Source organism: Streptopelia decaocto (genome assembly GCF_964273445.1).
Source record: "Streptopelia decaocto genome assembly, chromosome: Z".
Lineage (NCBI taxonomy): Eukaryota > Metazoa > Chordata > Aves > Columbiformes > Columbidae > Streptopelia > Streptopelia decaocto.
Window position 1 is genome coordinate 63,029,843 of NC_138657.1, and position 55,529 is coordinate 63,085,371.

General features: G+C 40.4%; 1 protein-coding gene across 1 annotated transcript; it reads left to right on the top strand.

The window, feature by feature from the left end:
- Nucleotides 1–231: 231 nt before the first annotated feature.
- Nucleotides 232–38,045, top strand: MTMR12 (myotubularin related protein 12). The gene is made up of 16 exons (XM_082074502.1): nt 232–409; nt 8,549–8,603; nt 9,784–9,923; nt 11,766–11,838; nt 13,055–13,185; nt 13,856–13,949; nt 16,394–16,517; nt 17,715–17,790; nt 20,192–20,298; nt 22,499–22,623; nt 29,564–29,642; nt 31,297–31,367; nt 32,221–32,393; nt 33,138–33,305; nt 34,226–34,387; nt 35,229–38,045. Exons 1-16 carry the CDS (start codon nt 350–352, stop codon nt 35,802–35,804), a joined length of 2,214 nt encoding a protein of 737 aa, XP_081930628.1. The 5' UTR covers nt 232–349; the 3' UTR covers nt 35,805–38,045.
- The last annotated feature ends 17,484 nt before the right edge of the window (nt 38,046–55,529 follow it).

The following is a 55,529-nucleotide window of genomic DNA, read 5'->3' on the forward strand; positions in this document are numbered from 1 at the left end:
GCGGCTGGGCTGGGCCGCGCCCCGACTGGCCTCCCTCTCCGCCGCTCACCGCCCCGCCCCGCCTCCTCCAGGCACTTCCTCTCGCGGCCAATAAGAGGAGGGCGCAATTATGACTGACAGCAGTTGTGGCCAGTGAGAACGGGTGCGGCGGGGAGGCGGTGCTCTAGGAATGGCCGGCGGCGGGGTGGGCGGGCACCGGCGTAGGGGCGGGGTCAGTACGTGCTACGGATACGGCGGCTTTCCCTGCTGCCGCCGTTGCCGGCTGGTCCTCGCCGCGGCCCCCTCAGGAGAAGCACGGGGAAGCGGTGCCGCTGCGGGCTCCAGGGGCAGACGGGAGGCGGCCGGAGCCATGCTGGGCAGCGGGGCCAAGGTGGCCAAGCCCTCGTTCGTGTCCTACATCAGCCCGGAGGTGCGGGGCGGCGGGACGAGGAAGGGGCCGCGGGCTGCGGGAGGCGGGCGGAGGAGCTGTGAGGCTGCCGCAGCCCGGGCCCGCGGGGCGGGGGCGAGTCCGGCGAGGGCCCGCTGGGGTCTCGTCAGGGCCGCGGGAGCAGGGCTGCCGCTCCCCTCGGCGCGCTGCCGGGCTGCTCGGCCGGAGTTCGCCGCCGGGAGGTGTGAAGAGCTTGGCGGTGCGGCCGCGGGACGGGCGTGCGGCTGGAGAAGGGCGGGTGCGAGCGCTGCCGGGTGCGCTCGCCCGGGGGTGCCGGGTCCGGTGCCTCGGAGGCGCTTCCCTGGGAACGGAGGGGAAGTATCGTGCTTGTTGCTTCCTGAGAAAGCTTGAAAAAAATGTAGCTGGCCGGTCAGTTTTGAGATGGTTATTTTTCTGGTGCTTCACGTGGGTTGTTTTCGCAAGCTCTAAGCAGATGTCAGGCTGTCACCGTGACTGCTCAGCTTGTAAGGTGGGACTTTCCCACCCTGTTTTTCTCGGTGTCCCTCACCGTCACTGCCGATGTGTGCTCTGTCTCTGCAGGCTCCTCCTGTTCAGCTCTCTTGGTCCAAAGCGCTGGGGCCCTTCTCTAACAGCTTAGGGTTGGACTCTTGGCTGTGCATATCTTTCATATTGTTCTTCCTGTTGTCCTTTCACATATTTATTGAAACTTATGTTGGCAGTCTGACTGAAGTGGTTTTAGACTCAGTTTACTGAGGTCATGTTGTTAGCAGATGTTGTTAGATCAGTATTATTATTCAGTATTCCTTCATTTATTGTTCCTGGTGAACAGCTGTTTTCTAGGAAGACCAGTCTCCATGAAAACTACCCATTTGTGGTGTTGTGTTTTTTTTCCCCTCCATAGTTCTTTGTAATCTGTGTCAAACTGGTTCTTCTTAATTGTTGAATTCTCTTGAGAGCTTCTTAGGGAAGAGATTTTTGTCTATCTTGTTAATTAGTACAGAGTTGGTCACTGATAGGACCTTGGAGAATCTGCTGGTTTTATTTTTCGCTGAATCTGAAATAACAGTTCAAAGTTATTACGGCTTAAGTCAGCTGTGCTGATTACAACTTACATCTTTATTTTGTGATAGAAACTCTAGTTTTATGTTGTTAAGCCCTGGTGACTTGTAATTTCATCAGGTCACTTTAAAAGCTTTTTCCCTTCCTTGTATTTTTTTCAGTGGAAATGGATGTAAATGATAGTTACAAATATTTCTGGAGTCAGCAAATATATGTATGAAGTCAGTCTTTCACCTTAGGAAAGTATGTTGTACAAATATACAAAAAATGTGTACTCAAGGAACTGAATTTTGCAAAGGTAAGATCTTTACTTGTTGCACTTACTGAAAGCCACTTCACCATTTAAACAAGCATTCTGGGTGATTAAAGCTTGCTGGAAAAGGGACCAGTGAGAAAACGGTACAAGTCAAATATATGTAGTGCAGTAAGACACAAAACAATAAAGAATACTTCAACTTGATTATAACTACAGTAATGTAACTCTTCAAATATGATATTGTTGGTTGCAGGAAGGCAAACAAAGGCATTTAATACTGGAAGATGAAGCTTTTAATAAAATATCCTGATGCACTAGAGCTTGCAGTCATTTACTTTATCCATGTTGCTTCTAACTATCTCCTTGATGCACTTAAATTTAGGAATTTAATGGACTCTTGCGGCAGAAACTTTGAAATGTAGACCTGATGGCTGCCCTAGAATTAGTGTGTCTTTCACAGCCTCAAAAGCTCAGTCAAACTGAGGTCAGATTCCAGTTGCAAGTAAGGGAGGTTTAACTATTTGCTCTGAGTTTGGCATCTTGACAGCCTGTGACTACCTTAGTGGGATGGTTACACAGCAAGCTGAAGACTTCAGTGATTTTTTTTATTTTTAATGAGGATTAAAAATAAAATGTTAGATATGTGATGGAACCTGTGAGGCTAATTGTGGATCTGGAAAATCCCCACATTGATTAGATATCCTAAAATAAGCAGAAGTGAGCATGTCTCAAGGAACAGTATTCCTTATGTATGTGAGAAAATAGACTTTCTGAACACAAATTTCCTGTACCTGTTAACTTAAATGTAGCTGAGTTTTAAAATTGGGGTTAGACTGATAGAACAGTGGAAATACTTCAATCCCTCTTATGTGGAAAATAGTTTGGTTAACTGGGAACTTTCCTTTCATCAAGACAGTGCAACTACCATCCTAGGGCAGACTAATACCCTGTCTCTTTCAGTATCAGGTGCTTGGGCAGAAGTGTTGGCAACAGGTATGCTTAGTATCATGCTTCCTCTGGTAGACCCTTGTCAAAAGATGGGAAACAGCAGTTCAGGGACTTAATGAGCCTGAGGTTGCGTCTAGGTAGCATTTGAGTTCATGATGGACTTGTCTGTGGATTTACAGAGCTTTGCCTTGAAGCTGTTTATACTTCTGACTTGCAGCAAGATTTTCTGTCAATCACGATGCAATATAGAGCAATACAGTAGTGTTATGCTCTTGTCCTTCTTGCAACCTCCAGATTCATTGTGCTTGTCCATGTTCCTCTGGTATGTTGTTTGAGACCTAAAACTGCTGCCTCTATGTTATGTGAGCCCTACAGCAAGACAATGTGACAGGTAGAGCTGAGCTTTTTTTCTAGCCCTAGCTCGTTTAGTCCATCCTCAGATACCTGACGGACACATTAGGTAATGTTCAGAAAAATAAAATTAAGTGAGCTTTATACTGGTTTTGGCATTTGTGTGTTTGAATGTGAAAAGAAACAGGAACTCTATTGATGTTAATATATAGCAAGACAGAAGTAAAGAGTGAACAGAAAATGCTGTTTGTTGAAGGAACAGAGTGATTTCCGCTGTGAAACCCCAGAATGTCTATAAAAGCAACGCTTTTGACATCTGACTAAATATAACCTAGTTATGCTGTGCTGTGTGGAACTACAGATCAATCAATGGTCTGTTGAGAGCAAGACCGTAGGATGTTGATATTAGTGACACACTTCCCCTCAGGACAGACTTGGCTACCATGCAGGAAGTGGGGTGAATAGTAGGGTATAAAGTCAATATTTTGACATGTCTGATTATAGACCAGGAAAATTTGTCTATGGAGACATAGAAATAAGAACCAGTGAATTACTTCATGATTTCTAACTGAAATATTACAAAACTGAAAGCATTTGTGAGGCCAACAAGCTGGATCATGTTTTACTTCAATTTGAATAAAAGTTTGTTCGTTAAACTTGATTTAAAGCTTAATGTTACTTTTTGTACATGCATTCTTAAAAGTTAAATCCTCCATGTTAATTCTTATAGGATGTTAGGTCTGCTATTAGCCCATGAACTTTAAAAGAGTTTCTTCTGCTTCATTCTGTTTCTCTGTGAAATCTGGAGTGCAGAGTTGTGAGGGTAACTTTCAGACCTCTTGTGCTTTGTCCCAAATCATGCATTGCTATCAGCTCATAGCCACTATGAACACTTGTTGCTTGTGAGTCTTGGTGCAATATTTACACTCTTAAAATAGTATTTCACTACTTTTAAATTGGAGTGATGAAACTGAAGAGTGGCACAAGGAATGGGAGTTACCACAGCGGCCAGCTGGGCTCTGGGCTGACGTGGGGGAAGCTGGGTGTTGAAGTCAGAGGAGAGAAACAGGACAAAGTAAGGAAAGAGGAAAGTATAAAAGATGAAAAGGACATGGAAAACATCCACTATGACCTAATGGGCTATAAGATAATGGAGCTGTGAAAGGAAGGAAAACAAGCATTTAGAGATTATTTTCAGCACCGTTATTAAAGTGTAGTAAGTATCTTCTTTGGATTGTATGACAACACAATGTGGGATTAGGCTTGTTTGACCAAGAAATAGTCTTCCAGAAAATACCAAGTGTGTATTGTAGTTCATTTCTGAATACTAGTGTGTATTCAGAATGTATGATAAGCATGTGCACAGGTATTTCCTCTTTTGCAGGAAATTTCAGTGAAACTCCTAGACAAAAGTTTGATTTATTTTACTCAGGAATACTGTAGTCATTTGCTAAACCACCACAACTAACTTGCAAATATTTTGGTAAACAGTTTGAGTTTTACAACTGATAAAGAAAAATGTGTAGTTAAGAAAGCTATCACAGCCCTCTGTTAGTCTTCTAGTGTAGTAAATAAGAAAAAACAGGAGTTCACTGCAAGCCTCACCAGAGGGTCGAGCTTCCCTGTGGCAAGATTACTTCTGGAAAACTATATGAGAACATTAAAATGTCCTGTGTTCTTACAGCACTGCTATTTGCTGTCAGTCTTGGAAGGATGTATGTTTCAGCCAGTACTCTTGAAACCCTGGAAGTGATAACTAGTTCCTTTATTATGTGAAACTAGTGGGAAATGTTTTCCCCAGTGTATTTACTGAAAATCTTGTTTTCAGTTTTTGGAATTACTTCAAGCACAAATGTCTGGCTATGGATAAATGGAAACCTTACTGTGTGCTGAGGTAGGTTCAGAGTTTACAGCGTATTCCAGTTTGCAGCAGCACACTGTATGCATGGTCTCTCTGCTGAGACTGATGATCAACATCCAGTATCAATAGGCAACACTGCTTAAAGAAAATTCAAATTCTCTGACAAGATCAGAGTAAGCAGGGTTATAGCTTGCAGGGAATTTTTTTCACATTTTACTCATTTTCTGTCCACAGTCAATTCCTCCCTGTGGAATAGGAGGCAAGGAGTTGTGCTTAGTTGTGGTGAGGCTCTAGGACAAAAAGCAGGATCATTTGGGATCTCTCTCGTGCCCTAACTGCCCATAATTGCTACTGGATTGTACTAACTTAAACTGGATATTGTGTCACACATGGTGGCTCTTTTATGCTTCAGCACTTGGGGAAGACGTGTCACCAGACAGACTTGAGGAATATATTTTAGCCCCTTTGAGTATGTTTTTGGGAGAGAGCTGAATATAGTCCCTGCAAACTGCGCAGTTGTTCTCTATACTTGGATAAAAATCAAGAGGAAGAGAAAAGATAAGTCTTTCTTTAAGAAAAGTGTTTATCTGTGGTGTCGTCCCCCCGCTGTTGAGGCAGAGGATCTGCATGGAGCATGTTGTCTCCTTCTCCTGGCACTTCATGGTTTCCTAGTGCTATCAGCTGAAGGTGGTTTGAAATGACAAGGAGAATGATGCATTATAAATTAGTGTAGTGTGAGATGCTGTCAGCCTCCAGTTTCACTATGATTTGGTAGCCTGTACTGTGATAATTATGGAGTGTTCCTGTCTTGCCTGCTACCGTTTGGTAGCCTGGAAAAAAGAGATGTAGCACAAGGTAAGTGCACAGATGAGAAACATCTCCAAGTAAGAAGTTACTGAAACCTTCAGCAAAGTTGAAGTCTTTGTTTCTATCATCTCTGAGGCAATTCAAAGTTAATTTTCCTCATTGCTATGGTGTCCTGTGTGTATCTGCTTTTAGCCGTTGCTGGTAGGTAGTAGGGTTTCCTGTGTTGCATCTTGAGGAAGAAGTGCCAAGATTCTGCTTGGGGCATTCAGAACAGGGAAGCTACAGATGAAGAAGTATCTACCTGGAGGTGCGGATGGCTTTCAGTGTTCATAAATGGGAAGTGCATGCATACTTGACTTCAACAGAGGGTCAGAGGCTGAAGTTTCCTGAGGCCTGAGTGGATTTAGTAGCTTGTGAGAAGGGAGAGAGACTTGCTTCTTTCTGCTGCTTCCCTTTCTTTTGTTTCTGTGCTCATCAGACCTGTTGATGAGCCAGTTCTGCTAACAATGGGCAATAACAACAAAACCAAATGTAGCACAAGTACAGACTTTCCAGCTGATCTTATGAACCAAATTACCTCACCATGTAGTCAGACAAACCCAGGGATAAAAGGAGTGGGTGGGTATGAAGTGTATGACTGATTGAAGGGGTGTTGGAGAGCATGCATTTTAGTGTCAGCAGGCTCTTAAGTTAGTCCTAAGATCTGTGTTGCCCCACAACTGAAATCTGTTAGAAAAATGAAGTTGAAACAGAGTGGAAGTATTAGCTAAGTTTATGGGTTCCTACACAACTTGCACTGACTCATGGTGAGTGAACAAGTTGTTTTCACAAAGATCTTTGCCTTCTCTCTTAAAAGAACAAATATAAAATGCAACATTAGTAGAATTTAATATATTTTCATATCCTCCCGTGGAAAATCAGCACAGCAACTTGGATTGTTCAGCAATGTTCATGGCTTGCATTCTAGCTCTCCCTAGTGCACATGCGTGAAAATTTTCTTTAAAATATTTATTATTTTATTATGGGAATATAAATGCTGATTTTCAAATAGAACTCTTCTGGATGCTCAGCTCTTGGAAGCTGTTGTGTGTTATAGGAATTCTGCCTATAGCACTTCAATGTCTGTGGGTTTTTGATAACTGTTATAAAAGATTCCATACATTTTAATAAATGGATGTAAGCTCAAAGAACTTATTTGAGTTCTTTTTTTTTTTTTTTTTTTTTTTAATTCAGGTCTTACATGCCCACACCAGCGTAAACTGGTACTCATAGCAATAAGTATGAACATTCAAGCACTGAGTATACATAAACAGTAGTTATTACGTGTGTTATGATATCCCCCAAAGTAAAAGTTACTGGTAGAACACCTAGTTAGTATACTACTTTACTGTTCAGCAGCAGTGATTGTTGGCACACAGTTTGTGAGCAAACAGTGTTGCATTTAGTTGCACACAAATAGTGATAGTAGGAGGCATAGCTATAAAGGCACTACTAAAAACAAAGTTTAGCTTAGAGCTACTGGTGGCGAAGAGACAACATTGGGAAAACGTTATTTCTTCTCTGAATGCAGCAGTGTTCAGCTTGAGCCATGTTTGCATAGCAACTTACTTAGCTGACAAGAATGAAATATGATTAAAATTTACTTGTACAACATCCAGGCTTAGAAGTTAAAGGCAGCAAATTGTGTTTTGTTTTCTCTGTTAGCTACCAGCTGTAGTTACTGATTTCTTTCTTCACAGCACCACGACTGCTTCATTTTATTACTTTTACCTCTTTTCACCCTGTCTTGAGTGTCTCTGCAGTTCTCATGGTGTGGTTTCTTAGTTGTTTTAGTTTTGCTGGACACCTTTCAAGCTGCTTCTTGGGTCTTCTGAGTGTTGAGAGCAAGTGTTTATGTGAATGGCAAAGGGGGATTATTTTTATGCTCTCAAGGGCTTTTGTTTGTTTCTTCGTATTTAACCCGGCAAAAATGTTATTGCTTATGCCTCCTTTTGATTGCTTGTCTTGATTTGCATTATCTGACTTTGGATGCTGGTGACAAGCTAAAATTAGCTTGCTTACGGCTTTGGCCCCAGGGGGTTTTCCAGTTAACTAATAGTTTTCCAGAAAGACTCCAGTGCATGTGAAGTGATTTGGACTTGGAGGAGGAAGTTCTGAACTGGCTGAGCAGGAAGGGTGTAGCATGTCCTCTAGTTTAATAGTTTTTGTTAGAGATTTTAGTCCAACTATCAGTGCCTCAAGGCTAGAATAAGTGATACTGAGAGTTTAATAGGGCTTATTTGTGCAATTTGGGTCCAAATTAAAGGGTATCTTGTGACGGGTTTTACCATTTGGCTCTGAGATTCTGAAATCCCTTTCCCTGTAATGTTAGTAGTACTCTTTAAGTAACTTTTGTACTTTTATTTCAATAATACATGTAAGAAAATCAGAAATAGGTATCAAAGGATGAAGCTTGAAAAGCTGAAAGGAAAACAAATATTAAATCATGCACAGAAAAGCTTAGGAATAAACTCTGGGAGATGGTGTTGTATTATAATAGTAAGTTTATGCTTATGCATTTGTATGTGATAAGAGAACTTGAAGCAATGCTTTATTTCTTCCTGTTTCTTATATAAATAATGCATTTCCTTTTGCATTCACAACTGCATGTAACCCACTGACAGCGTGGGTGTCAAACTACAGACTTATTTAGCTAATAGACTACTGACCTTTAGTGGAGGAAGCACATTGCCCACTTATTCTCCTTAATTTAGGATTTTTTTCCGTAATTTTATTTTATCTATGTGCTAGATTATGAAGGATTTAAGAGAGGGGGTGCTGTTATCATGTGTTGAAGGTACAATCTCTGCAAAGTAATGATTATTCTTTCGCTCCTTAGGAAATACACATAAAGGAACCCATAGAAAAGGAAGTAAATCCTCGCTTATTACCAGGTAACAGTTTTATATTGTATTATTAGAATTAAATAATAAAATATTAGTCATGTAAACCATATTTAAATATTCCTATGTCTGTCCAGCAAACAGTCATGTGACATCAGTGTCCCAAGTAGTAAAAGAGAGGTTTTGGTTTAGCAACCCACACAAGTGGAAGTGTTTTAAATATCTGCGTCTGCATGGGTTGTTTAAAAAATTATAAAATTTTCAATTCTTATAGTGTACAGTATCTTCACGTAAGCTGCTTGTGGAGAAATGTCTATACTTGTTTGCCTGGTTTCTTAAAAGATAATTTGGGTATGTTTTTATTTGTTTGGGAACTGGAGACCAAGAACTAGTGGAAACTTTCTAATTGCTTTGCTTTACTATGAGTTACTTAGGCCTTCTGATGCCTCATTCACTCTTAAGATTTTTATTTTTTTTTTTTTAATTTACAATTACTAATATAAAATACAAGTAAAATCTTAGAATAAACTAGTATTATTCTGTTGGGTTTTCTGTACTTTTTAGGACAGACTGAGAGTTTGGCTGATTATATGCACTACAACCTGTTTTTACTTTTTTGAACTTGAAGTTCAGTTCCTGCTGATTTTAAGATCAGAATTTCATCAACCATTATTTATGCAAACTTGTGTTTGAGGACTTTAAAATAGCCCTGGGATCTGTAAAACAAGCAACATCTCCAGTCAAAGCTATGAAAAAAACAACTGATGGATTTGTAATCACCTCAAATGTTTCACCGTTCTTAGAGTTTAGAAGTAAGGAAAATTGGTACAGTGTTCAACTTGTTTATTGATGATATTAACTACTCTGCAGTGGGCTTTAAGGTGGGGTTTTTTTGAGTACACACTCGCATGGTTGCTCTTTGTAGCTCCAGGTGTTGTTTTCCTGCTGCTTAGAGTGGCCATGATACAGGTGCTTCTGGTTACAGAACTCCTAAGTGTCTGCAGCTGGACAGTGTTCAGTCCATCTTGAGAAATGTTAATAACCTAGAAGGCTCTCTGTGTACTGATTCCAGGATTTGCCTCTTAGTCTTTTCATGTAACAGTGATGAAATATCTCCAGGCATACGGTTAGGTGAAGCCGTCAGGAAGTTAATGCTGAGTTTAAGGTAACAGTTCAAATAATTCAATCAAGTATATCAGTTGTGTTGCAAGACAGTGTTTCTTTCACACAGGTGAACTGCTGCTTTGCGAGGCAAGCACGGTGTACAAGTATATACAAGAAGATGGGTCAAGTCGTGGCACCTATGGGAAACTTGTATGCACAAACTTCAAGATTGCTTTCCTTGACGATGATTCTGCATCAGATGATAATGTAGGAGGACAAGTCTTTTAATTATGACCAAACATGCTCTAAAGACATATAGTGTCTCTGACTAAATAATATCTTTACCTTTTACAAAGATGCAGAATGAATATAGATTTATAACAAGTTTTAATGGCTGCAGACCAATTTTAAATAGTCTGTATCTGCCTGGTCTACGCCATCCTTCCTCAAGTGAAAAAGATGCAAGCATGTATGTGGACACTTACAGTCGACTTAATTTATAACTCTGCGTCTTGTGAGTTGGTAATTTTGTGAAGTTTAAGTTAAAATAATTGTTTTGAAAATTAGATCAACAGTTTAAACATGATTTCTGACTGCTTATCTAGTAGAAATTGCAAAAGTCTGAAACACACTTCTAATGTTGTGTAACATCTGACTTGACTTTGGGCTACATCTGTAGAACCATTTGAGAGCTGCACAAGACTAAGCTGATATTCAGTGGAAATGCTCTAGATAATTGTGTGGCTCAGTAAAGCTCTGAATTATTCCATTCAAACTCAGGTGTTGACTGCAAAGATTTAAAAACCTGGTACTGTTGAGTTGGCAAATGTTAAAAAAGCCTTCAAGTCTTAGAAATTACTTGAATCTTGTTTCTTTAATTTTAGGTGCTCAAATGCAAAGGGGAATGGTAACGCCATACCTTTTTTGATGTGCATAAGCACCTGAAATAGTCTAGTCCCTTTAGGTGATAAAAGTGAAGGATAGCCTAGTATGTAGCTCTTGAGTGCGAGGTGATCTTGGAAGTGCAGAATAATGATAAGAATAGAATTTGACACATTGATTGTAGTCAGAAATTTCTTGGGGTAAAATTTCAGGGAGTTCAAATGTTAAGCTAAGGCTTATCCAGCCAAATATGAATTTTTGGACCTTGTGGAATTACAAAATTACAGAATTAATTGGGACAAAGCTGCAGAGCCCTTTCCACAGATCACATGAGATTTATGCTAAAGTTGGTAGTGGTCATGCTAATTTCTGTTCCATTGCTAACTTTAAATCTTGGGTTTATAGCATGCCAAGTCAACTATTATATAATTTATATATATGTGTGTGTATATGTGTATATATGTATGCATGTAACGATTATATAATTCTCTTAACAAAAGTTAATTATTAGCCACCTGATTCAGAGTGGTGCAGACCTGGAAATAACTTGGATGAGGTTAACTCTGTTCACAGCTGTCTTCATGTAAAATGTGATTTGCTGGTGTAGTGCACATCAGCCTTCTGGTAATTTAACATAACAATGTTTAATTGTGGTGTCACTCAAATGTCACTTTTAACTTTGAACTCATGAATGATAGAAATGAAGAGAGCCCCAAATCACTTCAGGTTTGTCAAAACAGTAGATAAGAGAATTGAATTGTTCGTGTCTTCATTTTACCCAGTGATAACTCTGGCTGTCTTGTTGGAATATTCTTGGGATACTTGTTCTTTTAGGAGACTTTCTATTTCCTGCCAGGTTCCCATAGCAAGGAAACTTGTCATAAAATGGCTTGGATACATCAAGTTACTGTATTTCCTGTTTACTGCAATGATTCTAGTTTGAAAAGTGACTCAATAGAAATGCATGCTTTGAAGCTGTTTGAAAAGTAAAAACTCAGTCTACATTTCAAGCATGGCTCAGACTTAAATAAAAGTGGATCTGCAGTTTATAAGCGATGGCTGTATGACTTGCAGCTGTCTGTATTTTAATAGCTGTTCTTCAGTATTCTGCCTTATACAGCTTATAAGAAGTAATGCTGGTATTAAAGTACTGAATACAGCCTTTACTTGTAAGAAAGTGCTACTGCTTAGTAGTGTGAGATTTCTGATAATTTTTTCATGTTCTAGGAGCCACAATTTAAGAATAAGATTGTAGGAGAAAATGACATAACCCTGCAATGTGTAGATCAGATCTATGGAGGTAGGTCAGCTTTCTCCTGTTTGTTTAACATGCCTCATGCTTCTGATTCTTACAGTGCTGGTGCTCTTTTTGTATGTGCTTGCATTTTAGAAAACTGATAACGTTGTCACTTTGGGAACTAGGATTGGGTAGTCTGGACAAAAGAGCTGCAGTTACATTTGACAATGAAATGACAGCTAAGAGCTCTATTAGAACATTTTGATTAATTGTCTTGCTGGGACAGACAAAACCGTTTCTTCAGAATGCTGTGGTTGAAAGCAGAGAAGAGTGTACAGTGAAATGTTTGTGATTAAAACTTATGCGTAAGGACCTTCCAGTGTATCAACTATTTCTGTAAATACAGAGATGACTTCATTAGAACAATAGCACTGCAGAGCAGTACAGATACTGAGTTCCCAAACAGTACCTTTTGCTTGCCTAAGGGAATTTTGTTTTATGAGGTTTGTGATGTCTTCAAAATATCAAAGGATATGGAAAATGAGGTTTTAATTAACTTGTAAATGAATGGGTGTTTTTCAGCAGAGCTTACGGGCATGCCTGTATGACTTAAAAAGGTAAACAAGAATGGGGCTTGTAATTTCTAAGTAGCAGGGAAGGATTTATAGAGAAGCCTGACTTTGGACTGGTGTTAGAGTATTCAGAGTATTTGTGAACCACAATGTGGACTTGTGAAGCAGTGGACTAGGGAGAGACTGGTGGAAGTTGATTATGAGAACACTATTTAATTTTGCATGCAATGGCCTAGCTGGCAGCACTTGAAGCTGTGAAATGATACATTCTCAACAGAAGTGAATAAAGGCCTCTCCTGGAGATTTTATTAATTTTATGATTTTTTTTTTTTTTTCCCCTCAATGTTAGGAGCTTAGAATGATCTCACTTGTTTGGGGACTTTCCCTCAGGCAAAATTACTAAGTTATGTTCTTTGTGCATCTCAGAACTTTGAACTTATTACACAGTCAGAATGTGAACAGAAATAATCACTTAGCAGCTGGCTTGTTGCAAGTTTGGTTTCTGTCTTGCAGGAAGTAGTTTAAAAAAAGTTGAGTGTATTAGCACAAGAGCTTGCCAGTCTATGTTGTACGATACTTGTTTTGACTTGCTAAAACTTGGGCTTGAATTAGTCTATTGAGAATTTTTAAAAGTTAAGCAGGGATATCTTTATCAGCTGATGGCAATGTTCTTTTTTCATGTTTACTTAAACTTTTTAATTTTGCAGTTTATGATGAAAAAAAGAAACTTCTAACTGGACAACTAAGAAAATACCCAGAGACGCTAATTATCTACTGTAAAGATCTTAGAGTATTTCATTTCTGCCTGAGATACACAAAAGAAGAGGAAGTGAAAAGAGTAAGTACAGCAACTTAATTTGTTTTTCTTTTTTTAAGCTTAGTGTTGGGTAGTTTAGTTGTGGGGGTGAGGGAAGGACGAAATTCACCCTGAGAGATCCCTTCAACTTGAGGTGTTTTCTGATCATTCCCAACTCAGAGAGAAAGTAAAAGACTTCAATTTCTAGCTGACCTTAATCATGAAACATCGTTGTGTATAGCAGTTAAAAAGATCGGATGTACTGGCTCTTTGAAGAAAACTGGAGCTGGAGAGTACTATATGAAATTAGCTTCAGCTTTGGCAAACTTGTAAAGCTGTTCTCTTTGTGATACATAATTTAATTACATTTATCGCATTAGACTTCAGCCTTTTCGATACAAAAGCAGTTATTTTCCTGATAACATGAGTTCTTTTGACAGGTTAATCTGAACTCCAAACTAAGAGTCTACTACTTCTATTTAACTAATAAGAGTCATTCTGGAAGTTGAACATGTGTAATACTTCTTACTAAGCCAAGTAGGTACAGTGTCTTGCAGATGACAGAGAGAGCTTTCTAAAAGTCAGTTTTCAGTTGTTAGGGATAGAATCCATTGTTTAATACCTAGGAGAGGGGAGGAAAAAAAAAAATCACTTTTTTTTGCACTGCTAGTCTTAGTCTTTGTTTGGGTGTTAATTTCTGGTCCTTTCCTAGATCGTCAGTGGTATAGTTCATCATAGCCAGACTCCTAAGCTGCTTAAACGCTTGTTTCTGTTCTCTTACGCATCAGCTGCCCCAAACAACACAGGTAAATGTTTTTCTGTTTTTGATCTGTATTTGTAACATACTGTTAGTTTTCTAATGAGTAATTTTCCAAGCAAGAGTAGCATTACTGGATTGAAAACTTCCTGTGATCAGTATGTGCAAAGGCATTTTATCTGCTTCTGGCTAGAGTGCTTTCCACTAGAAAATATTTTGCTTATTTAATCAATGTGTTTTTCCTGTACTATTGCAGTGAACCAAACTTCCTGCTCTTAGTTCCTAGATGCCACTGAAAATGTAATCATTTGACAGCAAGTATTTCCCTTTTTGTGCTTATTTGCAAGCAATCTGCTTCTCCCAGGTAACTGAAAAAAAAAAAAAAAAAGCAGAGGTTTGCATAGCAAGATTCCAGTAGACATCTGACTTCCTCTTAGAGTGAACTTATTACATAATCTTCCCACTTGATCAGACTTTGCTGAATAATACAGTAAGATGCACAGTTCAAGATAAAAAGTTGTCAGTGTACTTTCTATTTCTAGCATTTCATAGTTCAGACTTCAGCTGAAGTAATAGCACTGTTTTGAATTAGGAACCTGATTATTTGTGTTCCAGGAACACTTATTCCCTTAACAGAAGGAAGTTTTGATGTACCCAAGGTATTAATCGGACACTTAGTTTGATAGTTAAGGAATTACAGAATCATTGAGGTTAGAAGAAACCTCTGGAGATCATCTAGTGATGCTCCTTTCCAACAGCCCCTATTTAGAGTAGGGTTAACTACAGCAAGCTTACCAGGGTCATGTCTGGTTGGATTTTTAATATCTCCAAGGACTGAGACTCCATAACCTTTCTGGCCAGCCTGTTTCATTAGTTGACAGTCCTCGTAGTGAAAAGGTTTATTACATTTAAATGGGAATTTGCTGTATTTCAGCTTGGGTGCGCTGCCTTTGTCATGTCACCGGATACCACTGCGTACTTCATCTTCTTTGGTTTCCTCCTGTGCTTCTGCCCTCAGGTTGTAAACACTGGAAAGGTTTCTTGCCCCTCTGCATCTGCACCAGGCCTTCTCTTGGCTGAATGATCCCAGCTCTCTGTCTTTCCTCATATCAGGTTCTTCAAGCCCTTTAATGATCTTAATGGGCCTTCAGTGGATTTGGTGCAGCAGGCCCAAGGCCTGTGCCTGTCTTGTGCTGGGGAGCCCAGCCCTGGGCACAGCACTCCAGGCACAGCCTAACCAATGCTGAGCAGAAAACAATAATCACCTCATTCAGCCTGTAGCCAATGGCTTTCCTAAGGCAGCCCAAAAATACTTTGGCTGCCTTTGCTGCAAGGGCACATTGCTGGCTCAGGTGTTTCCTGCAGGCGTCATCTGTAACTGGTGTTCAGTTTGAGCTACAAACATCAGAAAGACTGTAGGCTTTTCCAGATGGAGACTAAGCAAACATGGGAGAATCATATTCCTTATAGCAACATTGAAGTGTTGTGCAAAATTCTTTCATATTTTAATAAACATCCTCAATAATAAATGCCTAGGTCTCATTCTTTGTGAAGTGGTTACAGGACAAACCAAGGAGACTTTAGAAATTGGATTTTGTGCCTCTAATGGTCTGACACTCTTAAATCTTAACTTGTACCTTAGAGCTCATTAACAATGTTCTGTTTCCAGCTGTAAATTTTTCATCTACCTTATCTTATGTTGGGAAGTTTTAACTTGCCAGTGTGTCTTCTGTGAAAATTCTAGCTCTGTTCGGTATTTCAGTGTTAGCTGATGTTGCAGGATACTTAATTATGACAAGTGTTTAAAACAATTTGCCATACTCCATAAATTACATGGTTATTACACAAGATCTGGCGCTAAATGAACCTGCTCTTTTAACTCTAGCTGAGGTGGCTAAATAGAATTATGGGTGAAGTTCTCAGTTGAAATGACTGACACTGAATTGCTGTAATAGTTTGGGGTTTTTTTGCTGTGATCGATTTTCTGCTCTTATTAAGTGCCTGAGATGTTCTGTTCAGTGCAAAGCCCCTATCTGTGATGAAAGAATGAACTTTAAATGAAATGCATTATCTGAATTGCAGAAAGGGTTTTGGTCTGATTACTAATTCTACATCTAAGTGTATTTTATTAGATGCCAATCTAGGGTACACTGCACTAGGGTGCAGTGGTATTTGCTGCACAGCATCCTGGGTTTTAGTCTGGATGTGAGGAGAACCTCAGTTGTATGGAAGTTCTCTAAGAACTGATTGGTTTCTGTAGGATAAGCTATTCCTGAAGTTATTAGTTAAAGCAGTATTTGACAGAAGATGTGTTGTTAAAGATCAGCCAGAAGCAGAGTGTTGTACAAAGGCGTTTTACCTTTGACTCAAGGTTTTATGTACAGAAGAGGTTTTGCTTGCTTACCTTAATGAAAACTAACTGCTTAATTTAGGAATGTGTTCATGTTAGAGTTCCTGATACTCTGCAGAGTTAACGCTATTGGTGTCTGACAGATGGAAGAAACCAAACTGTGATGTTTGATACTCTTGAGGACTGGCGTGATGAGTTGGAGCGGACCAAAGGGAACGTGAAATACAAAGCAGTGACTACCAATGAAGGCTACAGAGTCTCTGAAAAGTAAGCTTGCCCTGGTTAATAGTGACCTTTGGATATACATCTCATTAAGATTTGCAAAAATCAGTGCTACTGTTGATGCTGAGTGTTATATGGTTGTTTAGGGGTTTTTTTAGCAACTGGTTTCCATTTTGGTTAATGGGGTACTTTGATTTGGGAGTTCAGGAAGTCATTTTACACAATCCCTGCTCAAGCAGGTTTAACCTCAACATTAGGTCAGGCTACTCTGGTCAGTCAAGCTTGGAATATCTCTGGAGGTGGAGAATACCACCTTAAAATTGAATAAAAAATTTGTAGGTCTGGTACCTATGCTTTTGTCATACTTACTGGTTAGGATATTTTCTCAGTCTGGTACATTTACTATGGTAAAAATTAAAGTCACATGCACTTGAGATTTTCTTATTAGTTGGGTGACTGAATGAGGAAAGAGTAACTGGTTTAAAGTATATCTGGAAAATGTGCTGATGGAAGTTAAGTTGCGTTGCCTCTGGTGCAAGATGGGAGATGTATACGTCTACTAATTTAGCTAAGTAGCTGGTGATTTACTGAACCCCTTAGGATGCACTCAAGGCTTTGTGTACTAGTGTTGTTTAATATTGAAGTCCTGAAAGTTTTCATGGACCTTGGAAACACACACCAATTTTCAAAGAAGTCTTAAGTATTCCACAACTCTGTCTTGAGAGACCCAAGCTGAGGTTAAGTGCTTCTCTTTGTTGGTTCTGTGGGCCTTGAACATACATAGTATTGGCTGGTACTGAAAATTCATGATATATTAAGTGACATCCTTGAATTGTGATGTGAACTGCTTATGAGGCATGGAAACAGAACTAGTTATCTTATAATACAAGTTTATCTTTTGTAACAACAAAGAGTGAGAGAACCAAGGCAATCTTAACTATCAGTCTTATAATAGATGTTAAAAGTAAATGTAGGACTTAATTGCAGCCTTGGAAAGGCAGGGTTATGTTGCAGTGAAAATAATGAACATTTCAAGATTGGAAGAAAATACCTTATCCAGCTGAAAATAAAGGGAGAGTGTTGAGGACAATATAATTATCTAGAACTTTATTGTAACTGTGAGAGTGAATATATAATTAGTATGTGGGCTAGAAAACTCACCATCATGAAAAGGAGCTTGGAGAATGTTCTTTGTTAAGTTTTTAAGTGCAATACACTCTTTTTTTCTTTCTGTTATCTTAGGCTGCCTTTGTATTTTGTTGTTCCCATATGCGTTTCTGAAGAGAGTATCTTGAAGTATGAAGGCAGAGGCATTCCTGTAAGTACCTGTGCATGGCTGTGGATATCTCATTGAGAAGTGATAATTTTTAACAAGTGTTTCAGATGCTACTGCATATGATTTTTAGAACTTGTTTTCCACAGCTCACACTTAAACCTTGTCATCTATAGAAGGGCAAAGAAATGCTGGAAGAAGAGGTGCTCGAAGTGTTCTGTATTCCCCTTAAACAGTGTAAAGGAAAATGGATGTTCACAGTCCCCATTTACTCATATCAAATGTCTAATGTCATACAGTCTTCTGTTGAGGTTTTGATTGCGGGGTGACAATAAACCATGGCAGATATATTGTTAACCCCCTTTTCCTCCCCTTCCCCCTTCAGTCCCTCCCTCTCCCCCCTTCCCACTAAGGACAGGCGATTGGGAGGGAACGAAGGACGGAGAGAAGAGAGTTTGAAAAGTTAAAAATATTTTACTAATGATATTAATAAGAATAAAGAAAATAATACAAAATATACAAAACCAATCTTGAAAAGTCCCAGCAACTGCAGAGCCGGCACCCAAAGTCCGGGATTGGACTCTGCAGCCAACTGGAGCTGGATTCAGTCTCTCACTAGGCCTCAGTTCACAGGGACGACTAGCAAGGTCCTCTCCTAATGTTGGCCATAAGGAAAAAGGGACCAGATCCTCGTGATCTCCCACTTTTATATGAAGTATTCATGTGAATGGGATGTTATACTCCATTGGTCAGTTTCTTGGCCACCTATTTCTCCTTGCCCCTCTCAGGAGAGGTGCATCCATGCTTATCAATAAGTTTGCATTCCATTGCTATGTTTACCAAAACATGTATCTGGTTTTCCAGAAAAATGCAGCTAATATGAAAGCTTTAGCTGACAGGCAAATTCACTAAAAGAGAAACTTGTTTTTAACAAAACCAGGACATCTTCTTATGCTACTAGTCTGTCTATCCACCAGCCTGTTTTTCATGAGACTGACTGGCATTTAGCTGAGGCAGGATGTAGGGCTTAAAATGCTGTTTGAATATTGAAGTGAAGACCATGCATGTGCAGAAATAGTTGAATACCTCCAGTTGCCTAGCTTGGGTACTGGCAGGTCACGTGACTCTGATGCAGAGTTTTTACAAAGCCAAGTAGCCTAGCTGAAAAACTGGTTCTACCAGTCTCAATAGAAAATGAAGTTAAATATACTGTTTCGTGCCCTCTAGCAAGCTGGCTTTGGCTTTCTACCTCATACCAGAGTTTAAGAACCAGTAAGACAGAGTAGATAGAAACAGGGAGCAAAGTAACCTCTACTTATGAGGTCTTCCATTATTTGCTGCATGTCTATAAGGTTTGCCAAGGAAAATCATGTTTACTTCATGCCCTTAAATCAACCAGTCCATGGAGACAAGTATTGTATTGTCCTGAAGAGTTTGTCCTTTCAGATAGTGAAGTTTGAAGTAGTTTCTTAGATAGTCAACCAGACAAATGACAGTGTCTCTTACAAAGAAACAGAAGTGTTGGTTTGTGGTTTGGTTTTGGTTTTGTGTGTGTTTGTTTTTCAGTTGCATCGTGCATTGCTCAGAGGCCTTGTAGAACTCTTACCTTTATTTCCAAATCCTTTTTGGGAAGTTACTAGCAGACTAGCTTTACTATATTAAATCTGTTTGAGATGGCAGTAAAAGGACAATACAGTCACTTTTTCCACTCTTGATGATTGTGACGTTCCTGCATCCTTCTAAGGTGCACCTTTTGGCTACTGTAAATTAGTAGCAGAAGTCTTAACTTCCTTATTTGATTTGTTTAATATTCCTGATAAAGTTTAAAGATCAACTTCAGAGCTTCAAGCAACAGGTGTGAGTCAAGAAATTACATGTCAAGGGAAGAAGCTTTGAGGACAGACTTGCTACAGGAATACCTGTAACTATGTAATCTGTTGTAGTTGTGGAGTTCTTGTTTAATATCCTATTTCATATGCCTTGGTGACTTTTTATCTGTAGATCAAATAGAAAGACATGACAATGTATTTATTGTGAGTTAGCTCAAGGGTGAGCTACAAGAAATAGGCTACTTATAGCTGTGTGGACAGGAGCTGTCTTGCTGTGGCATATTTTCCAACATAATTTGGCCATACACCTTTTAATCAATTTTTTTCACCTGTGAGTACAGTTGAGAAAATAATGTTCTGATATAATCTGACATTTTCTATTTCTCTGTTCCTGTATAAAGTTTAACTTAAAACTTGAGAGTGATAACACAGTGTACTGAGGCATGTAGTTTTGGTGTAAATGTCCAGTTTGCTCCTACTAATGATAGGTTGAATACACCAAAAATTTGGTAAAGCACAGCATAGAAACATTTCTTGTAACCACTCGATCACTTAAGCAAATACTTTGTATGGGACAGTTTACCAATTTTTATCACTTGGTAAATGTCTTTCTGCAGATTTGGTGTTGGTCTTGCCATAACGGTGCTGCTCTTCTCAAAATGTCTGCATTTCCCAAAGAACAGGATGACAGCACTTCACAAACACATAAAGCCTTCTTGGATGGGTCAGTAATAGCTATTCTGTCCACAACACTTTGCTTGGTATGGACCTTGCTTCTCTTTTTCCATACATGCTGTATCTTTAAGCTTGCCCGCATCAGGAAACAAGTTCTAGATCTAAAAGTAGTTTTCTGTAGTGGAATGGGTTTAAGCTCTTGGCCTAACAGCTTGGTCAGTTGTGTAAGACTGTAACATCATTGTAGGCTTAGTTGCAGAAATATATGTATCTATATATCTCTGTATCTATATCAGATGAATCTCTTTAGAAACTGTGGCTTGTTATTAGGTAAAGCAACACTGAAGCCTGTGGGTCTTACGTACAGTTAAAGTATCATTAACTGATTGGCTAAATTATATTTGCAAGCAAGTTCAGACTCCATCTGTGAACATTCGTTTGCAAGCTGAGTTTTAAATCTGTTTGAACTCTGTTGTCTTCTCTGAACTCAACTTATGTTCCTAAACAGCTTTAGATAAAGCAACCTAAAATGACTGAGACAGTCTAGCAGTTTGCTACTGCTGCTTTCATATGTGGTGGCAGACAGAGCTTTTTTCAGCTGAGACAGTGAGCTGAATTAGTTCAGCAGTCTGAAAAATGCCCAAGTTAACATAAGAGGAAGAGCACAGCCACCTGACTGAGAGTTATGGCAATGACTTGTTGCTCTTTTTTCCTGGGTTTTTTTTAACCTGTTGGGTATCCTGGATAGAACTTCTTCCTTAGCAGCAAGCTAATAGATCAGGCTATTGTGTACCATTTGTGCTGCTTCACTGCAAGCTCCTTTCTCCTCATACATGGAGAACTTGTTAATCACATAGAACGAACAGAAAATAGGTCAATAAGGCTCTTAAAACCCCTTGTTTTTAAAATTAATTATACTTGCATGGGAAAGACTTTTGGCCCTTCCTGCAGATCCTCTAATATTTCTCCCCTGAAACCAGGAAGTTTCATGACTTAGAGTGCTTTGCAACGCTGTTTCATAGTGTGAAAGTAAGAAAAACTAGCAGTAAGTTGCAACAAAGCATGAACTGATATTTTGATGCCTGTGGCCATGTGGACCTAGGGGAATAGTGGTGGGTTTTTTTTGCTATGGAGTACTGGTGGTTAACCACTAATATTTAAAAATATATCTACAAATTGTCCATAAGGGTGTGTTAACATTCCATTGTAATAGTAGTCTGAACTCAAGCACACAGCAGTTGTTTACCATTAATAGCTTCTTCTATTAAAGTTGTTTAGAGCCAGATCTTCTACCACAAATTGTTTGCTTCAATTTGGAGGAGGTATTGTAATTGACAAATGATTGCTTTCCCTCAGTCCTCTTATCTGGTGCCTCTTCCAGTAGGTCTAGTAACCTGCGTTCTGGATGAGGGCTTCTGTAGTTCTCACTTAAAGCAGGCTTGTGTGCTGCAACATACAGGAAACAAATGAGTCTGCCCTGTCTGAGCAAATGCCTGCAAGGCTTCACTTCTGAACTATGACCTAGAGCAGCTTTTCCCAAATCTTGACAACAAAAAAGCTGACATGACAACAGAGGTATTTACTAAACTGATGTTCATCTGAGCTGTGGAGCCTGAATGAGAAGGGATATTCTGGGTTCAAACCAAAGCTTCATCTGGCCTGGCAGTTTTTCCTCTCCTCCGAGGGAAAAAATCAGCAGATATGTATGGCAGCACAAGGCAGATATACTTTCTTTTTTGAGTCCAAATTGTTTCTTCTTTCTTTTACTTCTATGTTTCATTAACAGACTTGGCAGCTAGGTATTAAAATGTAATTTGGTTGGTGAAAGCCAGGTAAAATTTTAAGTGTCTGATGGGAGGTTTGAGTATTTCTATCCATCTCTTCTTTCTGGACTAATTTCTAAATAGCCTGCTAGTAAAGTAATTATGGTGTGTGTCTACTGAAGACAGTACTAAAGAAGCAGCAGTGAAAATCAAGTTATGCTTGTAATATAACTGCACAAATATGCACAAATATCATTTTATTGGTGTAACAGTTAAGAGCAGCAAAACTTGTCATAAACTTGTAGGCAAGCTTCCAGCCAGTATTTAAAAATGCATGGAGGCCATTAGCTTTCCAGTGTGTGTATCTTTTTCATCTTACAGCTATTTCCCAAATTGTGCCTATTAACTTTGTCTTCAGTGATATTAGTTGGTGCATTATTTGACCGGTGAAGCAGAAGACTTTAACATCTTGATTATTTGATTTAGAATCTATAAGACAATTAGCAAACCTCCCTATGAACTCCTGAAGACGGATGACTTGTCAAGCAGCCTTCCATCTCTGCAAGATATCCAGACTGCATACACAAGATTTAAACAGCTGTTTTTGATAGGTAAGTCAAACTTTAGCCTTTTTTTTTTTTTTTTTTTTTCCCTAAAGTGACTGAGATGCAAAGCATAATAATGCTAGTTTAGGTCTAAGGAATGTAGTCCTTATCTTGATTGGTGACTTGCTTTTGACAGTGGTTAAAAGCAGACCTTTATGTAACTGAAGACTGTGCTTATGACTGGAGTGTTTGTAGTTGACTGTTTGTAGTTCTTAGACTTACTACCTATTGCTAAGCAGTCACAGTATCTGAAAATTACTTCTAAACAGAGTGAATTAGGAGTTTAAATGTATGTTGGTTTGAAATTTGTACTAGAGATTTTTTTTAGTCTTTTGTGGTCCCTTGAAGTTGAATGTTAAGGGTTAACCTTTTAAGCTTTTGTGCTATGTCAAGAGTTCAGTCTAAATACTAGTTAATTTTTGCCCTACCTTTTGTTACGAACTAGTCACATCTCAAAACCTATGAAGCATTAACTTGCTTAAAATTCTGTCACTGTGGCTGTAGTGCTAAATGTGACTGCTCTAAGTAGGAAGTCCATTTGAACAGAGTAAAAATGGAAGCCATGTGAAAGTATAGACTAGGCTTTCAGACTTTGCTGGGACTCTTGAAGTATTTTGCTGTCATGAAACAGTACTTTGACCTCACCTGTTGGCATGAGAAAAGCTCCACAGCACCTTGCAACTGTGCAGTGTGCCATTGGGCCATTTTGGACAGTAGGTCTTCTACAGGATAATGAGGGTAAATGTTGCAATAACCTCTGTCTGATGCCATTCTGAACACTGGGGCAGTTTGCCTGTGGCTACTGGTGTTGGATTAACTGTATATTTGCAATGTAGCCTACAGACAGTATCCGCGTTTTGTTGGTTTCATACATGCAGATTAGCTGGTATATTGATATTGATTGCAGACTAGTATGGATGATTTCTGGTAAATACGTAGTAAAGATTTCAGTGGCATTCTGAAGAGAAGTCCAGGATATATGAGGCATTTGCCAGAGTTTCACAGTGAGGATTTTGTCGGGAATACAGTGTCAAATCCAGTGAACCTTAGGAGCTACAATTAATTACCTATATTTTAATGTAGTTTCTGGTAACTTACCCTCTGTCATGGAGGCACTTCAAAGTCAGTTTTAGGCAGACAGCAAGTTCCAAAACAGACTTTATTCTAGCCGGAGAAGTGTAGCCAATAAACCGACTACAAACAGGGTTTATACAATTATTTTGCATTCTGATGACATAAAATATAGGTTTGGATATCAGTTGAGGAGATTTTTGGGGTACAACAACATAAGAATAATGATGATCCACAACGTGCACTCATACACTCACAAGAGACAAAACTGGAGGGTACCCACAAGAAAAATCACTCGCCTGGGCTAGGCAAGGGCTCTCACTCGCCTGGGCTAGGCAAGGGCTCTCACTCGCCTGGGCTAGGCAAGGGCTCTCACTCGCCTGGGCTAGGCAAGGGCTCATTCAAGGATACATCCAGTAAACGACCACTCACCCAAATGAGGAGGTGAGGCGCTCTCAAGCCCGAGAAGTCTCCTTAGAGGGCGTCCCAGTCTAAGGGGCGGGCTCCAGCTCACAGACCCACTGCTCCGACAAGACCACTCAAAGGGGGCCTTCGGCAGCGACCCTGTTTTATAGCCGGGTCAGATCTGGTTGTGGGCAATTATAACATGGTCCAGAAGATTTGCAGCTACTCTGGGCACCACCTTTGTTGAGGACCCTGTCAGTTGACTCAAGATCTGGTTGAGGGCCCTGTCAATCAACCGAGGGTCCCGTCCCCCTTGCCCCTCAGCTGGTGGAGGTGAAGTCACCCTGCCCTGGGGCAGGAGAGGATGTGACTGGCAGCACCTTGGTACCACCCTGGGGCTGTATGTGGGGACAGGCACAGTGGGGCACAAAAGGTGCTGAACAGCCATCAGCTGTCCCATTGAAGGCTCCAGACCTCAGGGGAAGGTGCAATTGCCACGCCCTCCTTTAGGAAAAAGGCTAAAGCTGGAATTTAAGTCAATTAACCTCTCAGGAAATAGTTCATTTCCCAGTGGTATAACTTTGTCATTGTCTTGTAATACTTGAAGTGAAATGGAATATGCTAAAACTGCATTCCAGTAAGTGTTTTTGTCTTCCAGCTTTTAAAATAAGCTTTGTTAGTAGATCATGGCTCACTGAGTATAGCACTATGCACTACCAGTCTCAGAAAACCATTCAGGTAACTTTTTGCAGAAATAGTAAGATCCTACTGAAGTGGACTATGTTACTACTATTTTTCAAAGTCTGAACACATTAACCATTATTTTGTTCCATACTTGCCTAGTTAATTTGATTTAGGTAACCTCCAGTATAACTTAAATTTCCTGAACACATGCCCAAACTGAAGTTTCAGTTATAAAAATCCCTCATTAAATGAAGCAGAAACTGCATTAGTAGGTAGCTGCTTGAAAGAGGATTTTGATGGGGACAGCTTGGATACTCTTAAATTTTTCCTCTTATTTGAAATGTTGCAAAAGCAGATGCTTGTTTTACTAGACTGCTCGCAAGCCTCAGTGTATGCCATTTGTTCACATACCTTAAACGAGACTTTGAACATTTCAGTTCTCAAATCCTAGTGGAGTATTTCTTTGTTTTTGTAGAAAATAGGAAGGAAGGGAATGCTTGCTATTTATTGTGATGTTATTAAGGAAAATACCTCAATTAAGGGGTGAAACTAGCTGCAACTGTTTTCTTTTGTCTTTAAAAAGAAGTTCCTGCTTTGTCTTGGAGATTATTTTGGCTCAGGGAGAACTGCCAGACCAAGCCATTTTTTTGTAGAGGTCTGCATACAAGTGGTTGAGTGTAGATGTGGTTGAGCATGACCGAACAAAACAAAGAGCCACACTTAATGTGCCTACTCAACTTTTTGAGTAAAACTCTTCTATCCATACTATAAGAGAACTAAAGAAAATTTAAGTATGGGCAGCTGAGAGTGGCCTCACAGTCTCAGGCCCTGGTTGTTGTGGGTGATTTTAACTTCCCTGATGTTTGTTGGAAGGACCATTCAGCCAGCCAGCCACAGTCCAGGAGGTTCCTCCAGTGCACTGACCATAACTTTCTCATGCAAATGGTGGAGGAGCCGACCAGGAGAGGAGCGCTGCTCAATCTCATCCTCACTAACAAGGAGAGTCTGGTCGAAGCAGTAAAGGTTGAGGGCTGCCGGGGTTGCAGTGACCACAGGATGGTGGAATTCATCATCTTGTGTGGTAGGACCAGGGCAATAAGTAGAATTGCAACCCTGGACTTTAGCAGGGCTAACTTTGGCCTTTTCAAGCAATTGCTGGGGGAAATCCCATGGGCAAGACTGCTTGAAGGAAAAGGGGCCCAAGATAGCTGGGTGGCATTCAGGGATTGCTTCTTCCACGCTCAGGATCAGAGCATCCCCACACGTAGGAAGTCAAGGAAGGGAGCCAGGAGGCCTGCGTGGTTGAATAGGGATCTGTTTGGTATGCTCAAGCAGGAGAGGCAAGTTTACAGCTCATGGAAGCAGGGGCTGGCCACTTGGGAGGAATATAAGGCTGCTGTTAGAGGATGTAGGAAGGCAGCTGGGATAGCCAAGGCCTCCTTAGAATTACAGCTGGAGAGGGGTCAAGGACAGCAAAAAGAGCTTTTTCGAATACATAGCAGATAAAACTAACACCAGAGGCAATGTAGGCCCACTGATGAATGGGGTGGGGGGTGCCCTGGTGGCAGAAGATACAGAGAAGGCAGAATTACTGAATGCCTTCTTTGTCTCTGTCTACTCTGCCGAAGGCTGTCCTGGGGAGCCCCGTACCCCTGAGACCCCGGATGAAGCCAGGTCAGTGGAGGAGTTTGCTTTAGTTGATGAGGACTGGGTTAGGGAGCAATTAAATAGTCTGGACATCCATAAATCCATGGGCCCAGATGGGATGCATCCGTGGGTGCTGAGGGAGCTGGCTGAAGTCATTGCTGGACCGCTCTCCATCATCTTTGCCAAGTCTTGGGAAACGGGAGAGGTGCCCAAGGACTGGAGGAAAGCAAATGTCACTCCAGTCTTCAAAAAGGGCAAGAAGGAGGACCCGGGTAATTATAGACCGGTCAGCCTCACCTCCGTCCCTGGGAAAGTAATGGAACAGCTTGTCCTTGGTGCCATCTCAAGGCATATCAAGGATGAGAGGGTTATTAGGGTCAGTCAGCACGGCTTTACTAAGGATAGGTCATGCTTGACCAACCTCATAGCCTTTTATGAGAATGTAACAAGGTGGATGGATGATGGCAGAGTGATGGATGTGGCCTACCTTGACTTCAGTAAAGCCTTTGACACAGTCTCCCATAGCATCCTCACAGCTAAGTTGAGGAGGTGTGGTCTAGACAATAGAGTAGTGAGGTGGATTGCAAACTGGTTTAAGGAGAGAAGCCAGAGAGTGGTAGTCAGTGGTGCGGAGTCTAGTTGAAGGGCAGTATCTAGTGGAGTGCCTCAGGGGTCAGTACTGGGGCCAATATTATTCAATATATTCATTAACGATTTGGACGAGGGAATTGAGTGTACTATCAGCAAGTTTGCTGATGACACCAAGCTGGGAGGAGTGGCTGACACGCCAGAAGGCTGTGCTGCCATCCAGCGGGACCTGGACAGGCTGGAGAGTTGGGCGGGGAATAACCTGATGAAATTTAACAAGGGCAAGTGTAGAGTCCTGCATCTGGGCAGGAACAACCCCAGGTTCCAGTATAGGCTGGGGAATGACCTATTAGAGAGCAGTGTAGGGGAAAGGGACCTGGGGTCCTGGTGGACAGCAGGATGACCATGAGCCAGCACTGTGCCCTTGTGGCCAGGAAGGCCAATGGCATCCTGGGGTGTATTAGAAGGGGGGTGGTTAGTAGGTCGAGGGAGGTCCTCCTTCCCCTCTACTCCGCCCTGGTGAGACCCCATCTGGAGTATTGTGTCCAGTTCTGGGCCCCTCAGTTCAAGAAGAACAGGGAACTGCTGGAGAGGGTCCAGCGTAGGGCAACAAAGATGATTAAGGGAGTGGAGCACCTCCCTTATGAAGAAAGGCTGAGGGAGCTGGGTCTCTTTAGTTTGGAGAAGAGGAGACTGAGGGGTGACCTTATTAATGTCTATAAGTATATAAAAGGTGAGTGCCATGAGGATGGAGCCAGGCTCTTCTCAGTTGCAAACAATGATAGGACAAGGAGTAATGGGCTCAAGCTGGAACACAAGAGCTTCCACTTAAATTTGAGAAGAAACTTCTTCTCAGTGAGGGTGACGGAGCACTGGAACAGGCTGCCCAGGGAGGTTGTGGAGTCTCCTTCCCTGGAGACATTCAAAACCCGCCTGGACATGTCCCTGTGTGACCTCATCTAGGTGTTTCTGCTCCAGCAGGAGGATTGGACTAGATGATCTTCTGAGGTCCCTTCCAATCTCAAACATACTGTGATACTGTGATGGAATATAAGATGTTATTGCTATAGATGAAAGCGTGTTATTTCTAGAAGAAAAAAAGGCAGAAATCTCTTTCCCTTGGTATCATGGCTTTTTAGGTCATTTTGAAGGACTAGAACTTGCTACTGTAATCTTGCATTGATTCAGAATGGACAGAGGTTTTTCAAATAGTGATGGCAGGCTAAATGAAACTTGAGATTTGGGTGCAAGGGAATATTCTAAACCTCAGATGGAAAGACAGTGAACTGGAGACTAAAGGGTATCTTGAAGTACTGTGATGTGTATACTTGAAAGGGTGTCATATGAGAAGGTTGGAAGTTAATTTGAAGATGTTAATCAGAAAAGATTGGAAGAAAGAAGACCTAATGTGAACGGAACTGACTAGGGAGCTTTGAAGATTCATTTAATTCTTTTGTGGAGAACTAGCTTCTGTGGCCCAGGCGAAATGAATCTGGGAAAGAAAGTTGCTGGGTTTTTTGTGGTTTTTCTTTTAAATGTATAATGAGCAGAATGAGGGGTACAAGCAGGCAGAACAGCTGCAGGAACAAAGCAGATATATGCCTGTGCACTTGAGTATCGTAGATGCAAGCTGCAGAGAGCAAAACAGAACTGTCTGTTGGAATTAAACATTGGAAGCATATGGAGAGACTTTGGGAGGGGAGAAGAAGTTCTACAGAGACATGCAGAACCAGAGCTATCAGGAGAGCAGGGAAAGAGGGAAGTGTGGTGTATCTCCATTGTTTCTCAGTAGTGGAACAGTTGTGCGCCTTTGGCATCAAGGTTTCTGCTTATGCAGGAAAGGTAATCTAATCTCGTTTTAATTGACCATATCAGCTTGTGAAAACTTTCCAGTTTCTAAATGCTGGCTTTGATAGAAATAAAAGCAATAGAGATGTAGGTTGCATTTAACCAGCTACAAAAAATGCTAGTGAAATTCATAAGAGTTTAAGGACTTTGGTAGGCCTCCTGGTTTATCTTAGCTATTCCCTTTTTTATCTGCCTTAATGCCTCTTCTGTTTAAAACATTTTTCAGGTAGTCTTATAAATTTATATAACCTACTTCTAAAACTCATTCCTGTTTCTGACTCTAATGATAATGACTCTCAAAATCCAGTCTCCTTATGATAAGGTTTATATAGATCATGTTTAGAGTCAAGGCAACCGGAACTTGGAAGAACCATCTCCTCTGATTAAACTACTTTTCTTTTCCGTTCCCGTTTTGTCAACAGATTTATTTACTTGTTTTTGTTGCTATGAACCGACAGCATACTTCTTCTAAAAGCCCTATGGTGCTATAAAATTTTACTGGTGTTTTGTAGGACTACTTCACTTCCTCATTTAGTTACAAGGTATTGACTTCAACAGTGATGAGCATTTACTGACTCCTTAGTATTGGTTGTTTCATAGCAGTTCATAAGTGAAGAGTAATACAATGGATGGCTGTTAATTAGCACTACATGTATGTGAACAAACCAATTTCTGGGTTGTGTTGTTTTGTTTTTTTTTTCAGATAACAGTACAGACTTCTGGGCAACTGATGTGAAATGGTTTTCATTACTGGAGAGCACAAACTGGCTAGAGATAATCAGGTTTGCTATATCTGTAACTTTCTGGGTTTCAAATTGTTACTAAAATTTGTTATTAAAAGTTTCCTGAAATATTATGACATTCTTTACCTGCAGCAGTAAAGACAATTAAGACAGACTTATGGTCCCATTGATGTATCTTTTTTCTGCAACTTGAGACAGTATTTTTACAGTGCAGGCTTAGGTAAAGCCTCCCACACAAAGGATGGGAGAAGCAGCAGATCATTCCTATTACAACTCTTCCAGCAAAACTATTAAAACTATAGATCCTAGTAATTTCCCTCCTACACTTTGGTCACCTTCTTCCCAAACTGAAGAATCCTGTTTGTTTTTTGCATGAAACCTATTCCATGTCTCTGACTGGCCTTGCCATTCTTCTCTCTACTCTCTACTTCTGTAGTGTCCTTTAGGGATGGGATGAACTGCAGTATTCAAGATGTTAGCCCACCAAAGATTTAAAAAATGACAGTTGTTCTCAGTTTTGTCCCCTTCCTCTCCTGATTGTTCCTCAAGTTCTTTTTTCTTCTCTCAGCAGTCCACAGTGAGTAAGTGTTGGGATGGCACTGGCTAACTTAAGGCTTGCTATAGTGGAATGTTAAAGCTTTTTATTTGGCTTCAGTGCTACTTTGTGCTAGCTCTGTTGTCAGCCAGTTTATTCTGTGATCAGCTTGTTACCATGAAGTACTTCTGCAGTCAGCTTTAGTTCTTTCTTGTCTTAATAACAATCAATAAATATTGATAGTTATTCATTCCTTAATCCAGAATTTAAATGGATGTTGAATGTGAGGTTCTAGTGAAGATCATATGTTGAGAAAAGCATTGATATAACAAAGATAACAAGCAGTCTAAAGTAAATGCCAGCCCAAATTCCTATCCTTAGTGTTGTTTTGAGACTGGTCGTTTCCATACTTGGATCCAGTTGCTTCCTGTATCAGCCTGTTCTAGGCTCTCACAGTTAGCAGGAATGCCTTGTCAGCTATTGTAATGCTAGAACAAAGAATCTGACAACTCCACACTTACGAAATAAACTATCAGCTTCTATAAGTGACCTAAGCATTTGCAAGAATCCTAATTTGTGTGCAGGCTTCTGCTGAAAAGAACCAGCTTTATGAAGAGGTAGGTCTGGAAACCAACAGCATTACATCTGGTTTTATGTGGTCTTCAATTCCACTTAGTGTTCCTTGTGCAATGGTAATCTCTGAATAAATTTTGACTGCATGTTTACAAGATATGATTGCTGGTCCTTCCCTCTGGCTCTTAAAACTGGATTATGGGAGAAGCTTAGTATGTAGTGGGTTAGAACATAAGTGTGGTGATGTTGACTCTTTCCAGGATAAAGATCTGTCTCTTAGCAGTTGTATTAATAATATGAGTGTGTGTCTGATGGCTGCTATTGATCCAGAATAAAGCACTGTGTTACAGATGTACAGAGGTAACAACTGGAAATGCATGACCAATGGCCAAATAAAGATACTTCTTGGAAGTTTGTTCTTGAGGCTAAACATTTGTTCACTTACCCAAGTTGAGCATGGTTTTTGTGGTTTTAACGATTAGTCAAGTATGACATTCCAGTCCCTTTTAGGGGAAACCAATGTAAGAAACTTAATTGCAAAAATGCTATGAAAATGTTCACTTATCTTTGCTTGTACCACAACAGGCGAGTCTTGAAGAAAGCAATAGAAGTTGCTGAGTGTCTGGAAAGACAGCATACAAACGTTCTCCTTATAGGTAAGAATTTAATGAGATTATCCTATATATTTTTAAAAATTTCTTTAGAGTTTCTTTAGATGTAGCCTAAGATGTGAGTCTATAATTATGGTACAGGCTGGTAAAATTCATAGAGTACCAGACACCTATATCTCTCACACTCCTGGAAATGCTTCCTGTAGTTAAATAAACCACAGTAAGTATAGCCCCAGGCTAAGACAAATAAGTTATAAATGAGAAAGCTGCTGATAAATTGTCAGGAGAGTCATGCTACCTGCTGTTTCTGCACTCCTCTTTCTTAACTTGCTTTATTGAAGACTTCCTAGGCCTTTTGCTGTGCTTTAATGGGAGGTGGGGGAGGGATACCTGCAGAAAGAACATGGAGCATTAGAACTTTCTAAAAAGAGGTTTTTATGTTCTAGATACATGCTGAATACTATGTACTCTCTTTGCTAATAATACATGAAAGAATACACTTACTGTACACACCTTGAGCAGTTTATTTTCCTAGATTGATTAAAGTAACCAGGTGAAAAAACAAACTCAATGTTAACTGTTAAGCTATTTTCAGATTAGGTTTTTGATTGGGGTTTTTTCCCCACACACTGGCATTCGGGAAAGCTAGCATGGGGAAGAGATGTTTCTACAGGGCATTATCGTACTGTAAGTGGACAAGAAACCTTACATTTTTACAAAGGGAGGTATTGGAAACATGGATTAACTTTTCTCTTATGCTGTAACACTTGCAAGGAATTGCGTGCTTCTCTTATCTTGAAATACAATTTTGTTTTTGTGAAATTAGAAATACTTTGCTTTCTTACCGAAGTTTTAGGAATGGCTCAGCAGACACTGTGGTTTCTGCTCTTTTCTGTAGAAGAGAGCGCCACTGATCTGTGCTGTGTAATCTCTAGTCTGGTTCAAGTGATGATGGATTCACACAGCAGAACAAAGGCAGGGTTTCAGAGCCTTATTCAGAAGGAGTGGGTAATTGGAGGACATGGATTTTTGGATCGTTGTAACCACTTACATAAGAGTGACAAAGAAGAGGTATGTTTGGGGTTTTTTTATTACTTTCCTTGCTTACTGTTTAAAAGACTACTCTGTGTAAAGAGGGAATTAGATGTCCGTCCAGAAGTTCCAATCACCCTGAGGATCTTTAATTTTATGTTTTGTTTTATGTGCTGATATTTTGGACAGTGTCACTGTTTTTGGTGTTTAGAGTTCAGCAATGTATTTGTAACTAAACAGAACAAATGTAAAATTTCCTATTCAATCTTGTGGTCTTTCGAAAGGCATGTATCTCATGTCCTTTTAAACTGCATTAAATGGTAGTAGTAGAAATAACTTGAGTTGCCCATTCTTGGCATATCTAGAGTGTCATTTTATGATGTCTTGCTAAATCTTGCAGTCACACCTTTCCATTTTTGTTTGTATTTTGGAAATAGATCAGATTGCTATACAGAATAGAAATGATAAATGCAAACTGACTAGTTCTAATCAAGAATTGCTATAAACTAGTTTTGTTTTGCCAACTTTAAAAGGCTGCATAGCAGCAACTTTCATAGCTAGTTAATGTGTGCAAATTCAGGTTCGTCTCTTCTGTCAACAATTGGCCAAGCATAGCTCAGATGATTCTTCTTCAGGGTTCAGCCAAAGTTATATGCAGCAGTTCTGTAGTTAACCAGATTGCTTTCCTTAATATTTGGATAAACTAAATGCTATTAAATGAATTATCTGCATGGTGGAACTTTTTTTTTTTTCTGAAACTGATGCAGTATCATCTTTACTTAGGCTCCTGTTTTTCTGCTCCTGCTAAATTGTGTTTGGCAGTTGGTACAACAGTATCCTCCAGCGTTTGAGTTCACAGAAACTTACTTAACTGTCTTGTCAGACAGCCTCTATGTGCCTATTTTTAGCACTTTCTTCTTCAACTCACAACATCAAAAAGACACTAATACGGTAAGCATTTGTTATTTGCTGGATACAATGTGTTGGAGAACAGGTTTGACCAATAAGTGAGGGATACTAAAAAAAAATTATTCCCTAGCAGCACATATTTCCATGCTTACTTGAAATGTGGTGCCTTGAAGGGCACTGCGTGAAGTGGCTGGCATTGCGTGTAAGGAGGCAAGTTCAGGACTTAGGAGTTTATGATGACAAAAGGAAAGTGACTTGGGAACATATTACTCCTAATGTGTGGATATGGGTTCATGTTTGTTGCTTTTCTATGAAAATGTAGCTCCTCAACCTACGAGGGACATCCTGCTGTCCTGCAGAGTAAGTTATCTACAAAATTCTTGTATAGTATTTTCTGTTCTGTTCCAAAATCAACATTTCCTGGATGTTGATTTACATTGGGTCAATGGAAGCAGTGGGAGTATCCTCTGCAAGGCTGCACAGAGACTTACAACAGCAACAAAAAAGTAAAAATCACTGTCTTGCGTATAAATAAAGTATTTATCACAAAACTTAAACTAGTGGCACTGCATAACTGCAGTTAACTTTGAAGTCTGGAGTGGTTTATTCCACAATCATAACATGCCCCTTGTGTTTGAAGAACTCTATATCCTGCCCAATTTTCAAAACTTTATTTTATTGTTAGATTATTTAATTTTATTTTCAACTGGGAAAAGTATTCCTAGTACTGTGTAATTGCACTGTTGAAATGAAAGACTGTCTGATGTTAGATAGAATAATACAGAGATAGCTTTTGTGTCTGTACTCAAACCTGATAATGTTCATCTGTTGAATACATAGAAATCATGAGTGTTGTTGCAACTCTTTCGTCTCTTCTCTGAAAAGCCGGTTTCTTAATTTCACCTTGACTTGGTCAGAATTCCTTTCTAGCAGTATTAATAGTGAACTGTTTGTTTTGGCAGAGTGGTGAAAGCCTCAAGACACAAAGTGGTCCTTTCAGATTTCTTACTGTGTGGGACTGGTCTGTGCAGTTTGACCCCAAGGCCCAGGCTTTCTTGAACAACCCTCTTTATGCAGAGAAGCCAAAACCTGAAAAAAGTCAACGGAAAACTGCACGATTCAAAGTAAGTTATGTGCTGCTTAACTACTTTTTTAAACGATAAAAATATTTTACACATCATAGCTGTGAGCTCAGGTTTTTTTTCTTCATACTTTTGTGCAAGTGTAGTGATAACTCATGGCACTTAACATCTAGGTGAGCTACACTGATGTGTTTGGAGTGAGCTTAATTTGTTGTTCCATGGAGTGCCTAACTGAAATACATAGGAGGTTTATAATGACCTTCCTAATTTTGTGTGAGTGTAACTGGAGTGTTTGCTTGTACTTGGGGAGTGGGGAAGAGTGACCACCACCAACAAAAACTGTCTAGGGTATGGAGGATTACAGGGTTGGCAATCTCATTACTGGACAGTAGCACAAATTCAGTAAGAAAAGTTTGTTTGGGATAGCCTCCTTCTGTTGAAATATCCCTATTGGTAAACTCTGTTCTGTACAAAGCACTCTCAGAGACTGTCAGCATGATCTACAGCATTAATCAGGGAACTCTTACATGGTGGGAGGCAATGAGGAACCACTGGATAAAAACTTCTAAGCGCTCCTTGATTTATGTGGCTAGCTTAAACTAAACATGGAAGTTGTTAATATTTGCATTGTTGCTTAATTGCTATAGTTACAGTGCTGGGTAGGTATCTGGGAATATTATGCATGCTGTATGGGTATTTGGTACATTAGCCATTGAAGACAAACAGGTTTAGATGATATAGCAAAGTAGTGGCTGTGTTGAAGTGACTTCATTGCTTGCAAGTATGTTCTGAATCCAAGTTATGTTTTTATTTCTCTTAAGATGTCTTCTAAAGTAACATCAATACTTATCCCAGTAAATTTTTCTTTTCTTTCCTCTTAAAGCATCAACGGCAACTTTCTTTGCCATTGGCACCAACAAAATCTTCCACAAAGAGAGGATTTTTCAGGGAGGAAACAGATCATTTAATTAAAAACATTCTGGGTAAAAGAATTGGCAAATTCATAAATTCTTCAGATGAACCTCCAAATAGCTTCAGGGAATTTTATGATAGCTGGCATAGTAAACCTGTTGACTATCACGGTCTTCTGTTACCTCGCATCGATGGCCCCGAAATCAAAGTCTGGGCACAACGGTATTTACGGTGGATTCCTGAAGCCCAGCTTCATGGTGGTGGTACAATAGCTACAGCTGCCAAGATTTTGGACTTGATGGAGGAAGTGCAGAGCTTGCAGGTGAAAATGGATGAAGAACATAGTCAAGCTATTTCTATAGGTGTACATTCTGTTCCACTGCTGAGAAATTCTGCCCGTTTGTCATCCTTGTTTCCATTTGCTTTACTTCAGAGACAGTCTATCAAACCAGCTTTACCCACTAGCACCTGGAAAGACTTGGAAGATGAAGATGACTTGGTCAAGAGGGATGATGAGTTTGTTGACCCAAGTGGTGATATCTCATAAAATGTATATAAATTAAAGTATCAGTTGTATGTGGCTAAGCTCTGAGTTTTAAATGTTGTGCTGTATCCTCATATAAGGAACTCACACAAGCATCTGCAGCTTATCTAATGGTGTTTTGGGGTTAAAAAAGACTTGGTTAGGAAGAACTAGTTGCCATGATTAACTGAACGTATTTTGAACTACCATGTCACTCTAATAGTATTTATTGCAGAAGCACATTTTTAGCATAGGTGTAATAAAAACAGAGCTCTAGGCTGCAGTAGCCATATGGCAACTTAAAACAAAAACCAAAAACCACAACAAACCACCACAATCACACTGCCTTATTTTCTCACATGAATGATGTAATTGTGGAATACTAAATACAGCAACAATTTGTATTTTGACATAAAACATGTTCTTCTGCTAAGAGTACTAAAATTGTAAGTACTGTGACTTGGAACTACTAATATATATGCATTTCCCTCCCAGCCCATGTAAAACAGGGAAAGATGCAACTAAATGTGCATTCACAAATAAGCTTTTTACAGCTGAGGAATAAACTTGTGCTCACCCAGAATTTTCTGTCTACTGTGGCATCAGCTGAAGTCATGTTCTTGTCAGCCTCATCTTTTCAGACTGTGTTCATCTTCGGCTTGTTATAACAGCAGCTTGGCTGCTCTAAGCCTGTGCATGCACTTAGCTAACGATCAGATGCAAGGGCTTAACTACACATTTCAGGTCTTACTGTGTGGCTGCTGTGCTATATGCCCTTCCTGCCTTGGAATGTTAAGTCCCAAATGTTTGCTATTAATTGCAAGAAATGGCCTAACTCTAAGATTCTAACTTGCCATGAGTATTTTTTTCTCCTTTTAAGAGAGTGAGACTTCATTTTGTCTTTCCCCCTTTACACCCATTGCCTTTGAGGCTTTCTGTAGCTTGCACTGAGACCCTCCACGTAGAAGGGAAGACTCTTTTTCTGTAATCCTCCTGTGAAGCTGGATGTGCAGTCTGTTGCCACTTGTTGGTGGTGCAGTCTATGAATGTGGCATTCACACCATGTGAATGAACGCTTGCATCCTCTTGCTGGATGTTATAACAGTACCTCAGTGAAAAAAGCCATAAAGAAATGCCTGTTGACTTTGATCTACTATGTTTATAGATTAAGTATTTTTACTGCAAATAATTGTCCTTTGTAAAGCTGAATACTATTTGACCGTCAAATCTGTTTTGAACCCTTAAATTCTAGAAAACTCCAAGAATGGATGCAAGTCATAAAACCAGTTACAGTAAGAGGGCAGACATTGAATGTTTTCTTTATTCTTGTACCAATTTAGAGATCCGTGCTGGAGAATTTAGCTGTTGAAGAAACCGTCGCTTAAACTAGATCAGCTCAGTGTAATTGGGGATATTAAACTGGGTTACTGATTAACTCACTTTACACTGGGTTGTATTAATATATGAACATGTATAGCAAAAATCTATCAGCAGGCCTCTAAAAATAAATTCTAATGTGTTAAAATAAATGTATTAATGCAGAAGGGGGGAGAGCTTAATGCAACTATGCCAAACTGAAGCTTCCTAACTCGATTGCCTTAAGTCTTAGTAGTGCAAGGACAATACTTGAGTATGTAGTGGTTTATTTAAAAATACACTAGTACTTAACACTTCCTTCTGTGACACGTGATCTTACAGCTAGCACTTGCTAGAATGGGCTGTCCAGCACATGTCCTTCAGACTTTGTTATTGTAGTTTAAGTGACTCATGTATGCAATAGTACTTCACATGTTGAATGAGCGATGCATTTTTATGGTGAAGAAATACCTATCATTTTACGGTCATCTGGCTTCAAGGGGATATTTTTAAACACTGCCAGTAGAAAAAAAAATCAAATGGATTTTTCTGTACTTTTGATCAAACTGTTGTAATGTTTCAGTCATGAAGATTATGTATTTATATTAAAGAACAGATGTTGGACATCTTATTTGTACATAAGTTAACAGAAGTTTATATAGAAGAGAAACATATATGTGGAATTGAACTTGGGAACACTTCTAATGTAGAGCAAATACCATTGTTACTGTTTTTCCACATTGTGGGATTGGAAATGTACTTAATATTTTTACTCCAGGCTTCTGTTTATACCTCCAAGTTTTTACACTGAATGCAAGCTAGAAGCTTTACAGTTTGGGGCTTCTTTATTACTGTTATTTCTCTCTAGTGGGCTGTTTGGATAGTGCCAATAAAATATACTTTGACATATTTGTCCTGAAATGAGAATGTATGTTTAAGCTCTTATTTTGCAAGTGATGCTTTAAATTGTAGCAGACCTGACAATGTGCAGTGACTCGGGTTTTCTAGCTGTACGCTGGGTTTTTGCAGACGGTTACAGCGCAGGAGCTGTGCGGTTTGGACCTGGCTGTGCTCTGGAGAGGTGCTGCGCATCCAGGGAAGAGGAGTTGGTGTGTTGTAGTAGGATGACTGTGAGAAGATACTGAAAGCACCTGCCGAATGTCAGCATTTGAGGGCTTCTCAGACACCATTTCAGTCTTAGCGATGTACTTGTCTTCTCCCAATTCAAGGGGGAACATTGTTCTTGCAATGTTAAACTAAGCAGCTTCTCAAAACGGCTACAGTGAGGTCTTTCTCAGACCAAATGTGTTTTGAGAGTAGATTGGGAGACAGTCACAGTAAGCCTGAGTACAAATTTAAAACTTCTGATTTTTTATTTTTTTAAGATACTACAAATTACTGTCTTCTGTACAAAACCAGTAATAGCATGAATCACATATTCATCATGCTACTTTGGGTGTTTACTAAAGAGAATGTTGCAAGACTGTGACAGATTTGAAGTCTCATACAGCAATATCTTACACAGCAGCTGTGAAGTCCTGGGTCACGTTGTAACACGAGGTGTGCCTCTGCCTCACCCACATCTTCTGAACATGAGTGCCTGTACTTTGACCGCTTGGCTTTGATTTAATTTGCGTTCACTACTGAAAATGTATGCCATATTGGAATGCAAACATGTGCTTCATAAAGGTACTTACAGCCAACTTGGCCTCCTGATCTCTTGCTCCAGTTAGAGCTTTTTCCATTCATGGTCAAAGCATGGAAGTGTAACTTCTTCAGGAGGCAGCAGAGTACTTTCGGCTGTGGAATTCTGATGATGGATTACTTCTGTCATGCCAGAGATAACTAATGTTTAGCTGAAAACTTCATATGCAGTTTTTTACTGCCTGGTACTCTCTTGACAAGAACTAGGTTTTGCATAAAACTTTATTTAGAAATTATGTGGGATGGACTTCATTTTCTGGGACAGGGAGGAAATGGATTGGTGAACTCCTTTGAGTCTAAAGAGCATTCTATACACAGAACTATATATCTTCTTCCAGGATTATTTTAGTGACTGGGGAGGTGAGAGGGGCAAAATTCTTCTCATGCTCTTAGGTTCTTTATCCTGTTTTACAGTAAAGTTAACTTGTGACAAATACTTTTTGTCAGCATTTGCAGGATGGCAGAACTCTCACCTGGTGGGATAGTAGAGTTGTCACGGCAAGGAGTAAAGACAGAAGGTGAGGATAGCTGATGTTGGAGCTGGAGAAACAGTATTGTGGGGAGGTCATCTCCATGTTGAATACAAAGGGAGTAGAAAGGAGGTTGTTCAGGCTGTGTTAGAAGAACATGGTAGGGACTGCAAACAGTTCCAGGTCCTGGAGAGGCTTCCTTTGGAGGTAAGTTTGACTTTGAAGAGTATCAGCTTTAAATTTGTTATGGAGACTGAGAAGAGGTTAACAGAAGGCTGTGAACATCTGGGCAAGTGTTTGTATGGGCAACAGATGTTTGCTGCCACGTTTTGGATCAGTGTGGAGCCTTCTCATGTGGAAAGCCTACAGAACAGTAAACACTGTTGCTTGATTGCAGCATGTTACTCCACTTCCAGCAGGCATTTGGTTTCTCAGGTTTTTTTTAATTTCAGCAATCCAATATAAAGTAATAAATACTTCTCTTAATGTTAAGCCTGGATGCTTAAAGCAAGCAGACAACACAGAATCATAGAATCGTTTAGGTTGGAAAAAACCTTTAAGATTGTCAGGTCCAACCATTAACTTAACAGTGCCAAGTGCACTCCTAAGCCATGTCCCTAAGCACCACATCTACACAGCTTTTAAACCCCTCCAGGGACAGTGACTTCACCACTTCCCTGGGCAGCCTGTTCCAATGCCTGACAACCCTTTCCATGAAGAAATAATTCCTAATATTTAGTTTAAACTTTACCTGGCACGATTTGAGGCCATTTCCTCTTGTCCTAATAAACACCTAAGAAGTGCATTTGTTAATTTATTTTGTGCACAGCTGTTGGAACGAATAAGGACTCAGCAAAACAAGTTGATTCAATGTGAATCACGCTAAAGCCATTTATTACAGAAACAAGTCTCCTTATATACGTAACTATATTCTAATCACGCATCCACGCTCCAAGCATGGATTCGCTAAATGAGTATCGTGGGCTGTCCGTGCTCTGGAGTCTCACTGTTGATACGTCCAATGATTCACGCCACGCCAGGACCCCTGTGATTGTGGAACGCCCCTCTTTCTCACAGCAGATTCTGTTCTCAGCTTCCCGAAGCGGCCTTGAGATTTCTTTGAGCCAGACTAATTCATCAACAAAGTCTTTATCTACCAAAACCCCCTCCACACACAGCAAAACTATGAAGGCTGATTTTCCCATGGCATTGCTTTGTCTGGCCATACCACAGTTCCCTCAACTCTGTCCTTTCTTCTGGCATTTCCTACCTTTATTCTCATAGCATAGCATCTTCAGTCTTCTGTCCATCCATCTCCTCTCCGTTCTTAAGTCATGTTCTGTATCAGCAGTTAGTAGGTTTGTCATTGCTACAAACTTACTGCACAAGCCAAATTCAGTACCTCGGTTCCTAGGGGACCAAGTAAATGGACATGACTTAGTGTTGCCAGGCCTTATAGTCTCCAGACCACCTGCTGGAATCTAGTAACTTTTGAAATCTGTTTCTGTTAAATACAATAAAAATTATCTAATGGTTTCCAAAGCTTTGGTACAGGTGGAGGGGAAACTGATTATTTCTCCCGTGTGGTTCCTAAGGAAATCACGGTGAGAGATTTAGACTAAAACCTCTGTATCTGCAGCTCAAGCATGATTTAAATCTGCAGTTTTCAGGCTAAAAGTAATGTTAAATAGGAAAATCTGCTCATTTAGAGTCAGATCATGTATCCCAGTTTTCTCATAATGCAGCTTTTTTTTTTCTCTCTTTATCTTGGATAATTCAGGGTTTTGTACTCTGAAGTAAACCTCTCAGTATGGTATAGGGGCAAAAATTCAGGCTAGAGTACCACCGAGTTTCCTGGGAATCAACTGATGTTTGTATGACTTCTGAAAAGTCACTTATCCTTATTTTGATTCCCATCTGAAGCAAATTACCAGTTAAGAACAGCTAACACAGCTAGAATTAATGTACAGTTTTGCTAATAAAGAATGTAAATCTTTACATATTTTATAAATACTAGTAAGCTTTTAAATGTCAGAGCTTTGTGGCCTCACTGGCTTGCTCCCTTTGCATTCAGTGTGATTCACCTTCTTTGGTGTTTCTACAGTCATTTATTTAAATTATGTTTATGTACAAATGTGATGACAGGGAAGCAAATTTTATGCAGAGAGCATAAATGCTCATTGCTTCATGTTTTGGTGATGATGTAAGAAGATATTTCAACTTTCATTATGACCCCAATTCAGAAATTCAAACAGGATGCTCCTTACCAAGCTCCTTAGGTTCCCTGCACAGATGAACCCAGTTTGTTTCCTACAAGCCACTTCCTGCATTTTCCAGTTTCCCATTCAAAACTTTCCATTGTGGGTTCACTCTTTAAAAAATTTTCTTTACATACGATTTTGATGGCTGTTTAAGTTTGGAAAAGATTTGTTTTATACCTGCTATCTATGCTTATTTTTTCCTGTTGCATTATCCTGAGGTAGTGGGAATATCTGAAAGCCAGACAAGAAGTACTGTATTTTCAAAGTGCAAGGTCCCTCCCTTCCCTGCTAATATGGAGCACGGCATCTCTGGAAGTTTTCCTGTAATAATAATAATAAAAAAAAAATATATAGAATAAGTAAAATCCTCTGCAGCATTTTTCACAAACAAAAACTGAATCAAATAAAAAGCATGGTGATAATCCCAAGCTGTGTTTTCTAATGCAGCATATCTCCTGTAGCTTTCAGTACATTGCCGTACCGATGCCTGCAGTGCAGACCGAAGAATGGTGGTCTGTTCTCCCAGGACGGTGTTGGTTTGCGTTACACCCAATATGGGGCAACCATGGGTGTCCTGCTGTGCATGGCACTCCGCTGTTAGTCTCATGGAGCCACCAGCTGATTTTATAGAAATACCTATTTTGCTTTTGTGGATTAGGTTTCCATCAGGTCAGCTTGTTGAGCCACATCACCCCATGGGAGTGCTTGAGGAAACAACAGGAGCAGATTGTTTGAGGATGTGCTTCTCAATAGGCAACCCCCAGCTACAGCAGACAACGTGGAAAAGTGGAGCAGCACATGCAGTAAATCCAGCTCTCAAACTGCCATGTTGTTGAAAAAGAAATAAATCCTGGGAACCACATCTAATGTGCGACTTGCTGAACTGTCGTAAATAACATGCACAGCTAACTCCAGCTGCTTAACACTTCTGAGGGGAAAAAAAACAACAAAACCCACAAACAAACAACAACAAAAAAAGCACCACAGCCCAAAATAGCTTTAGTTTGAGGTTGCCTGTAGAAGTCTTACAGGGTGATTTAAAGTTTAGTTGCATTGGCTCTGACCTTCTTGCTATAGCAAGAAGGTAAGGTAAACAAAACCAGTTAATTCAACCTATGGCCATCAAACACACTTCAGGCCTGTAGTTCCCTGGGCTGTGCTTTGGGTTGGACTGGCAGTGTTTAAATACCATCATGCTGCCGGGGCTGTAATTAAGTGGTGATTGAGTGCAGCTGTTGAAAAGCAAAAATCATGTTCCGACTTGTAATCTGAAAACAACCATTGCTCTGAAAGTGATTTTGGATTCCTGATGCATTCCTGCTTTTCTCTTTTAAGCTTCAGCCACTCATAGCTAAGGGGATTGGTTACCCCCCGCCATGTATTTACTTCTTGTTTTTATTTAAATTTAATGCAGGTGATGTGCTTTGTCCATACGTAGCCCGTTATCTGCCTCAGGTGTAGGATGGAGCTTTCTCCATTCTGACTGGAAGACCCTAATTTTCAGGGATATTTATCCACTTAGTGTCATTCCTAAGGCAGCGGCCCTTCCTATGATTCAAATTGCAGCTGAATAACTGCAGAGATGGTGATAAAAAAAGGGCTAGTTACTGAAATGAAATACAGTAATAGTAAAACCATCACTTAATGTCTTGGTATTAAGTAGAGGCTGCATGAATATGCAAAGCCTCTGGAGATCTACAGGTAATAATGGATGCTAGAAACAGCTGAAATACAATTACCAGCGACCCAGACTCACTCAGGCAGCAGGAAATGACTGAACATAAATGTTTCTTCATAATCTTTGGGTCATATTAAAGTAATAATAGCCCTGCTGGTGGTGGCTACTGACATTAATATTCTGTCTAGGCTGGCAGACATGCTTCCCATTTTGACTGTTTTCCCTCTCAGTTGCCTACCTCAGCTGCCTATTAGCGCCACCCTCACAAGGCAAATGTCTCTCCAGCTGCAACAGAGAGAAAAGTTGACTGAACATCTTTGCATTTTGTCAGAGGAGCATTGTATACGTCTGCTCCCCCCAACAAGAAATTTATCTTTAAAAGTTATGGTCAGTTAAATAAATCTGGGTGTACCAAACTAGAGTTGAAAAGGTAAATTTAATCACAGGACTGAAAAGGAATGATTTCATACAACTGGATTCCTTCAAGTGAGGAAATGAGGATCAACTCTTCTTTCCATAGGCATGTCAGGGAAAAGAAACACTGCATTTGGTCTGGCAGGCTGTTCTGAGCAGTCCATGGAGGTCCACACCAGAGCAGGGGGATGGCCAAGGAGCTGTGACCCCATGGGAAGGCCACACCAGAGCAGGGGGATGGCCAAAGGAGCTGTGACCCCATGGGAAGCCCACACCAGAGCAGGGGGATGGCCAAAGGAGCTGTGACCCCATGGGAAGCCCACACCAGAGCAGGGGGATGGCCAAAGGAGCTGTGACCCCCTGGGAAGCCCACACCAGAGCAGGGGATGGCCAGAGGAGCTGTGACCCCATGGGAAGCCCACACCAGAGCAGGGGGATGGCCAAAGGAGCTGTGACCCCGTGGGAAGCCCACACCAGAGCAGGGGGATGGCCAAAGGAGCTGTGACTCCGTGGGAAGCCCATGCTGGAGCAGCTCCTGGCAGGACCTGTGGCCCCATGGAGAGAGGAGCCCAGGCTGGAGCAGTTTTGCTGGCAGGACTTGTGACCCCTTGGGGGACGCAGGCTGGAGCAGTCTGTGCCTGAAGGGCTGCACCCCATGGAAGGACCCATGCTGGAGCAGCTTGTGAAGAACTGCAGCCTGTGGGAAGGGCCCACATTGGAGTTCAGGGAGGACTGGCTGCCGTGGGGGGGACCCTGTGCTGGAGCAGGGGAAAAGGGTGAGGAGGAAGAGCGGCAGAGACAACGTGTGATGAACTGACCAGAGCCCCTGTTCCCTTCCCTGTGTGCTGCCTCAGGGGGAGGAGGCAGAGAAACTGGAACTGAAGCTGAGCCTGGGAAGAAGGGAGGGATGGGGGGAAGGTGTTTTTAAGATTTGCTCTTTTTTCTCATTATCCTACTCTGATGTTAATTGGCAATAAATTAAATTAATTTCCCCATGTTGAGTCTGTTTTGGCTGTAATGGTAATTCCTGAGTGATCTCTTTGTCCCTATCTCGATCTATGACCCTTTTGTCATATTTTGTACCCCTGCCCTGCTGATGAAGGGGAGTGATAGAGCAGCTTGGTGGGCATCTGGTCAGCCAAGGTCAACCCACCACAAACACCTCCATAGTTGCACCCCTTAATGGCATCTGTTTGGCTGTGTGAGTTTCTGGAAAGCTTTTACAGTGGGATTTTCACCGCCTTTAGGTATGGTTGAGTTTTAAAGGTGTAGAAAAATTATTTTATGCATATATATTAGATTTTGTTCTATTTAACTATTGGCTACCCAGACAGGTACACTTGCAGGAAGATCTTGCTCAGTTAAAATCACCCCCTGAACGTCTCCCTGCGCCTGCTGTGAGAAGGTACATGTTGCATTAATAAGCGAGTAGTCTCAGCTTGGCTATTGCCAAATCCTCACTGCTGAGCTATGGAACTCTAAGCAGACTGTCCTGCATTCGGGCAAGCGATGGCTGCCTAACAGCTCATCAATAACTCTGTTGTATCAATTAGATTTTGAGATATACTCAGTGGTGAGGAGCATGAAATGTGTTGCTCTAGGGAGAACTGTTAGGAGAAGCATCGCAGAAGAGCTCGTGGGTACGGTGCTGGCTGAAAGAGCTGTGTTTAAAGAAACTGCCTCTAGTTGTTTGATTTATACTGTGCTCAAAGCAGCATGGCTATATATTTTTGTAAATAAATTAAACTACATCAAAGATGTTTTATTCCTAACTGGAGTAGTGCATTGGACTCTGAGCTGGCCAACTGCCCAGATCAAGAAAGATCTTTTCCTACAGAAGGGAAACTAGCAGATGGAGCAGAATGAGGAATTTTGATCATTTTTTTGATTGTTGTCAGCTGCAGTGAAGTAAAAAAGTCTCCTTTTAAGTAGTTTTATCTATGTGTTTTCAAATGTCACAATTATTTATACGCTACAATATCCTTCCAATATGGTCTTGCCAATGGAAAGTGGTAAAAATGGCATCTTCTTTCCTGAACAGTTTTGGTCCTCCTGTATGTTCCATGCCATATTTCCTCATGATAACAGCAAAATTAAGTCCCTGCTACTGTCAGCTTGGAGTACACCTTCATGAAAACTATTTGCTGAAGTTTTTAGTTCTGTTGCAGTAGTATAGCTAAGAGCAATGTGGCCTTGTGCAGCCTTGTGCAGCTCGTTGAGAAACAGAATGTCAAAAACACTTAGCACCTTGTATTTGCCTTATATTAACAATGCCTAACAAATATGTAGTCAAATGTGACATTAATATCTGAAGTAAATTTACAATCGTGGCACTGTGCAGGTATAAGTAATGCTTTTGTTTTGGCTGCAGGATGTTTACGAATGAGGGTGAAGTGCCAAGTTGGTTTCCCAGTTCCAGGCTGAGTTTGCAGCTAGAAAAACAGCCCATTTGATTTAAAGAAGAAGGAGAGTCCTAAAATTGTTGGTTTGGGGTTTTTTTGGTGTGTATTTATTTGATTGCAGAGCTGTACTTCAGAGTGGGACCATGCTTCCAGGATAGGGAGTGCTTTCTTTGCTTTGGCATGGTGCCTGGTCTTGCTCTCCTACTGTAAGCAGTGAGAGATCACCTCACTGGATTTCAGCCACAGGTACATTTTGATACTTAAGGCCAATAAAAGCTTAAATCTCTTCTGCTTGTGTGTTTGTTCTGCAGAAACACAAGAGTTGCACCTGCTGCTCCACAATATAGGGTATGAACAATGAGACTAGTTTTAGTTTGGTGGAATTTTTAAATGATTTTTTTTTTAAATTTCTCTCTGAAGGACTTACTGTGTAGAAAATAGCTGCTAAGTAAAATCATTGTTTTATCCTTTGGCAAAGAGAATTAAGCTGATGGCCCAGTAAACATTAAGGAAAACATTTAGTGAGAAAAGGCCATATGTACCAAAGCCGGACGCCCTAATACAGATAGCTGACTCATCAGTGTGACATATTCTGTATTAAATATGAAAAGCTCAGATGCCACTTGTTGTATCTCAGCAAGAGCAGAAAGAGATTTTTTTTTCTTTCAAAGATGACTTGTGAACCAGAGAGAGATCTTGACCCACTGCCTATGCAGGTGAAAATACTGTTGCGCTGTGCAGCTTCTCTCATTGCCCGCTGCAGCCAAGGGCCTCTCTTGCAGACGCAACAGTGTTATGTGGAGGTTCCTGGATCACGCCAGGGCCACCTTCTTAGCCTGCAGGATGGGTTTCTATGACCAGTCATCAGCTGTGTTTCTCCATTAAGTTTTTGTTTCTAACTTCCATCTTAATTTGCAACTGATGATAATTTAGCTGCTGATCCTATTTTTTTTCTCCTCCCTGGGGAGTCATTTGAGTACTGAAGGTCTAATTGTGGGCACAGTTTATTGCTGCAAGCATCAGAGCACTTCTGGGAGCTGTGGGAGGCAGATTTTGGGGAGAACCAAACGGAAGGCTGTTTTGTGTCCAGTCCTGCCACTGCCCGCATCAGCATGCGAAAGTGATCTGATGGTCACTTGCTACACATGGCTGTTACTCTAAGCGTGAGGCTTTGAGGTATCAATGTCATGGCTTGAAGCTGCAGTTGAATGGTAGATGGGTTCAAGAGAAAAGGAAAGCTTCTTCTGCCCTGTTCAAAGCTAACTTTTGAAACAACTTAGTACTCTTAAAAAATAATAAAAGACAATGCAGAAGTAAGCAGCCATCAGCAAGACAGCAGTCCGTGCAACTGAATAAGTGATGCAAGCACCTTTTACGCTTGTTTTCCTTTTCCTCTCAGGTATAGAAAAGTATTTTGGGGAACTCATGCCAAGTTTTTAAACACTGTTTTTGTCAGGCTCACTGGCTTTCTCCCAGTGCTGCCACATGTCTGGGCATGCAGAGAAATTTACTCAGCTGCTGGTTCACTCTGTAGTCAGTGAGGCATTTTTCTAGTGAGTCCCCCTTCCACGTTCCAGGATCCCTAGAAAAAAAAGTCATATAGCTTTTCCAGCTATACTGCGTATTTCTGGTGCTGTTTTACCTTTTTTTTTTTACTTCAAGAGTGAAGCCCCAAATCCCCTCTCTTATTCCTCAACCTACTCTTCAGGGAGAAAAAAATGTACTAAAAGGCAGAAACGTGGGCATGCTATAAATGTACAAGTCTGACTGTAAAATGATTGCTTTACCATGAGTCTTCTGATTGTTCTGATTACTAGTTAGGTTTCTGCTCTGTTTGAATCCACTGTGATTGCTACAAATACCCATATTACAAAAACAGAGACACTCTTGGATTACACCCCTCTGTATCTCATGGTAGGATATTGTACCTCATCTTGTGCAGGTAGTCTAGTGTTCGGTGCTACATGAGTACATAGCAGAAGTTTTTACATATTTATAGATCATTAATGAACTCTGAAATGCAATCAGTACTTATGAAAATGTCCTCATTCAGCTAGACAGAAACAATTTTTTAAATAACTGGCTGACGTCAGAGACAAAGTGGTTAATGCTCAAATGCTCATCAATCTGTACTATGCAGGTACATCCTAAATGGCCTTTTCCCCAACCATTCAAATTATTACTCTAATTTGAACTAAGAATGTGGTCTGCAGTGTAGATTTAAATCAAAATTTCTTTGCATATCCCCTATGAAGATACTTTTGCTTGAACAGATCTTTTGCATCAAATGTAATTGATAGTTGTAATTGTAATGGATTTATTAATATAAATGTTTTCATGGATGGTAAAGCCATTAAAAGCCTCTTTTAAAGCCACCACATAGAAATGATCTAGCGGTAATATAGTTTTTTGGTCCCAAAGATAGATGGTGTTGCACAGATAAAATCCAGTGCAGAATTATGGGAAAGTGTTCACAGGATAATGTTCTTAAGCTTTCTGCCTTGCATTCAATGAGGTACTGGGAATACAGGTGAAAAAAGAAAAATGACAGCGCCGGTGGGGTACTCTGCTGCTGAGCGAGCAGTCTCACTTCTGAACTCCCCCAGTTAAGAGCAAGTGCATCTCCTCCAAAAAACATCTTCCGGAATTTTCTCACTTTGTGATAGTCAAATCCATGTTCAGTGTCTAGCCAGTCATGATAGCAGCAACTGTGCAAAGATGTTTTCACGTGATGAGGGTGGTGAGGCACTGAACAGGCTGCCCAGAGAAGCTGTAGATGCCCCATCCATGGAACTGCTCAAGGCCAGGTTGGATGGGGCTTTGAGTAACCTGGTCTAGTGGAAGGTGTCCCTGCCCATGGCACAGGGGTTGGACTAGATGAGCTTTAAGGTCCCTTCCAACCCAAATCATTCTATGATTCTAAGCTCAAAGCAAGATATCAAGACATAGTGCTCTCTAATACTTAACCCGCACAAGATTTTATTCTTCCCTGTTTTCAAAGCCAACATTATATCACAGCATCACAGGTGGGTTGGGATTGGAAGGGACCTCTGGAGATCATCTATTCCAACCCACTTGCTAAAGCAGGTTCACCCAGAGCAGATCGCACAGGAACATGTCCAGGTGGGTTTTGAATGTTTCCAGAGAAGGAGACTCCACAACCTCCCTGGGCAGCCTGTTCCAGTGCTCTGGTAACCCCAAAGTAAAGAGGTTTCTCCTCACGTTTACATGGAATCTCCTAATTTCCTATGCAAAATTAGTTTTGGTGGGGTTTTTTGTTTAGTTTGTTTGTTCTAATACTGCCAATTAATAAAATGTCAGCATTTCTTTTTTCTGTAAAATTAGGGGCAATGATGAAGTCACTGAACTACATGTCTTTGTCAGATGGACATACATGTGTCCACAATTACTCTGTTGGACTCACTGGAGGATGCCTGATCCTCTAAATTAGCAAACCTCAAACACATGCTGAAATCATATTCCTCAGAACTCTGTAAAGTGCTTGACAGTTAAATCTTCAGCTACTGAAAGCATTTGATTAATAACAAAGATTAGACTAGATCAAATCAAAGGTGTGTTTGGTAGCATTTTTATATTTACTAGCCCTTCATCAGCTTCATTTCCTTCTTCATAAGGTCATGAATCAGCGCTTAAAAATTTCAAGAATAAATGCTGTAGATGCCGTGAAGTGCCAGTACATTGTCAATCAAACACAATCAGGTGAGACAGTCTGACCAAAACATCGTGAATCCGATTGTGGCAGAATGCAAAGCCCCCTCTCTCCCTCTCCCTCCTTCAGTATGGAAGGAGTAGGCACATCTCCCTCTCTCTCTGCTACTTGAGGCTAACAGCTTCTTTTGTTTGGCCCCAGAGCACCCTGGCCAGGGCCATCAGGAGAAGGGAGTGCCGAGGCGCCAGTGAGCCGCTGGGCGCCCACGGCCAGTGTGGGGGATCTTTGGAGGCTTCAGGGGCACCCCACAGGTGGGGGTGCAGAGAAGCTTCTGGAATGCCTACAGTCAGATCTGATCAGCCAATATAAAAATGGGACTCTCGTCGAGACTCTGCCCATTGTCGCGGGTCTCTCGGAGCACGAGCAAGATGATGCCGCCGAGAGCCCCCCTCCCCGGGATGGAGACTCCGCTCGCCTGGCCACCACGGGTGTGAGTAAAACTTCTCGCAGGATTGTGAGTGTATTTATACTTTTCGTGCACATATGCACGTGTAACTTTCCGTGCTCAATATGAGCACGTGTAAAATTAATCCTCGCATAATCGCGGGTGTATTTTCCTTCCGTGCACATTTGCACGCGTACTTTCCACGCTTAATACAAGCACGTGTACTTTCCGTGCACATTTGCACGCGTACCTTCCGTGCTTAATACAAGCACGTGTACTTTCCGTGCACATTTGCACACGTAACTTTCCGTGCTCAATATGAGCACGTGTATAAATTATTTCCTCGCACAATCGCGAGTGTATTTTCCTCCCGTGCTTCCACATAAGCACGTGTAATATTCCGTGCACATTTGCACGTGTAAGTAAATTAACCCTTGCAGGATTGCGAGTGTATTATAAACTTACCCTCGCACAATTACGAGTGTACACTTTCCGTACTCACTATGAGTACGTGTATCTCTTTAAAAATAATCCCACACCGTGTTTAGGCAAGTGTGTACTTCTCCGGGACTCAGGGATGGCTCCAGCATTGTTTGGAGTGAAGCCACGTGCATGCACTCTGTGGACCGCATGTTGTATTAGTTGCTGCCCCTTAGTAATTTTCCTCAACTGATATCCGAACCTGTATTTAAGTCACTTTTGGAGTGCTAAAACCCTGTTTCTCACTGGTTTAATAAAAGTTGTTTTGAACCCTGTTGTCCCTTAAACTAACCTTGGGGTGCCTCCGTGACACCACTGTTCTACATTACATGTACTGGCTGTACTGAAAGAATGGCGATATAATTTATTGCATTTGCAGTGTATAGGTACTACACTTGCAGCACAGTGCAAAAGACATACATGTTAATGTTAAGCAACTGATAATGAAATACATCCATTCTTAGAGAAAGCAATTGTTTCTGTAATAATCTGCACTCCAAGGCAGACAATATAGCAAACTAATTACACTTGCTTTCATCCTGTTTTGGCTCTTGAATGAATCAGGGAGAAGTGTAACCCAGAGATGTCTGCATGTTTAATCTACAAATGTTTATCGCATGTTTTTTGCTCCCTGGGTAGAAGGTATTATGGAAGATATTATCATCTGTGCCAAACTTAAAAACCTTTTGGCTTTCACTGTGAGCATAACCTCCTGGCTGCCATCAAAAGAACAAACATCCAGCACAGGCAGGGTGTGCAACCTCTGCCACGAGCACAACAGACATTGCAATGCACTTGGATGATTTCTCAGGAACAACGTAACTCAAAAATGCAGCTTTTCCTCCTTTACAGCAGTCTTTACCAAGGCTCAGAGATGTCTGCTGCCAAATATTTCTAGATTTTTCTTCCATTTCCCCTTGTCCCAGCTGCTCACACACCTTTGCTGAGTTCATACAACCACTACTTCCTGGAATCCTCATTTTTCTCCCTGGCTGACCCCATGCTTCTGTTTGTCTCACATTTACTGTGCTCTGAAATTATCACTCATTATTTGATTCTCTCTGCATGGGTCTTTTGTCATTACAAGAGGGTGTAAACCTACCAAAAGTAATCAACATTTCTTCTACACACACTTCTGAATGAACACAAGTACTCTCTAATTAGACAACAAGAATACTGTTCTAATCATGATTTGTCTTATAAATTACAACTCCATGGAAACATTTGCTTTGTGCCATCTGGATTTATGAATTTTTTAATGAGTTGATGAGTACTTATACACTTTACAAGGAACAGATAGCTTTTGTTATGTTAGGAAATGAAATAGAGTTTTTCAAAACTGAATTTATATAAAATTCATATAAAATTTATATAAAATTCAGTGTTGATCTTTTTCAATTTTGCAAAAATACCAATGACACAGTCAGGTTTTGTGGATGCTTCATGGGACTCATTTTACTCAATGAAAATCTGTGAAGAAAGCCACACATATTTCCTAGTGGTGCTGTTTGAACTGGACCCCTGTGTAGAAACGAAAGCACATCTTCATTACAAACAGCACCTTGACAGATACTTTCATCCTTTTGATTTCAGTACTATAACTGTAATATTAAAATAAGCAGTACAGATTCTTGCTGCTGAAGAATACCAATCAGATATAAGGAGGAAGATGCTAGGAAAATACAAAGATTTCAGGAACTAGCAATCATTTGAATTCTGCAGGTGATAAGAAAATTAGAGGATGTGGAAATACTTGAAAGAAAAAAAAAAACTTTCTGAGATGAGCAAATATGAATAGCGCCTTTCCATGTCTACCTTTAGTCTTCCTAAAATGCCTGTCACTCTGTCTGTAAAAGATCACGTCTTGTTTTTTCTTTTTTAATATACACAAAAATTATGGTTTTAACTCAAAGCCCCATGTAGTTAAACTAAATCTATTACTGACCTAGTGGCTGCATTTGATTTTATATGAACTAGGTCTTAACAGCTCGCACTATGCCACTGAAAGTGGTAATTCTTAATATTTTTGAGAAAACTAAAACATCATCCTTAAATTATCTGAAGGGAAAGGCTTAAAAAGAGGTTTACCAGAAAAAGATACATAGGCAAATTTTGATTTTGTCAACTGGTAATCTAAATGATGTCTAATTATTGGGCACTAAAAGCTGTCAAATCAAGGGTTTGGTGTATGGAAAGAAGCAGCCATATCAGTAGGTGCTTTTTACTTTAAAAAATTTGCTACTAGTGATGGAAAGTTCATTCTTAAAAATAACAATTCCAGCTGGTCTGAACTGGCTAGTACTTAGTACCCAGAACAACAGTACGAGTGAACAGGTGCAGCTGAAAACAAATGAGAGAATAGTACATGACCACTGTGTACTGGACATGGTTTCTATGCTCAGTTTATCACTGACTCTAGTTTCTTTCCACTTACAGTATCACACGTTAGTCTGCTCAGTTCTCTTGTCCCATGCCTTTGAACACCTTTTCACGTCACTCTGCACCTTTCAGCGATGGTGGTAGTGCCTCTGGGATAACATAGTTAACAAGAGGAAAAAAAAACCAAACCTGCTGCACAAGAGCAGCTGGGGGAGTGAGAATATGTGAGAGAAACAACTCTACAGACATCAAGGTCAGTGGAGAAGGAGGACAAGGTGCTCCAGGCTCTGGAGCAGTTCAGGGAGGACTGTCTGCCATGGGGGTGACCCCGTGCTGGAGCGAGGGAAGAGGGTGAGGATGAAGGAGCAGCAGAGACAATGTGTGATGAACTGACCAGAACCCTGATTCTCTGTCCCACTGTGCCACTCAGGGGGAGGAGGTAGAGAAATTGTGAGTGAAGCCAAGCCCAGAAAGATGCGAGTCGTGGAGGTAAGGTGTTTTTAAGATTTGCTCTTCTCATTACCCTACTCCAGTTTCATTGGTAATAAATTAAACAAATTTCCCTGAGTCGAGTCTGTTTTGTCCATGACAGTAATTGCTAGGTGATCTCCTTGTCTTGTTCTTGACCATGAGCCTTTTGTTTTATTTTCCTCCTCTGTCCAGATGAGGTGGGGAGTGATAGAGCAGCTTGGTGGCCACCTGGCATCCAGCCAAAGTCAGCCCACCACACTGCCTTCACTCCTGGCCACTGGTTTATCTAGTTTGCACACCAGCTCAGTGCTCCTTCAGTAAAGATACAGTCACTATTTGTGAGGCTGCCCTGTCAATAGGTCCTTGAAATGATACAGGTAAACATGACCTTTTTTTGGACTGTTGTTTCCAAGTCCTCCTTACAGAGCTTCAGGGCACAGCTCCACCCACCTGACACTTGTTTTCAGTGGCATACTTGGGAGCGGCAAACTTTCACTGGGAGAGAATGAAAAACACAGGCAGGAATGTAAACAAGCTTGACTGGTGAAACCACAGGATGGTGAAGCTGTACCAGAATCAGTAGCCTTCTTCTAGAAAACAATATCTGTATTCTTGCTATCAACTTCAAATCATACACATGCTATTATCTAATCATCCTCCAAGAGAAAAATCTGTCCATGAGTATCTTGTGATGCTGTGACAGTAGCACTAGGATTTGTCCACTACGTCTTAAGTTTCAGCGCCTGCCACGTCTGTTAGGTCAAGACTTTTACAACTTCTAGTTTTAATGAGCTGTATGTCATACTCATGACATTCAAGGTACAATACATTTCTCAATAGCAGGTGACCTCTTGCTTCAGGTGTTAAATAAAGTTACTCTTTGCTTGACCTGCTGTCCCACGAGACATTTGCACTCATTTTTTAATCACTTTTTCTGCTGACATCACTGAGGTAAGCCCTGCTCCCACAGTGAAGTAAATCACAGCAACTGCAGCTAGTGCAATGCAAAACAAAAGTCTACGATTCATGCCTTTGCTGTTTTCCCTTTTATTTCAACCTACCAGTGGGCTAGCAGCAGTTTGACCACTTTTATTTTTTTTTCTTTCTTTTTTTTTTTTTTTTTTAAAGTTAGCTATTGCTTTTAAGAAGAGATTTTCACGAAACTGAAAATAACAATGAGTGCTTTGAGTCCCTTGAGGAAAGGACCCAAATCAAAGAAACATAAATTAGGAGTTGCTAATGAACATTCAATCAGTTAACCCTTCAAATGCAATCAGGACAAAACCCAAACATAGTTAAAATGCCTTAGTAGTGTAGCAGGAAAGTGAAAATAATTATAAGAGCCTGAACAGTGCATTTGATTGATAAGAAAGGAGAAGATAATATTGCTGCATTAATTCAATCTGGGAATTAACAAAAATGTAAGTGAAGTTGAGCAATTTTTGCCAACAGAGAGAACTGAATGTAGGTGCAAGGCAAACTCTAACAATGATATTACTAAAGGGAAATATAATTGTTATCAGTGCTTTAAAAAAATATGTTCAATAAACAGCTTTGCATTTGGGGGAAAAATGTAAATATTATCATAGAGGATAAAGGTTAAATACTTTCCACTAAAAGTGTACTTCAAGAAAAATTTAAACAGCAGTAGTAAAGCTAGGTCATTTGTATTAGTAACCCAGGTTAACTTGCATATTGTTTTTCAAAAGAGCTTTTGGAACCTGTTTTTGATCTCCAATTATGATTCTCAATAAATATTGAGAGTTTCAAAGAAAGCTAATATGGTGACAGTGTTAAAAGAAGGTAAAAGGGATGACCCAGCTTAATTACATGCCTGTCATCTTGATTGTAATTCTCAGCAAAATATCCAAGTGGCTCATACAGGACTAAATTAATAAATATTTGAGGATAATTACTACTCAGAAAAGACACTTCCAGAAAACAGATCCTGTAATGCTATTGTGGTATCCCTTCTACAGGCAAAGTAACAAGCTTTAGTTTGGTATTTGACGCTGTATA

Bases quoted from the DNA above. Each gene is read 5' to 3' on its own strand.
- MTMR12 (XM_082074502.1), top strand. From the start codon at position 350: ATGCTGGGCAGCGGGGCCAAGGTGGCCAAGCCCTCGTTCGTGTCCTAC. The intron at 13,186-13,855 runs GTAAGTACAGCA...GTCCTTTCCTAG, and splicing joins AAGAAGAGGAAGTGAAAAGA to ATCGTCAGTGGTATAGTTCA. The intron at 16,518-17,714 runs GTAAGCTTGCCC...CTGTTATCTTAG, and splicing joins GGCTACAGAGTCTCTGAAAA to GCTGCCTTTGTATTTTGTTG.